The sequence below is a fragment of the Chamaea fasciata genome, unplaced genomic scaffold, assembly GCF_029207755.1.
Source record: "Chamaea fasciata isolate MVZ Bird 193981 ecotype frontalis unplaced genomic scaffold, bChaFas1.0.hap1 SCAF_2, whole genome shotgun sequence".
Taxonomy (NCBI): Eukaryota; Metazoa; Chordata; class Aves; order Passeriformes; family Sylviidae; genus Chamaea; species Chamaea fasciata.
The window spans coordinates 66,170,422-66,242,510 of NW_027094087.1; the positions used below are offsets into that span (position 1 = coordinate 66,170,422).

The 72,089-nt window shown below is 38.6% G+C and overlaps 1 long non-coding RNA gene across 5 annotated transcripts; it reads right to left on the minus strand.

Annotated features, from left to right (window-relative positions):
• Positions 1-38,250: 38,250 nt before the first annotated feature.
• On the minus strand, positions 38,251-52,571 carry LOC136285292 (uncharacterized). 5 transcript variants are annotated; one of them, XR_010719415.1, is made up of 6 exons: positions 52,369-52,571; positions 49,952-51,487; positions 48,373-48,458; positions 46,304-46,505; positions 44,012-44,084; positions 38,251-41,229 (listed from the first exon to the last, which is right to left on the minus strand). It is a non-coding gene; the product is annotated as an uncharacterized lncRNA (long non-coding RNA). The 5 variants fall into 5 exon arrangements; XR_010719417.1 differs by lacking the exon at positions 46,304-46,505 and adding an exon at positions 47,390-47,440; XR_010719416.1 differs by lacking the exon at positions 46,304-46,505 and adding an exon at positions 52,158-52,242.
• Between the last annotated feature and the right edge of the window lie 19,518 nt (positions 52,572-72,089).

Sequence of the window (72,089 nt, forward strand, 5' to 3'; positions counted from 1 at the left end):
TAAATGAGGACAGACGTGCCCCTACCTAAGAGTTCAGAACAAGAATGAAAAGCCCTTAGAAGTTTCCATCTTATTCTCTTGATAAATTTTTAAAGCATATGAGTACGAGACTGTTATGAAAAGCAGGAACGTGACTAGTCTTGTGAGATAGTATTGACACAATATTTACTAAATAAGTGAATAGAGCTGCCTGCCTGTATTTCGGAGTTAAAAAGCAAGGTCTTAAAAGTTTGGATTGAAAGTTTGGATTATGGGGCAAGGAAAACTGGACAAAATTCTGTCATTGGCCATTCAGTTTATGAGACCATTAAAAAAAAATTCCCATAAAAAGCCCCAAATATATTTCTTGCTTTTTCCAAGGAAACAACTTCTGTGCTCTGCAAAGATAAAACTTCTGCTTGCAAGTGGGATGCAGAAGCTGAATGTCAAAGGGTAAATTCCATGAGAGATGACAAGTGCTGATGGGCTTGAATTTGCACAATCAGCTGCATTCAGCCTCCCTAGGGGAGGTAACATGGGGAGTTAAGGGAAGGAGGGAGAGAAAACGAGTTCAGGCTGTCATCTCAGGAGGAAATCTTGGTAAAAATATGTTCAGAATTCAGAGTTTGCTAATGATATTAGCTGAAATGCCTTAAAATATTTATTTGGTGTGTTTGTTAATGAAGAATGGAACAGTCTTTTCAAGTTCTTATTTTGCAAAAAGAGGATCTGGGTGTGGTGGGTTATGACACAGGGAGGGTTATTGTCGACCCATTTTTTTCTTTCTTTGTTTTAGAAAAACAGGCCTTAAGGAATGTCAATAAAAAAATTGATGAAGTAGGAAAAAAGAGCAGGATGTGATTTTTCATAGGGTTAAGCATCTACTTGAAAATGAAGCAGCACACAGCTGGTTGTTTTATCTCCTGTGCTATATGAATTACACAAGAAGAGAATCTGCTAAGAGCTTGTCTCATGTGAATTTGAGGTTTAAGAACTGTTCCTGAATATCTTTTTAACTAAAGGTATCTCTACATGATAAAAATACCTTCAAGAAGAAGTGGTAATGAATTTCAAGTATGGTTATGAAGCAGTGCACATTATAGCACATGGAAAGAAGGAAACTGCAGTTCAGCTCCCTGGGTAGAGCAATTGTAGAGTCTCCTTTAGAAACATATCCTAGTCTCCTCAAATTAGTCTAAAATATCAGATTGACACATACTTGTACGTATATGGCTGTGTATACTTAAGCATGTACAAACACACCTCCGCACACACAAAGGATATCTGCAACAAAAGCAGAAGATAAACATAAATAGTCCTACCAGAACAACTAATTGCTTAGGCTTCTTTTAGCTCTGTTTCTATGCAGTCTGGGAGCACAACACAGGGAGTCACTTTAAATATGAATATAATTTCTCTACCATGCTACTTTTCCCCCAGAAAAGTGCCTTCAGATCAGGCGAAGTAGATGTGCTACAGATCCCAGATATAACATAAAAACTAGTATCCATGTCAGCTGTATGGATACCCAACCAAAGTTCAGAGGCAGGAAAGACCAGTCTTATTAAAGGAGAAAAGACTGTGAATGTGTTACAAAAGAAATGCAGCCACACGCAGTGCTGCAGTGTTCTGCAGAAACCTGGCTTTTACAGGGACAGAGTCTATCTTCCAGCAGAGTTTTAGAGTGTTTTACCTACTTCCAGAGGTTTTTAATGCACAGCTAACAATCTAGTTACCATCAGGCAGGGCCCAGACACCTCTCACACGGCATGTCTAGCTGAGGTCAGTGCTGGGAGCTTTCCCACAACTCATTATGCTGTAATGGAAGCAGGAAGCCTCTGTTTCCCCTGAGATTTCTCAGTGAGGCAACTGGTGTACATTCATTACCTTTTTGTCAATATGCACCTTTGGACTGGTGCAGATGTAGTCTTCCTCTCAGCTTGGTTCAGACAACTGGTGTCCTCTGTGCTTCAAAGGCAGCCTGGAGCTGATTTTTCCCAGACCTATAACCAGAACTGCTTTTAGATGGTATCGGCCTGTCCCCCACTGGGACAGCACTGTCGGATCAGACTCTGACACAAGTGACAACTGAAAAGAAAGCACTGCCAATAGAGAAAGACAGGAATCATAAGCCTTGCACAATATTAATTTCCTGGCTTATTCTGTGAGGGGGAAATGGGCCAAAATGGAAAGATGAGAATTCTTCATTCTCAAAAACACTAGGCACAAGGAATCAAGAGGAGGCTCTCATTTTTATTATTTGGAGGTGGGAAGAAACAAATATTCCATAGTGTGGAAATTACTGCCTGCTACTCAACAATTTAAGGGTATATCAGTGTTATTAGCTTGCCACAAAATTGAGGGAATTGAGTTGTAGTTGTAAAAACATCAGCTTGATATTGTCTTGACAGAGGAATTTCTACCAGGGCTGTTGCCTGATGCCTCTTTGAAACCTATTCTTTTATGATTGAGCAGAAGAATGAAGATAATACGGACAAGAAACACTGAAAAAGGGATCATCTTCAACACAGATTGATTTTAAATTACCATTTTTATTATCCTCTAAATATAGGAGAAAATATGCTTCAGTTGTAAAAGGATCATGGGTAAATATAACTTCTAGGCAATATATTGTATTGATGATATGCATGTGGGGAGGGCGACCTTGGGTTTTGCAGAATATCTTTTTCAGATATCAAGAGAACTGTTTAATAACATAAATCCAGGAATTGCTATAGAGAAATAAAGAAGGAAAACATACTGGTGTTCTTTTAATTGTAATTACAAGAGGAGCAGCTGAAGAAAATTAGAGAAGGAAGCTAATGTAGGGAATATACCCATAAAGGATCTTCCATTGGCCAGTCATGAAGATATCTGACTACCTATGTGGTGCCCTAGAAGCACTAAAAAAACATGAAAGTGTATTTTATGGTAGAAATTTTCACAGAATATATGTGTGAGTGTAGCAGTCTGGCAGCTCTGCAAGGTACATTCTTCCATTTATTCACAGAGCACAGGACTGTTGTGATTAATGTTTATAAGTGTCCAGACGGATGGAAGGGCGAGTAAGAGCAGTGAATCTGTCCAGCTACAAGTCAGGCAGAGCAAGCAGGAACTAAACACTTAATGTGGCATAGTAAGCTGGTAAAATCAACATCAGTATTGAAGAATTAATACTTCTGCAATACAGAATAAGCATGATAAAAAACTATTTTTATGATGGTAACATAATAAAAATGTGTATTTCCTGCATTTCATAAGATATGAATTTTGTTAAACAACCCTATTCTTGCGACTTACAGGTGGAAGTCAAAACCACTTGTATATATGCCCGAAATGGGAATTCAGTAATTGAATTCTCAGTTCAATCATTGAAATCTTATCCAGAAAATCACTAAAGGAATATGGCCTCAGTCTTTCTTGCTGGAATATACCAACTATCATATATCAAAATCTGGAAAATGGCATTTTTATATTAATAGGAAGAAATACTTCTCTCTTAAATCAATGACTAAACTCACATTATTTGCAAGTCCCACTCATAAGTAAATGAAGGATGGATTTTTTGTTAGACTCTTCCTGTACAAAAAGCAACACTGTTATTCTTGCATAGGCTTACATTTAAATTCACCACTGTTTTTTATAATTTTTATTGATAAGAGTGAGAATTTCTATGATAATGCAAATGTCACATAAAGTCAGACAGGCATTCCATACAACAGGGAGTTGTATCCTTTTTTTCTTAATTTCTTTGAGATACTCCTCTGGTTTCCTGGCCTGTATGCTCATGTGTGAAGGCTCCGGTGCAGCTCTTAAGTAAGATGAAGTCACCTGGATCATAAAGCAAGTCCAAAAATCTGCTGGTGGTTCCCTCTGGAGTGGTAAACAAAACATGATATGAGTTGTTTGTAAGAAAGGGTGACACTGCTAATAGTGCTTCAGAGACAGGATGGGTGAGGGTACTGCAGGCACTAAATCATGGTAGGGTTAGAACCCTCTGATCTGCCAAGACAGTAATTAAGAAGAATTCTTAGGAAGTTCTTGTTGACAAAAATAAATGAAACACCCATCTACCTAAGAAAATGTACTGATGTGGCATTTGTTTGAATTGCCAGTACCTCTTCTTTCAACTTTAAAGCAGAGTATGGTTTGATGCTGTGCAGGGGCTACTAAGGGTCAGAAAATATAGTCAATCAGCACAAACTGAGGAAGATCCTTTAATCTAGTGGACAATAGGTCCTATAGGTCTATTTACTGCCAGGAGAAACCTGGAATGGCAACAGGTTTCCATTCTGTCAGGGAGGGAAAATGCACTGCAGAAAATGAAAGAGTTTCATTGACTGTTCCCCTCCCTTTCACCCTGAGGAAAAGGCCCCAGACTAGTCATTTAAATGAAGAGGTTATTGGGAATTCAAATTTTCACATGATACGTGCTATGTTGATCCTTACTGAATGTGAAGATCCTTGAACAGAGACACATTTGTCTGCAATAATGTGAAGAAAGATCTGAAAAATAATCACCTATTTATAAGAGTTTGCTTCTGCACAGAAGGCCGTCACTTCACCATGTACCTCTACTAATAGCAGAAGGCAATTTTTGTGAAAAAATCCCCACAGCCACTCTCTGTCATGCCAGAGCTACTTGTGAAGAGGCATTTTCCAAAATCAGTACAGCTGAGTTTTCTGTACAAAAAATGTCTGCAAGATCCCATTTTTTTTTTTTTTTTGGGTGGGGGTGGTTTAGATGTGGTATGCTAGGTTTCCTCAGACCTTCTTAAGAAATAGAAAGAAAGTCTGAGGAACTTTAAAACTAGGCTCTGAAGCTGGATTTTGAACCAGCAGGGAAGAACATCTGAGTTTAATGATGGTTTGCTTGACATCAGCAGGATTGTTGGAAAGGCAGAGTATACAGGATTAGACCTCAAAATTAATGATGCAATGAAAAGGAAAAATGCATAATTTTAAAGAAGATCATTTTGATGATTGATTTTATAATTATTCATGGCACCTAATGTGAATTATCTGGATATTTTTCTTGATGGCATTTATTAATGCATTAAATTTTAAACTGTGCTCTGGAAGACAGTATAGAAACAGAGGAAACAGAGCAGGAAACAGAGAGGTCAAAATCTTTCAAAAGAGGCTGAAAAATAAAGATGCTTCATGCAATTAAATGGTGCATACAGAATCCAGCTACTGCTATGTCACTGTTTTAAGCCTACTCCCTTATTACAGGGCTGATGCAACAATTTAGTATTGAGTTGTTATATCAGATTCTTTTTTCTTTTTTTTTTTTTTGTGGTATAATCAATCAATCAAGGAAACATTAAACAAACTCAATTCCAAGTGCAAGTTCTAAAAGAAAATTAGTTAGAGTCAGTTATAAATCCCCTTGTGCTGTATTCACGGCTGCCTTTGCTTACACAGTGCTTCAGGGATCCCAGATTTGAGGAAGCATTCCTCCAGTGTGCTAATAGTTCAGGCTTGCTTCCTTCCCACACTCAGTACAAATTCCATTGCTTCTGCAGTTGTAGGACTTAAATTCTGATTTTATCATGGTCGGAGCAGCTACTTATACCCAACACAAAACCTAGATAGTTTTCCCACGTGAAGCTGGGCTTGCTACTCATTACACCATAAGAGATCAAAATTATTCATAGTGTGAATGGACGTGATGATTCTGAAGTAAGAGGGTTTTGCCTGATAAGAATTTAGGGGATGTTGTCAATTTTTTAGTACAGAGACCTTATCCCATCTTTGCTGTAAGGGAGCTACAGCAACTTTAGGACCTAGGGCAGAGTTTCCTTACATCACCAATAGTGGGAAACATGCTCTATCAGTTTAGTGTGGTAACAGAAAAATGCCTTCTGCACTCTTGTGGGTATCCAGCTCCACTTTATCTCCCAACTGCATTTTATCTTCAATCAGTAGAGAATTAGGAAACCCTGAATATTAAGGACAGTACATTTGATGTTAAAGGATTTTCATTTCCATATTGCTCAGTGGAACAATATGAAAACCTCTACATCAGGTGAAAGTGATGATTTGTATGCTATCCCATACAAAAAAGAGGTTAATAAGACAAATCCCACTTAGAATTCTAGAGATTCCCACAGACTAGAGCTTTGTGAAATGTAATGCAGTCTCATTAATCTTTATGATTTTATGGATGTTCCAAATATGCAATGTTTTCAGTAGTAAAATGTGTGATCTTCTTCAACATATCCCTGATGTTAAACACAGCACTGTTTGTTCCATGACAGCAGCACTGGCAGGACCGCTTTTGCAGGAGCAGTCTGATTTGGCTGAGCTTCATGTTCAAAAAAGCTTGTTCCTGCTGCAGCCAGGTGCTTGAAAACTTTCTTTACAGTATCTGACTGAGTTCGAAGAATTGTTCTTGCTCTTCCCTTTGTGAAAGGTATGAGGAGTAAAGCCTTGAAAAGCTCTCAAAGACTTTAAGTCCCCGGCAAAAAATGACAGAAAAACTGGGATTTCTTCTTTACAACAGCAGATAGCTAATCTCTTCTGCTAAATAACAGTAAATAGTGTGTAGTTTGGGTAGACATTTGGACTGTTATTTGGGAAGAGTCTGGGTGATCTACGTAACTGCAGAGTAATAAGCCAACAATCCAAATTCAAGTTAAAGCACATTTTGCCACCTGACCCAGCTGTTTTTCATGCACCAATCTCCCTATAAGGATTGAGTAACAGCCTGCAATTTTTGCACTGGCTCAGTGCTTCAGCTTTGTATGACATCAGTACTCCTGTGTGAGCCGGTACTAAACGCACTTCCCTTTGAAACCTCTGTGGAAATGTGTGAGGGAGGAGGGTACTACTGCTGTTTACAAACCCACGGTTCACCCAGCTGCTCTTTCCTTACTGTCCAATCTGATCCAGCACCCAAGGCAGCCAATGCTACCCAGGGCCAGAGCCTGCTGTTTATTCTAGGGTTTACAGGGAAGCATACAGGGGAGGGCACTGCCTCTCCCTAGCAGTTGTCAAAGGGTTCCTGGTGCAGCTGCACTCACCCAGCTCTGTGGGAGACTGGAGGCTGAGAATGATCTCAGAAAACCACACCATGCACTCTGTGTCATGCCAGCAGAGGTGTAACAAGGCAAAGATGGGAGCAGCCTGTTTTCTCTGGCTATGGATTCGCAAGCTACAGCAAGGACACCTGAGCAGGGACTGAGGCAGCAAGTCTGGCTCAGGTGTCTGCTCTCACTTAAGCATTCTCACCTTTCCTGCTGCAGGAAAAGCTGGGTTCACATTCAGGACAGACTAAATGCCTTCCAGAATACTCTTCCAGTTACCACTGCCTCGGAAGGATTTCCTACAAAGTTCTCAGGCTTTTGAATCTCTGTTTAGTGACAACCTGCCTGTCACTTCAATAGGCCCTGGACTGGCAACATCCAGCCAGTGAAATGGCTGCCCAGTGACCCAAGCGAGATCATCAACACTAAATGTACATGATTTCAGGTCTCCTGTGCTACATTTCTTCAAGTGTGTGTCATTACTCTTCATTCTACCCACACTAAAAAGGAAGAGTAGTTTAAAGGCTCTCACTTCAGCTGTTTATTAGCTCAGTTAACACAAACATTTCATTTTGTGTGCTTGAGCAAAGTATATGGTTTCTCTTCCAGGGAGGCTGACCTGAAACCTCTCTAACAACACTCTTGAGGAATAGCATAGAAATGTTCTTAATAAAATCAATCTAAGATAGCTATTAACAACCACAATCTTTGTGGCAATAGAAACCAAGATACAAACCTCACTATAACACTTTCTAGGCCTCTGTGTATGCAATGCAATACAGTATAGCTGGCTTAGAATTGAAATTTCTTTTGACAGTAGTATTACAGTAGAAAATAAAACACAGGGAGGTATTAACCTTGGCACCATTCACAGCCTCAGCTGACCTAAAAATTAGAGATTAAATTCAGATCTGTGTTTTACAGTGTCACAAGGTAGAGCACCGTTACCTTGTTTGTAGAACAGAAGATTGAGTTCACAGTTGTTCTGCACTTGATGAATGCTCTTGCTGGTAAGAGAGATGCTAAAATCATGGTTCCTCAGAATCTAAACTTGCATTCCAGTTAGTAAGACCATAAGTAAAACTTCAAAACTTTTCAATCCCTCTTTTCTCATTTTAGTTGATGGCAGACAAGTCTAATACTGTGGCCAGAATGGTCTAATAAATGTTTAAAGTGTTGGTCAGGTCCATTAAGGATAAATCCATACAATGTTTCAAGTAGAGAATGACAGTCAATTTTTCAATGCTAAGAAGCCATCAGGATGTTACAACTTTTTTTTTTTTTTTTTTTTTTTTTTTTTTTTAGGTTTTATAAAGCATTCTCTAAAGAAGTGCTTTCTTCCCACAAGAAAATGACAACTTGTCCTTAGCTTATTTCTTTTTATATATTTCATGTGTGCTGGACTGAGGAAAGCAGCAGTCTGGATGCCAAATTTGAAGTCATCTGCAACCCCAGCATGCTGTGATTAAAAATTATAGAGCTGATGTCCTAATCTAGATTTTAATAGTGTGATGAGAGGTCTAATTGTGTTACCAGCTTTGACTTAATTTTCATTATCTTTTTGTCTCTTAACTAAAAAATTTTCTCTCCTTTCTTTTCTTTCACTGAGAGTCCAGTAAGACCTAATGGGCACCAAAGAAGTGGGGAGAGGGGAGAATAAATGGAACATAGGGTTGTAGAAGCAACAATTTTCTCAAATAACCAAGGCTGTTAGGAAGGATGGAATTCATCTTTTAAATTAATTACACACATTAAGAAAAGAGATTAAAAGGACTGGAGAGTGAATGCCTTTTTGTGATCAGCCTAAACTTCATAAATCTTCCAGTTTATACCTAGCATTATTCAATCCCTTCAAAATGAAACAAATTTTCACATTTTAAACAGACTCTCAAGATTTGGAGAAGAGATTATGTTTTTTAAAATGTGGTGGTCATTGCTTCAAAAAATTGATGAAAGGAATGAAAGGAAAGCACAACACTTGTGTGATACATGTCTTAGAGGTTAATGGAGATTGATCTATGGATTGTGACAATCTCTGACTGAAATATGTTGAAGCACACCCAAATTTCATAAAACAAAACCAGTTGAGTTTTAGCTGGTACAAGGTCCCTCCCTTATCCAGAATCAGTGATGAGTCTGAGGCCACACTGACCAAGACGCTTTCCATGTGCTTAGGAGCATTTTAGCTCTGGTCCGATACTTTTGCCTTGATCCAGATCCAAGCCTCAGTGATACAGAGGAGAGCAAAGCTTCCAAATTAAGCAGTGATGGTGATTGGAAATACTTTTTTATCTCAACTGAAAAGTTGTTAAGATTGGAGAAGTTTGAGATTTAACTATTTTCATTGTCTTCAGTTATCTACAGTATCAGAGTGTGTTTTGAATCTGAAAAATAGGGGGTGAACAGGGTACTGTGCAATCTCATGTTCTGGTGTCCTAGTCAGATATCCCTTCATCACAACTGTATTGTTAACTATTTTAAATTTCAGTTCACTCATTTCTATTTTTCAGTTCTTTTCATATAGAAAAACTTATTTGTGCAATTAGAAAGAAAAATGTTTTGTAGATAGAAACCAGAAATCTAATACTCTAAGTGCTACACAGATGTTGAGGAATTCTTATGAAATAAGAAGACTTTCAGCTGGGTCACTGTAAAGATAAGTAAGAAGAACAATGCTCAGTGCTTAATACCTTGGCAAGAGTTAAAGCACTGGCACAACTCCTCATTGCTGCAGTGGGGCTGAGATTTCAGAGCCAGTATCAATCAGGATTCAACCAGTAGCAAAAAAGACTGAGTCACTGAGACAGAGAACAGCATAATAATATATGCCTGATAGGAAACCAGAAATAACAGTTTGACACTGGCCTAATTAATATCAAGTGTATGTTTCTCTCTGTCTTTTCCAGGTTTAAAACAGTATAAGCCAAAAATGGCACATCTGAAAAAAATTATTTGTTCCAAACACAAATTCTATTGGCTCTGGATGATTCAAAGCCAGAACTGCATTCTGTAACTTTGAATGGGAGGTTTACTCTTGGAAGGGCTAGGTCATTTGGTAGGAGATCCAGTTACATGGTCAGAAGAAGCCTTGCCTCCCACTGTCTTGTTCTTAGGCTGCCACCTTTATACAGTTGTCTAGGAGATGAGAAACTACTTGTCAGGGTCTCTAAGGATATTTCAAATGCTTCAACTTCATATATATTGCCTTATATTCTCTGAAAATAACAACTCCCATCTCCCACATAAAACCTGGGCAATTAGCTTACTCTGGCCTAGGATTTGAGGCAGCCATCTCTGAAATCCAGTACCACTCAGGGTGTGTAAGCAGAGGGAGGTGGAAAACCCATCCACATGAGTCTGTGATGATTTGTTTTCATAGAATCATAGAATAATTAAGGCTGGAAAAGACCTTTAAAATCATCAAGTTCAACTGTGATTGCAGCTCCAATAGCCTGTTCAACATTAAACCGTACCCTCAAGTGCCACATCCACATTTTTTTTTTAAGACTTCCAAGGATATGAGTCCACCATTCTCTGAGCAGTCTGTTTCTATGTGTTGTTCTGGCACAGAGCAGAAATGGCCTTTCTCAAGGCCTTTGCTACCCAGGCAAATCTCTCCCAAACAGCAAATCTGATAAACTTGGCACTGCTCAGCTAAATTACTGCTGTAGGTAATGAAAAATTGAAGATGGAAATAATGGTCAAAAAAGATTTGTTTCCATCTCCTTGAAAAAAGAAAGGTGGCCTGATAAAGGCCTTGGTTAGTGCACTATCTTTGGGTGATAAACCTTCAGAACAATGTAAATAGATTTAGGGTGATGATTGAAACAGTGAGAGAACAGAGAGGGATTCCTTTTTTCCTCAGCCAAACTAGAAGTCTAGTAAGAATTTCAAGAAAGCATTCAAAATCAGCAGAAATTAGAGTGCTGAATTAGAATGCAATGGAAAGGACTTTTCATGTCACATGAAAGGAATGAGCAGTATTGGGACTGTGATGTTTTTCACCTAAATAAAATACAACTTAGTCTAATGTACAAGGTTGACTTACAAGATAAAAATGAAACATGAGATGGAAAATACCTGTGTGTTTTCTTGTTCTACAGCAGCTGAAATATTGAGATGGATGAGCAAATCTGTATTACAAGACCAAGACAATGATGCCATGAATAATAGATTTTGTTTTCATTTGGCTCAACTAATTTCTTCTAGTTAAAAACTTATCTGATTTTGTCAAATCCTCCCCAATAAGAAAACCATTAAATATACATTTATAAGCCATGACACTGCATTTCCAACGTTGAAATCCAGTTAACAGCCCCAGAGAGTTGGAATTGTTCTGCCTGGAGAAGAGAAGGCTCTGTGGAAACCTCTTTGGAAATGAGAGACTTTTTACTAAAGCCTGTACTGACTGTACAAGACACAACAGTCTTAAACTGAGAGAGGGTAGATTTAGACTGGACATAAGAATGCTTTTTTCATTGTAAAAGTGGTGAGAGAGAAGTTGAGTGGCCCAGCCCTGGAAGTGTTCAAGACCAGGTTTGATGGAGCATTGAGCAACCTCGTCTAGTGGAAAGGATCCCTGCCCATGGCAACAGGAATGGACTAGGCAATATCTAAAGATCCCTTCAAACCAAAAGCATACGATTCTATTTTTCTATGTTTTGAGCTATCACCAAAGACATAAATGGTGCTCAACAGGCCATACTTTCAAAAAGAAAGTTCGATGTATATAATATAATACATTATAATTATATAATGTATAATATATATACATTATATATATTATACATATACATTATATATAAAATATATAATACATATATATAATACATATACATTATATATAAAAACTAGCATGGATAGGTAAAATCATAAATACCAAATTGAATATGTTCTCAAAGCAGTACAAAACACTTTAGTAAGCATCTGGGGACTGCAGTAATCCCTTTCCTTAGAGCAGCACACAGACTGGCTTAACAGAATGTTGGATGCTGGATGAGCTCCTTCCCATTACTCACACCCTGCCCGATGGATAAAAACTGGCATCATGAATGTTTTAACCTACCTGAGTTAGACACATATTGTCTGATTGGTCGAAGCTTTTCTTGCCACTTGGGATTGCAAAACTGAGGAATGAAATCCCATGGCAGGTTTTCTTGTAAAATTTCCATTGTAAAATTGAAGCTGAAAATAATGGGCGACTGATTTGCCAGTAGTTTTTACTGTTACATTAAACATCTTTACTGTCAATGCCAAAATTTTTGCAATATTCAGGAGACAGAAGACCAACTTTTTCAGTTTGTGATGTGCATTTGTGCCTCAGAAGTAGCTCCATTTGCTGTTTCTACTTGGAGTGCTCTTTGGGAAGTTGTGCAGGGGGCAAGCACCAAGCCACTGAAAACAGAGCTGTGTCTTCTCATACCAAGCTGAGTAATGGAAATAGATTGTCACAGCCGAGGGAAACAGTGGTGGGAGTATCTCTGAATAGAATAGTTGCATTAGTGCGTGAGTTGTTTGGGGCAGGCTTTGCAAAGCAGAGTCTATCAATATCTATCAAAACAAGTATGCTAGCACACACTCCAATAAAGGTGAAAGGCTTTGGGCTTCAAGGGAAACTGGGTGTTGACTTCTGAGTAACAAAGAGAAACGTTTGAGAGAAAGCCCTACCGTAGAGTACAGGATAGAGCAAATGGTCAAAACAAATTGGTTTTCTTCTATGGGAGAGAGGATTTAACTTCAGATGCAGTGTGTTATCCTAGGACCAGCCCTGGCTGTGTGAAACCACAAGCACTTCTAAATTACAAGTTGTCTTATTCATGGCTGCTCCCTGCCCTTGTGTTTTCCTTGTCCACACCCCAGAGCCAGGGAGACAGTAAGTGAAAACAGGACATCTCCACTGTCAGCCTGGCAGGACAGCTGTAAGAAATAAGGGGATTCTTGCCCTTTTATTTGAGCACAAAAACAATGGAGTGTTTAATCTTTTAAATACTTTATTAGGCTGGGTGAGTTTCTGTTAATAAAGCAAGCCTCTCCCTCTCTCTCTCTCTCTCTCCCCCTACCCTAACAGTTCTGCAGGAAATAATGGAAGCAAAGCACCACTGTGCACTCTCTATAGTGCATAGGAAGTATGAGGGACTGTCTACGGTGCTTTGATGTCTCTTTTATACAAACAGTCATGTTAATAAAGAATGCGTCCCCTTTTAACTACCCCGAAGCTGATTTCTCATCTGAGAGGTTATAAATTATTTTTAGAGGTTAATTGTTATGCAAATCTGCTCATCATGGGGTTCCAGCACCCAGAGAAATGAAAAAACATTCCCTTCCTCAGTGACATAAGCTCATGGAGGACACCTTTTCATTTCTAAAACCATTTGGAAAGGATTATGTGCCATATGTTTTCTCAAATGTATCACACACTAGATGCAAGAAGGCTATATGAACATGATGTTAAGGTTTCACAATTACAACATAATTGTATATTAATATGCTTTGGGTTTGTATCCATATATTTCAAGTGTGCATTTCAAAAAATAGTGCCCAATACTGTAATTCTACTCAGAACAGCTAACGCATAGGCAAGTATTCCATGTGACATCCTCAAGTAAGCTTTTCAGAATCAAGTCACAATACATACATTTTAAGTGTATATTTGAAAAGAACAGTTGGGATAGCAAACTCTGTAGGTCAAATAATGAAGATTACTAGATTTCACAATGAGATTTTTATTTATACCTAAGAGAAAAATACATTAACTTCTTGTTAATTTCTAATTTTGTGTACTTTATGATCCACCTTATATTGCTACCTTTACTTAGCAAGTGAGCCAGTGGTAAGTACTCCTCTGGGTATTTGTGTGAATGGATTGTGTACGTAACTACTGGTGTGGATGGAGAAATATTTCCCACAATGCAGGCTAAAGGGAAGGCAAAAACCTGTGCTTAGAGGTTGAATGTCAAAGTGTCACTAAACTGGAGTTCCAGAGACTGATGGTGCTGTTGAATCCACAAGAACTTGATGAGCTCAAGACAACAAGAGTCTCCGTAATTGCCCAGGGCTTGCAACACCCACTGGCATCAGTACTGGGCTGTGTAGCTCATTCACATTTCTATTCACAATAACAAATTTTGTACTGGAACAGACAGCCCCCAGAGGCTGTTGTGTGCCATTCCTGGCAGTGTTCAAGGCCGTTGTGTGGGGGTTTTGAGCAAACTCATCTAGTGAAGGGTGTCCTTGGCTATGCCAAGGGATTGGAAATAGATCACATGGTCTCTTCCAACCCTAACCATTCTATCATTCTATGATTCTAAGAATTTGAACAGCAAAGGATGCTATAATGAATATTTCCTGGAATCTGTAGTGCCCCACCTCAGTCTCCTGTCAGGGGATCCTGCTGCATTACCCTTTGAGAAAAAAATGTTGTCATGAGACAGACACATAAGCCTGATAATTGTCTTGGCAGCTCTTCATGGAGGTTTCCAGTGGTGCAGAATGCTTGCACCATTTAGGAGCCCTGAGAATTCTGAGCAGCCTGGATCCTGAGATCTTGGTACAGTGCCGTGAAACTGAAACTTACAGAATCTCTGTAATGGGGAAAGCTAGGAGTGCATGAGGCCTGTAATTTTTGCTAGGACTTGTATGAGGATAGTCTCTTTTCCATCACATAGTCAACAAGATGGAGAGTAGGACAAGAATAACTGAGATTAAGGAAAACAACATTACAGCAATTATCAACACTGTTCTATGCTGCTTGTTCCTTCTAGCATCGATAATAGACCGATAGTTCCTTTTAAGAGTAGGAATAATGACCCTAGTAGTAGAATTTCTGAATTTTGATCAGTAATTTTCTAAATTGGAAGACAATACTCTGTCAAGTTTGAAGAGAGGCCCAAAAATTGTATTTCTTTAAATATCACAAAGCGTAGTTAGGTTAGGAGCACAAAGCAAAAGACTGTGGACATAGTTGTATAGAAACAGAAGGTCATTCTGAGGCAGATGTGTGGTGCTAGTTTACACAGTCCTGTTTTATTGAAGCACCTTGGAAATATCAAGAATGATTTTTACCAAATAAACCACACCATTGAAAGTGGTTAAAGGTAAGCTTTTTTTTTCCACCAGCATCAGATAATGATAGCTTTTTTTAAACCAAAATTTTCATCAGCAAAAAAGGTGAAATCACCACTCAGAAGTTCTAAGTAACAATGTATATAACTTTTGGCAAAAATACACTTCATTCAAATATCAATTTTTTCCAAAAGTATCTGCAAAATGCTTTAAGTACTCAATTTATTCCTCCACCATCCTTTTCCAAAATCCAGTGTCTCCTAGGGAATAAATATGTTTGTGGTGCCAGTGATGTGGTAAATCTCTGCAATTTAAAGACTTCTCTTAGCACACCAAGAGTTCTACTTCCTGGACACTTCAAAGCCTTCCTCTTTGAATGCCTTACCTGACAGAGCAGGTGTTGGAGCTGGGCAACAAAGCCCTCTTAAAAAAATGGACACTACAATACTTGGCAGGGCCCAAACCAAGTTTAGTAGCTTGCTAAAAAGGGAGGTACCTAAAAAACCCCAAGTAGCAGTTTTTCAAAATGTGATCCACAATTAACACCTTTAAAATTTGTATTTCAAATCTGCAATTTATGTAACAGTCGATTCTGACAGCTATCTCTTTTCAGATTTGAAAATAATGCCTCCTTCAGTATTAAGTATAAAAGCATCAAGATGAAAAATTTTTATTTAAAAGAAATTTACTTATTATTTTATAAGGCATGTAAATTGATATTTAAATAGTGTTTGGGAGCAGTAGGGAGTAGAGAAAACAAATAGTCCCTGGTTTTCCCAATTACTTTGAGAAGGATTAGGTGTCTTCTGAATAATGTTACATTTTGAGCCACTGAAGTAGAGATGGTGTTTTAATATGAGGAGTTCATCCTGAGAAGAGCACAAATTTGAATGAGAAGAACCATTGGATCATCATCCAATCTCCCTGCTCAAGCATGGTTATCCTAGAGCACAGGTTTGCATCCAAACATCAACTAAGAAATTAACTCCAATTAACTAAGAAATTACAAGTCAGGCAGTACTCTGGAGGTATTTACAGATGAAGAGTCCTTAGAAACAGAGTCTTAGTCTATAAAGACAAGTAAGAAAACTACTAGACATTACCATCTGGATCTGGTTTCACGAGTTCCTCAGGAGGAAAAGGTCAATAAAAGCAGTAACAACTGCATAGCAGAAGTGGTCAACAGGAGTTTGAATGTGCTAGTTTCAGTGCATTTGTATAAAATCTCACTAAAATGGATGAATGCTCTAGAGAGATATAAATTTGAGAGGTTGGAGTTGAACAACGTCCTCTGTAAAAATGAATGCAATGTACTTACCCCTAAGAATAGAGTTGTTTGGTATCTTGAACGCAGGTGGAAGTCTGGACTCCCTACAAAGTTGCCAGAATTCCATACAGCCATGGGAAAAACCCCTACACATCCCTACCCCCAGGGACTCCAGGCCCATTCAGAAAGCTGTATCTGCTAAAGGTGCAGCTGCTTAAGGTTATCAGGGCAGGCAATTAATTCCTCTATGTGCATTCTGCTATCAGTTTCAAAACTCCATTCTTCTCCTGTCTGTGAAACACTGACTTTGCACTTAAGTGGATGAGGGACTTTCATTAAACAAGTCAGGAAATTCTCTCAAAATTCTCATATTAGTGGTAACTTGGTGTCTCACAAGCATAAGGATGTTATATTACGCTGTGAAACAGCTTTAGTCAGCAATTGTGTTGAAACTGAACTCTTGCATGACAAAAAGAAAAACGACTGCTTTGTAGTGTTTTCCACATCATCTCTTTAATTTTGGAAATTGCACACAGCCACCTTGATGTCCTTCCCTGTTTAGAAATATCTGAGTTAATCTTCAGTCTTACTGTAAAACTATTTTGTTTCCACCAGAATTTTTGTTGTTTTATAAAAGATAGGAGCAATTTTAAGCTCAGGTGGATTTTGGGGTGAGATAAGAGCATTCCAGTTATTGTCTGGGTCCTTTCCTATCTGGGGATTGCAGAAATATTGGAATTGCAATGGGAGCATTTTGACATCATTGTTATTTTAGATTAAGCCAAGAATGTCTTCAGCAACTGACTGGTCTTTTAACTTTCAATAGATTGAGGTAAATAATTAAAAAACTGAGTTCGGAATTTGAAGATATATCTCCAGTAGGAGATTCAGTGAATCTAGGAACATTAAATATAGATTTCCTGAATTTGTGCCTGTCAAGCATCAATTTGAACACTGCATGGTGCAATCTTAGACCAAATCCAATGTGTATAACTCTAAAAATAAAGAGAGGAAGAAACATTACTAAATACCTAGCAAAAAAGTTCAAAAATATATTAAAAAATATTTGGATGGGTTGCATTCATCAGAAATCAATTTTCCTAGAGGCAAAACATTTTTGTCAGGCGATTTCTTTATTGGAACAATTTTTATGACTTCTTTCTCTAAATTCTATTACTCAATTAGTAAAGTTGACAAAAATATTTCCTTTTGTTGCCAATTTAGGACTTTTCTCTAGCCTTCTGCATGCCAAATAGAATTGCAGATTTTCCTTGTAAAACTACTTTCAATTTTACAAGTTAAGGGGGAAAGGATGACGGAAACACAGCTTGTTTTAATAAAAAATATCGACTCATGGCTTTTCAGAACAAAGCTGAAAGGACATTTTTCCTGATCTTTCTTTCCTTCCTATTATTTTAAAAACATGGTCTCTCATTAAAACCCAAATGGTATCTTTATGCATGTCACTAAAGACATGCTTTTCCTTTGTAGAACATCCCAACTGCGTAATTCATTCCTGTCAGAGTTCTACTGGCAAGAAGAAGGTGAATATTGGTTAAAAGAAGAGGGCCTGGATCCAGCAGAGCACTTAAACAAGTGCTTAACTTGTCAGAACTATTAATTGCATGTTTAAAGTTAAGTACATGCTTAAGCGGTACCTTGGTTTGGTGCCTACCTCCATAGCTTTTGATCAGGAATCATTATTGCTAATTGGTAGTGCCTTGGTTTGACAAAACTCATAATTTTCATCTGGAGCCCAACACCATCATTGCAAACCCTATCCACATGCTGAGCAGAGAAGGCAGAGGAGGAATGACCATCACATTTGTTCTTCATCTCCACCTGTGACAGCAAACAGAGGATTTGGAGTAAGACTTTTCTCTGCATTTAGGCATTTACCTGTGCCTGACTGTCCTGGACTCTGCTCATGGGCAGTGGAGAGAATTAGGCACACTTAGAGACCACCTCAGAGTACTTCAGAAAAGTATCAAATGGATGCTTGCTTCTCTCCAGTGACTGTAGAGTGAGATGAGAGGATTGAAACTGAGCATCTTGGTTGTAGACAGAATATAAGGGCAGCTGAGATGAATCCTTTACCACTCAGTGTCTGAACCACTATTCTGGGGATTTACATAAGCAATATACTAAAGGAGAAAAACTAACAAAAGGTTAATTTCACATTTTATCAAACATTAAAAAAACTGTTAGATGTGGTTCTAGAAACTCATGGAATTTGCATTCATGTTTTCCCTGGCAGTGGTAAATAGTTTTAATTCACACAAAATTCATGTTACCAGTAATGTGCAGACTATCACAGTTATTCTCAGAGTGCATCTATATACTTCTCTGTAAAAAGTAAGAGCCATGGTCCCATCTGGTACACATTAGGAATCCATGGTCAGCTGCCCCATGGCAAGTCCTCAGAACAGTAATCACAATTTTCCCAACCATGCACCTGAGTGTTGTTAGATCAGCACTTTCAGCATGAAAGAGCTGTGTGAGATTAGCAAGAGACTGCTCTGGGTTCCCTGATCCTCTGCCAAGGACTTGGAAAAAAATGAAAAAGGGCAGAAATCAGTGAAGAGATGAAATATTTTTAATTCTTAAGATCGTTTTCCTACCTCACCAACAGGGACACATTTTTTTATGCTTTTTAACATTTTCAGTGGAAAAGAATGCAGTTCCTGTCCCTCCTTTCCCATTTTCTTATTGATTTACCAGTTTAAACGTACTGCATTGTAAACTACTTTGCATATTTAGTGAAACTTGAATTAACATCACAAATAAACTTTGGAAAAAGAGGAACACCTCTTTCGTTCCTTTAAAAATTTGGTTTTTTCTCTGGTGCTGAGGTTCCTTGAGCGTTGGGACATGTAGGCCATAATAGGGGAAATGTAGTGTGGCAATATGCACATAACCAAGGTTTCCATGTTACCTGCCTGGAACCTTGCTGTTTTGCGCTGTTATTTAGAGAATTTTATTCTATTTCTCCTTATCATCATTCTTGCTATAATCACAAAAAAGGCTAGAAAAGAGCTTAAGGGCTCACCCTGAGACCCTGAGAGCCCTGAACCTTGTCTAGCCACATACCCTTCCACCACATGCCCTGGCACTCACCCCTGCCCAGGCTGCACTGCTGTATCCCTGCCTGCCCTGCCCTGGTGACAGTCCTGCTGTGACCTGCCTCCTTCCTTCTACATGTTCTTTTTTCCATTCCTTTTATTCTGCTCCTTTCTCCCATTTCTTTCCAGCCCCTGTTTTGGGGCCTGACTGAGAGAGTCTCTTTTGGAGGCACTCCTGGAGGGCAGAGGAATCCAGGAAAGCTGGGTATTCCTCTAGGAGGAAATATAAAGGCACAGGAGCAGACTGTCTCCGGTGCCTAAAGATGAGCTGGCAGGGAAGAAGGCCTTATAAAGGATGTGTCAAAGAAGGTGGCTGAAGTAGAAAAGCTTCTACTGTGTAATATTATGCAACCTAAATGGGTAATTAATGGGGCTTTTTTCTTCAGTGATGTTTTACCTTACATAAGATATGAATGTCTGAAGTTAAGATTGTGTCAACACTTGCATTTAAGGATATTTTGTCCCAAACAATAATAGAATAACTCAGTGGTTTGTGTTGGAAGGAACCTTAAAGATCACCTAGTTCCACTGCTCTGCCCCATGATGGGCAGGGGCATCTTTCACTAGACCAGATTGCCCAAATCCCCATTCAACCTGGCCTTGAATCCCTTCAAGAAATGGGGCAGGATATACTGGAACAGTCTTTAAAAAGTTTTTTAAAGTTATTATCTCAAACTCTGTTAGAATGAAGTTTCTACTTTGAAAAGTTATGGCCATACTAGCACAGACGGGGAAAATCATCTGGATGAGAAACTTCCCCCAAATGGTGTGGCAATCCTTTAAGCTGTGTCCAGTAGTAAGAACTGCAGTTAAGCACACAAAAAACAAGCCACCTTTATCAGCAAAGCCTTTTGCTTTTCCAGCTGTGTGGTAAGAAAGCAAACTAAGGTGAAATTTTGTCCAAGGTAGTTGGTGTGCTGAAATAGAAATGCACAATGGTATGAGGAGCACGGTGGGTGATATTATTAGAGGTTGTGGGGAGCTATGAAATACTAATCTTGGCAAGAATGTTGATATTAAGAAACCCTTTGTTAATAGTGTGATGTTCAGTACTGCTGAATAGCTAAGCTGCTCAGCCCTACTGTTCATAGTAGTGATAATTCTTTCTGCATGGAAACAGGATCATATGGAAGTCCTGGATTAAATTCTTTAAAACAACACATAGGACAAAAGAATTGACTAAGACCTGTGATACTTTGCAATTTAAATACCATTATTCAAAATATAATCAAAAAGAAGGAAAAAAAAAAAAAGAGAGAGAGAGAGAGAGAGAGAGAGAGAGAGAAGAAGAAACAGAAGTATTGAAGTATTACCAGACTTCTGCTTTATTTTTACACTAAGATTGCTCTGGAGTATGAAAAGAATTGTTTGAAGAGCTTTTCTCAAGAAATACAGAAAAACACTAAGAAAGCTGAAAGAAGTCATCAGATATCATGGTAGATTGACTGAGGAAATGCAGAGTGAAGAGCAAAAAACAATAGTTTTCAGTTGTGTGTTTGGCCAAAATAGGTTTGGAATTGGGACTGAAGAATTAATTTCTAGTTAGATTCTTTTTGTAATGAAAGAAACAAGACTGCGTATATATCCCTTATAGATATATAGTTTCATCAAGGAAATCTTAACTCCATGATAAATCTTTTTCTTTTATGGAAACAAGTTTTACAAGACCTCAAGTTTTGGCCAGCTGCCCAGACCTTAAAATTCTTCTGCCATGAGGCTTGTAGTGTAAAGCCCCCTGCTTGTTTCCGAGTAATCCAATGACTCACAACCCTGCTGGGAGAAGGAGAAGGTCTGAAGATCTGAAGCTGCAAGGGTTAAGATTTGCCCAGCCATGCCTAAAGGGACTCAGGCAGAACATACATGCAATAAATAGGAGCACACAGGCTTTTTCAGTAGTTAGTTGGCTTCAATGCTTCCTCATCAGTTGGACATTCCCTGATAACAGCTCAGGGCTCTCAGCACCTGTGACAAGCATGGAATAACATGGGAACATATCATCATGCAATTCTCCTTTCAGGCATTGTTGTAGCATGATAATGAAGTCCCCTGGTTATGTTGACAACTCCCAGTACATGGAGAGAAGTAAGAAGAGGTGTTAGGTCTTTGTGATCTTGCCCTGGGTGGGATTCCCAAGGTAAAGGCTCCCTGCAGTCTCGCTTTTATTTCCCAGCAGAAGGCATTTGGCAGCAGTCTTTCACTGTCTGCCAGTACTGCCTCAACAGAGCTTTTAATTTAAGGGACCCTTTTGGTTAATATGTGTGAGAGTAAAAAGAACCAGTGCAAGGGTTTATTTTCATATAAATATGGGATCTGTATGTAGTGAAAGAGAGGGGGGAAAGTAGAAGAATAGAAATCAGGTTGAAACCTGATCCCAAGGAGTTGACTCCAGTCCCTACAAAACTTCAGGACAAGTATAACTGTCCTCACTTTACTCATATGAGAACGCACCCACCCTCACTTCACCTTCCCCCCTCTCAGAGAGTTCTATCTTCAGTCAGGAGTCCTTTCTGTAAGTTTCTTTAAACTGTAATTGGTTCATCTTCCAGATGCAGGGGGACCCCTTTTCCAGAGGAACTAATGGGGACAGAGTGTCTATTTGAAGGAACAAATTATTTTTATTATTATTATTATTATTATTATTATTATTATTATTATTATTATTATTGTGTCAAAAACTTGATGGATTTGACTCTGTTTGCGGTAGAAATCCTGTTTTACTGGCAACTATTTTCAAGGGAGCTTTTATCAAGATATGAGTGCTTGTTCACTTGATGGTCAAGTGATTGATATTATTTTCTGCCAGATGTAAAATTTTAAATTTATGAATATCATGATCTGTGTATGTGTGTTTGGAAATTTGGACCTTAGCCTGCACACTCAGTACTCTTCACCTTACAGATCCCCAATGTGCAGGCACCATTTGAACCAATTTCCCCCAATCGCCTTGATTTTTTCTCTCTCTTTCTGTACATATGGCCTTAGTCACATGCAGAAGCCCAACATGCAGCAGTGAGTGCACACCTTTGCTTAGAAAGGACCAGAAAACAGCCAAGACCCAGACTGGTGAGGAACTCCTTAGGGATGCCACGCTGGATGTATTAAAGTTTGTGGGATTTTTCACACTGGTCCTTTGGAAGATCATTTGTACAGTTCTGCCTAAGCCCTTCAAAGTGAGTCAGTAGGCACTAAAATTAAAAAACAGTTCTCAAATAGCACAGAAATAGCATCTAAATATTCTGGGAAGTGTTTTATTAGTATGTAATTAATCACAGGTTGTGCTCCATGGGTGAGCTTTTGCTCTCAAGACAATAAATCCACAAACTAAGTGCAAACTTGACTTCTCCTTGCCAGCTTCAAGAACTGACAAGCACATATATTTTCCTGCTCCCTAATCCCCCCTTGCAGTTTTTATTTTAAGTGACCACCACAAAAACTGCTACAGTAGGTTTAATGAAGAAAAGTACAAAGCTTGTATGACAGAAAGCTGCAAAGTTGATTAAGAAAATATGATCCTAGCAATTGCAGGTCCTATGATCTCCTAAATTTGCTTAGATGAACTGATTGTTGTGGAAATGAAAATATATTTCTTGTCACTGCTACAACTTAGATCCAGATTCTAAGTATCACCCTATTTTCCTTGTTTTGGCATACTAAAGCCAATGTTACTTGAATATTTAAGGTAGATATGCTATATCTTATGCTATCACTAAATTCTTGGAACAGCAGGAATAAACTTTTTAGTTGAATTAGAATTGGAAGTGTTTCATTTGTCTGATAGAGACAACAATGATTTCTCATTTTCAAGCAGAATAAATGACCTATGGTGTGAAAAACAACTGAAGTTAATTTGATGTCGTGTTCTTTCTGCTCAGGTGTGAAACATTTTTATCAGGTACAGATACAGTCCTGCTTTCTGCTCTAAGTGAATAATTTTCTTAGCAAAACATTTTGTTTACATTGGTGGTCTGCAGAATGGCTAACTGAGCCAAAGCTCAAAACTTAGAACTGGTGCTGGTTGGTTTTGGTAACCATTAGTTTCCCTTTAGAGAGGTTATTTTTTTTAATACTCAAAACTACACAGGAAGCCTAAGGAATAGGCGATTCACTGGGCACTGACTCATGTCATCACCCAAGAGAAGAACATGGAAAACTGCTTGGGAATGTGAGCCATTTAGTAGAAACACTTTGCACAGGAAGATGCTGATAAGATACCAAGGACATAGAGACCTGTAAGTGTTGGTAACCTGACCATGCTGAGAAAGGAAGAGAGAATGGGTTAGGGAGGAAGTCTCAGCTGAAGGGGGCTTGGAAATGGGTGCAAAGAAATTACCTCCTGCTGCCTGTGGATTGTTTTAGGAGACAGTGTCTTGAGCTTTTAAGATAGTTGTGCGTGCCAGATCTGGTTACATTACCACATTGCCAACATTATGATTGAATGATATTACACAGCACACCTACTTGGGGCATGCCTGGCAGGGGTAGATGACAGAGCCAGAGCTGGACATTGAACATGTTGTATTTGTTGCATCTTCAAATTGTTCTTTTCTTACTGTAAGGAATATGGTAGTCTTGAGTAGAAAGGCCTTTATCCAAAAAAAAGGCTCAATGAACCCAGGCTTTCAAATGAAAGTATGTGCCCTGCGTACATTTCCCAGTCCCGCTGTTAACTGGCTGCATTATAACAACCTCTCCACCATTATCTATCCAGCACAAATGACATGGTCTTCAATGCCACAAATGATGCCTGAGTTGTAGCAATGTTTTACAGGTTTCTAAAGAGTCTTTCTTTTAATATCTTGTCCAGGAACAAGCATCTCTTGTTCAGGGATTAGTCTGTCCCCTAATCCTGAGGGAGCACCACCTGGTGCAATTCTTGGTTTCTGTGGAGTCAGCTGGACATCAGGAAGAGCTATGGAGTAGGCTCAAGGCTGGCAGATGCCTTCCTATCGACTGCTTTGTAAACTACCTCTCACATCAAACATGTTGCAGCAAAAACAATCATGAAAAGTGTATCTACCATTAGTTCTCTCCCTATTCATCTTGCTGGCACTTAAATATCAAGGTTTATTCTTTAAATATAGGTTCCCATTGCTGACACAATTAGCTGTGTTTGCAACAACCATTAGGAAGGCATTTGGCCAGTAGGAAGTGATGAGAGAATAGTTTTTTCATCAGCTTAAATCTTATTCTTTCTCTCCCATGTTGAGTCTGCACTGCAAATAAAAAACAAAACAAAACAACCCCCTCCCAAAACAAAACAAAACAAAACAAAAAAACCCCAAAAACCCCAAAAAACCAAACCAAACCAAACCAAACAAAAAAAAAAAAAACCCTAAAACAAACAGACAAAAACCCCTCATGTTTTGATTTTTATTTTTCCTTTTTCTCCCTTTAAACTAACCTATTCAGTACTTTCCCCTGGGAAACCAATGTAATTTCTCAACAGTCTTCTTGCATGCTCCCTTTTTTTTTCCTTTTGTGTCAGTCTTAGAGTCTATTTTAAAAATGGAGGATCTTAGAAACGGAACACTTATGACATTTGTGACAAGATGAATTTATATTTCTGTGGCAGAGTTGGCACACCCGTCTCTCCAACATCCTGCTTATCTCAGTCACACAATAGCAAGTGGATTTTTTAACTTATATATTAGGACCTGCTCCTGTTGGTAAATTGTATATGCACCAATGCTCACAATTCAAATAAGCAGGTGACAGAAACAACAGTAAATTCTCAGTCTTTGACAGCTTGTTTCTTCACCATCACCACTGGTTTCCCAAAGGGGGAAACACAAACCATTTTTGCTGCAGCTCTACTCAAGGGTTAAATTAACATGTGCTTCCAGATACAGAATTCTCCCTGAGGGGGAAGTATGCACAAGAATGAAACAACACAAATATCCACTATTGTAAAATTCTCAAAGGCAGATGTGTACAAAAAACTCCCCTTGTTCTCCACTAACATTAGACAACCCTGGAATTTCTCCAAGCACAGAATTTAGATGAATATAACATTTTAAAAGAGGATTTGAAAACAATTAAATAAAAGACATACTTTGGAGAGGTACCATTTGCTTTGCACTTCATGCCCCCTTGCCTGCTTCTGTTAGAATAATAAATACATATCCCAGATGACAGGCTGCTGAAGATATTGTCCAGTAGGGACATTTAGTTTCTTCCCAGAGCCTGTAAAGAATTGTTTCAGTAACTTTGAAGATGTTTTTTGACTGTAACATAAATAAGTTGTTGCAGAGGTCTAAGTTATAATATGTCCTTTGTCAAACACTGATTCTTTTAAACCAGTGGATACCATTATTTTTAATCTGAACCTCAGGTGTAAAGCAATCTTTCAGGAAGTGAATCTACAAAAACACCCCAAAATCTCTCATGTTTAGTTTGGAATTTTTCCTACTCTGGAAATGACCAAAGTAAAGAATCTGATTAAAAAAATGTAATATGTGTTCAACTAGAGGCTTAGTAGTTTAAGTTTTGGGACCTTGGTCATTTTGGCTGCCAGTCTGAACAAAGGTAGAAGTGTAACAAGGGGCAGACTGACCTTTACCCACCTGTACCTGCATTTACAGTCAGAGTCACTTGAGAAGGGGAGGTCAGCCACAGATCCATTCAGTACATTCAAGCCTTACCTTTTCCTTAGACACAGGTGGCTTGCCCCAGCTTTTTGGCACAGCTTTCTCCAGCACTGGCAAGTTCAGGACCATGCAAGCAGATTGGCTCAGTTTGCCTGACTGTGCCATGGAAAAATTGGAATCAGTACAACCAGCTCTTTGTCACTGCTACACAGGGTGTTGATACTAGGAACATGATTTTCCTTCTGTAACTCCTCCTAGGGTCAGGCCTCTTCAGGCAGTCCATGTAGACAGGCTTATGGGGAAGTTCAGAGTTTTTCATGCCTGGATGAGGGATGCCTGAGTAAAAAAAATTAAACATCTCCATAGTCAATATAACCAAGCGTTTTCCTCTTTCTTCACTTCACTGAACCCAAGATTTGTAGTTCATGCTTTTTTTTTTTTTTGGTTTTTTTTTGGGGGTGTGCCCTCATCTTGATCTCGTGCTGAACCCCTAAGTTCTTCTTTAGACAGTAAAGATAATCAATTCTTACACTCAGTACTTGAAACTTAGACAAGTATTCAGGAAACTGAAATTCAAACCCACAGCTTTCAATATGCTGTCTTGCAGACCCAACTTGTCTTTCCCATTTCTGATCCAAGGTAAGTCCCAGACTTCTTGGGGGAATCTCCAGGAGACAGCAGAATCAGGCACCCACTCAAATTGTCTGAAACATTTCAATCAACCTGAAAGATGTAAACTCCTCTGCCTAGGGCCTGGTTGTGTTTTGTTTCACTTACATGGTCACTGCTTGTGACTGGATGGCACGACCCCTTGGTGTGAGAGATGGATGGCCCCTGGAGCAAGTGGCAGAGCAGGTAGAGCAGGGTGCCTGTGGGTCTGCTCATCTCACAGGTTTCACAGGCAGCCTGCAGAAAGTAACCATCTTCCTGAAGGTTAGCTTATCCAGAAAGGCCCAGCTGTGTCTGAATGACAGTGTCATACTAACAGGCACTACATGAACAGGTATGGTGCGCAGCCACCCGTTTTGCTCCAGCCACAGCCTCTAGCCAGATCCAAGGCTGTGCTTCCAGGATTCTCTTCTCAGGCAGCTCACAAATGCTACAGCTAAATAGAGCTAAATAGAGCACAGGTGTGCAAATGGACAGGAAGGTTCTGAATGAAGACCAAGCCAGTAGCCTCAAATTCATCAGTTGGTGAGCATGTGGGTTCAGATGGCACAATTTTCTCCACTGGTAGTACATAAGGAAATGGCACTCCATTCAGTCAGTGGTTTGCATATCCCAGGAGTCCCATAATAATTTCCATGTTGTAGTCTGCATGCAAAAATGTGGTTCTGTAGAGTGGAAGAAGTTAAAAAGTCAATGTATTTTATGGCCCTACAAGGTGCTGATAGATGAATTCTGCCTTTTCCAGACTCAATCAGTGAGGCCTCACATAGGGGAAGCTGGATTTTCTCGTGGAGTTCAGGACTGACGTTATTATCATATTTATCATTAGCAGCATGAGCACACATGGTGCTGCAGCACTTCATCCATATTCATGCTTTATGTGTTGGTGCCCTGCAAGCATGAAGCTCAAAGCCACTGTCCCACTGTCTACAAGTCACACAGATGTACTGGGGCAAGTCACTCTAGTCAGCAGATACCCTTTCGAGATACCAGGTGTTCAGACAAAAGCGAGGATGTGAGCTGGGAGAGAAGTCATGTAAGGTGCAGCATAAAGAGGATTTGCAGAAAATGGTTCAAAACTGTTGGTGTGAGCAGGTATGAATAAATGTTATTACTTCATTCCTAGACATTGGTTATTGTCCTGTCCCTTCAAGGCACTTTACAAAGAAGTCACTGTCATGATCCAAATTTTCTAAAGCACCTGAACTCCCACAGCTTGAGAGTTCTCCCTTTTCTTCCTTCCAAGCCTGCCTTGCTCTGGGCATTTGGGATGGCTGACTATGTTTTCTTTCTCCCTGAGCAAAGCACTGCAACAAGGACAAGGTGATCAGGCAGGGTATCTCCCTGCTGCTGACACACACCCACTATATTCAATGAAAAATAAACGGCAAGGAAATGAACCAACTTAGTGTTATCAGTCATGCAGCACCACTGCTGTTTTCAGAGACTGCACCTTTCTGAACTTGTCTGGGGACTCTTCAGCTGCAAAGCCAATGACCTCATTTGTCACCTCGCAAATGCCTCCCTCCTGTGAGCCTTGTGGACGATGTACATCTTTGTTTAACAGGACACACAGCTTTGAAGAACGAGGAAAAGATTACTGATAGTGATGTGAACTCAGAGCAGGCATAAGTCACCTTTCCAGGAGAGCTCAGCTCTGATTAAAGCACGGTTGAAAAATGTGCCTCTCCCAAGAATTCCCCTTGTAGATTTTCCACATTGCACCAGTGCATGACAGACTAGGAAAGAAATATGACTACCGTTTTGAACATAGAAGCAATTCCTGAAAAAAATGATTTTCTGAGTCTTAGTGGTAAGATCATAAACCTTTGCTGCTTAGTTAAAAGGGGCAACAATTCATTTAATGATATTAAAAAATTTCTACAGCCTATGTGATACAAAGCATCACAACAACTGTTACGGAAAGTCCTGGCTGTCTTGAAATCCCATTGTTGATGAAAGTAGATCAGGGACAGTTAAAATGAGACTAGGTGATGAAGATTTATAATATAATTATTTTTTAAAATATAAACTTTAGATGCAGCATTGCTTATTAAAAAAAAATTAGAAGCCACTCTCTTTATGTTCCTATGCATATAGCACAGTGAAAGTGAGTTCTATTTTTAGAATACGCTGCTTTTCAGATGTCATTAATTTGAGCAGGAGGTCAGCAAAAAATGGATTTGCAAGACAGAGATCAGGCCATGATCTGATCTGTTTTGCACAAGATTAAAAAAAATGTTCAAAAAAGAGAAAAAAAACCCATTTTTTAACTTTGTTGACAAAGGGTCAGAGCAGTTTCTTAAAACATGTCTGGCAATACTCTCTGAAAGCTTCTGTGTCGCTAATAAGAATGTCACACTTGAAGGAGCATTGTACTATTTTGTAACCTACCATATGAAATCTGGTGCCGAGCCACAGGTTAAATGCACACAATGAAATTCTCTTTCCTCCCACTGCCAGTTCTGTCACTTACTACACTGAAGTCCACAAAAATACAATATGACTCAGAATATGTAGGCTGTGGCTAGGCAGAGAAAGTTCATTCAAAATTGATTTTCTTTCAGGCATCCCTGATATTCCCTGTTTCAATTGCTCACCTACTGTACAGTTGAGTGAGCACTTAAGGAAGTTGCAAAGCGATGCAGCCTGTCTGGGACATGAAGGAATGTGGAGCAGGATAATCACAACATCATCAACCCAATTCTCCAAGGTAGCTGGCCAATAATACTGTTCTAATTGAATAACTTATCCGCAGCTATTTCCCCTGGGAGAGCCTATGGCTTCAGCTCTCTGTGTAGGCAGATGGTGCAGCATACACAATGAAACCTGTAATTTTCTCTCACTACTGAGCATGTTAACAGTGAGCTGTTTTCCCAGTACTGCTAGCCCATTAATATTTTATTTTAACTGGTTTTCTCCAAGTTATTATGCACCATGCAGCAGAGAATGGAGAAATCAATGATACATTTCATATTATTTTTACAGCCAGCTCACTAAGCTACCCCCTGCTCATTAAGGCCTCTGCTTTGCTAATCAACAATTGTATATGTCATCATCAGGTATATGCTGAAATGAAAGTGTCATAATTAAAAACAAAGGTGCATGAGTCACCGGAGCCCTGAATTACTAACTAGCAGCAAAGCATAACAAATAGGCTGCAAGTGAATTCCAAACCTGCAGGGCTGTTTTTTAAAACGTGCATTAATGAGCATGTGCCGAGCATATTTCTGACTCTGACAATGCTGTCCTGATCTTGCTCTCTGAACTACATGTCTTAGCGATGTACTGCCATCCCCTTGTCCCCAAATGTTGGAACAGCACATAATCCTCAGCAGCAAAAGTGGTTGAAAGGGAAATGCAGCCTGGGAGGGCAAGGCAGCAGAGACAGCCCATCAACAGTGTAACAACATGACAGATGACAAACCCAGAGGCAAATCCAGGCCTGCCAGCAGATCCGCCTGTAAAGCCTGCCAACGAGCCAGATGCAGCTACTGAAAAGATATCATCCCTAGCTTAGCATCTGGGTCTTGCTGTGGCCAGTCATACTTCATGTGCTCCATGTCCTTACTGCTGACCCCAACTGCTGGGAGAGGCTGAAACAATGAGGGAGAGATCAACTGCATCAAAAACATTGCATTTATATTTTGTTAGTATACACACCGTGACTATAAAAAATGTCAATCTGCGAACAGTGTAATTATCGGTTTGCATTTATTTTACTGTTTCCCCTCTCCCACTGTCTCTGAAAAAAGACAGCTCAGGGATTCATTCTTTGTTTGCCATTTCTACTCAGAAGTACACACTTAGCTACTTCACCATCTCTTAGAAATAGCAGTACACTGGAAATCTATGTGTGATTAAACCTTGGCTTTGAGATCCAGCAGTTCTTGTCCCTGGAAAGGTATAGTTCTTTCTAATTCACAAGTATTTCAGAGCTTGGCTTGTAGTATTAAACATCAAATAAATCTTTGTCAAGTGACTCAGGTGACAATTAAGTGAAAACTAATGATATGCCATCACAGAAAAGGTAATTGCATCCATTGTTGGGTACTTCCCAGGTCAGGATACATGCATAGCATTTCAGAAATGGTATTCATTCATTCACCCTGGCATCCTAGTTCTGACTACAAAAGTGTATTAATAAAACCATCATTTTTCCTTTTGGAGAAGTTAGGGACATTCTTTTTGGATGATCCTACCCCCCTTGGAGTTCAGGACTGCTTTTCTGCATACTAGTAATTGGCTCAGTCAGTCAGGTAAAATTTAAATGTAGATGTTCAAAAGCATCCTCTTGAGGACAGGATGGGAAACGTTCTGTTCTCTCATTTTCTCACCTGTAATGGTTACTAAGAATTACTTTAAGCACACTTTTATAAACGTATTCTTCAGAAAATATGAAGTGTCGGAAATTATTGATCTGTAATGGAAATTTCCTTAGTCTTGTTTAAGTCTAAGTGCATTTATAGAAACTATATTGTCCCTTTTGGTTCAAGGTAAGATTAATCTCACTTACCTCAGGCATCTAAGTCACACAAGGATCCCTTTTAAGTCAATGGAAAAATACAGGCACCTTCAGAAGGCTATTCATCTCATCCTAATGTAGGCATCAGAACAATTCATCTGAAATGAACCCTTCTGTGAAGGCGCCTATGTCTTTCTATTAATTATAAAGGAAGCCCACGGAGACTAGCTTTGAATAGGTTCCTCTTTTTTACTCTTGTGAGATCAGGTGAGATGTATTCCACTCTTCATGTTTCATTGGCTAAAGAGGAATGTGTAGACAGAAAACAGGGAAGTTAAAAGACCCCAGCCTTTCATTTTAGATTCATATATATTCCCATAATTAAGAAAGGATTACCAAATAAACCGAATCACAAAGCCACTTCTCTCTGTTTAATGCCACAAAGCTGGAAATAGCACAATTCCCCATATACAGCCTTTGAGCCATTTGCAGTGGGAATATCTAGTTCTCTTAGTGAATCATGCTAAGACAGAAGATCACTTGACACTGATTTCTTCTTCTTTTCATTCATTTTTTCAAATATATAAGAAGATCCCAGATGTATAAAGACAGCCTACACTGGAGACCAGGTCTATTCTGATGTTAGCAATTCTTGTAGTTATGGGAATATTATATGGCAAGATTATGGAATCTTGAAAAGGACACGATTATGTTATGAGCTTTGTAATCACAGATGTTTGAGAGAGGCATTTATGTGATCAGCTCTGATGAAGACTCAGTCTTGTAACTAAAACTGTTTGATTACCCTATGGATGGTATAAGAATTTTTTCCCAGTAAAATCTTATTTTTTTTCTACATTTGATGGACAAACATGATACAAACCAATTGGTTCAAAATCTTACCTAGCCTGAAAAAGCCCCAAAACATTCTGCTCAAAAATTTCCAAAATTAACTTCCAAAAATCCACATTTCTTTGAAATATTTATTTAAGCTGTACAAAGAAATATCAAATGTTTTGAAGAAATGCATTATTCAGTACTGAAATTGCTTTTCCTCTTGCTTTTAGCTATCAGAGTACTCAGTATGACAAATTACTTTACAAGTTAACATAAAATAAATTCAGAACTGCCAGAAAATTGGAAAATTGGTTATTCACATGGCAGTACTGTGGGGTTAGTACTTCATCTATTGTTCTGCTTTTGCTGTGCAATAAAGACAGTTTTGAAAACTGATGTTGTTTCTCTTTAGGAGAGGTAGAATATGGAAATTCAAGTTTTTCCACAGCATCCTGTTTTTGTCTGGGGTCACCGATGCAAAGGAAATGAGGTCACCAGCACATCTCCATACTCACAGATTTCTCTGAAGAGGAAGGAACATGTTTTCTATTATGGCTGAATTCTTGTGTATTGGAAAAATTTGATCTTTTTGAGTATACATAGGTATTTTAAATATATTGATGTGTCTTTAAGAGCAGAGGCAAGAAACTAAGTCATCCGGTGCTTTAAAATATGGAAGGGGTGTGGAACTGTTTTTTAATGAAAAGCAGTACTGCCAAAAACTACAGCTGCTTCCGTGGGTCAGTCTCATTTTCTTTAATTCAGAACCAGATGCAAATAGTAAGAACTTTTACAGGTGATTTTTTAAAGCTGACATTCAATATCAGTGGCATTAAGTTGCTTGCATGGCTGTTGTCATCGATGCATTAGGTTTACAGAAAAGCGTTTGCATTGAAGCAAAACTTGCAGGCACTTACTGCAGCTTCCAAAGTGGGGGAAAGTGCCTTGACATCCCTTTGTTTCATCTCATCCAAAAGGCAAGAATCACTGTGCAAGAAACAGCTTTTCTAAGTGCACAGGAATGCATGTGGGGGCCAGGGAGATTAATGGGAGGCCTTTTATTGACTTCAGCTGAGACCGAGTACAGCACTAAAGATACCTGGCTCATAGTTCTCTCCTCTAATGAAATCTCCCAAAACATGTTTTTAAAATCCTTCCTTAAAGGCCTTGAGTTGTTCTGCTACTGTTGATCACCAGAAACAAATTCTAGCTGGTATCTCCATCCATTTGTAAATGAGTACTGCCAAAGTCAAAATGGTGAAATCATTATTTCCTGTAGAAATACTGTGGAGTTATCTGCAAATGAATAACTTACAGCTGCATAGTTCAGCAAAATCAAGATCATTTACACCAAATTCTATAGGATTTATTCAGGTGACTAGCAAAAGAGAAGATAACATCCAAAAAATTTCAAAACTTGCATCAGCACTACTGGATCAGCTCCCACGTTGGTGTAGTGTGAAGTATACCAGTAGGGATATCAAATATACCAATAGCGAGAGAGTACCCTAAGTTATGTGGGGTCACCGCAGATCAGGAAAAGTTAATTATAATCAAGGAATGGCCCCATGCCATGATCCTTTTTATAAAATAATAAAAAAATAAAAACAAGAAGGAGGAAAAAAAAAATCTATATTTGACCTGCTTTTATCTACTCTGTCTAATATTTCTTCCCAGATTTATAATGTAAGTATGTAGCAAATATTACACATTCTGTCTACCTGCTCTCATGATTCTTTGGTCACAATATTCAACATAGTGTAATATGACAGAATGCAATCTTCATGAAGGAATGCAATCAGATCAGCTAAGATTTAATATTCTTTTAATTTTTATCTAAAGATTTTGACAGAAGAGAAAGCATAAACTGTTCATGGGAAAACATAAGTATTTGGGATAGAACATTTATGTTTATTTATGTAAAGGAATATATGTACATATATAAACAACTTGGGAATAAATAGAGGGTAGAAAATACTGACAGGAAATGAAGAAAATGAATTATAAACTCTAACCACAGTAAAAATAAATCATATAAATGAATACTGCAATAAACCCCTGTTTTATAAGCAGTTGTGACCTGTTTGAGGAGGAAATACAAAAGTCTGCCAAAAGCATATCATACCCATCTGTCCAGTTTAGAGTATTAGTTGGGTTTTTACTTGGACAATTCTCAGCCCAATCCTGTTAATACTTACATATATTAATAGCCTTGCTCCTAAACAAAATCATCAACTGAGCAGAGTGGAATGACGTGTAAGTAAGATGGCGTGTAGCTGAGATGCTGTATAGGTCCAAATACATGCCTAGGCACATGCAGGATTACGCTGCAAAACTGTAGTATTTAGTTATTACTGTAGTGCTAGCCCAAATATTCACAGGCATGGTTTATGTTCCTATCTTAATCTGGATTTCCAGGACCATAAAAGCATCATTAGGATGAAGATTTCCATGTTTTTATTCAGCACTGCAGTTCAGCAAACTTCTACAAGACTGTTGCTCTTATTTATCTTTCATCCTATGTGCAGAAATTTCATCCTATGTGCCTAAGTTTTCAGAAAAATCTGCACAGAATCAGATTCTGCTTCCCACACCTAATTAAGTAATCCTTCAATAAAATAAGTACTCTTTGAAGAAGACTTGGAACTTCTCCATGGCAAAATGATTTCTCCAAAATCTTAGCTACATATTACTCTCTAATCTTTACTGTCACTATCCTACTATATTTTAAGTACTTCTCTGCACAGTCTGAAGTATGGTAAGCAGGACATTTACACAATGACATGAAATAAACTCAGATCCAACATCTGGCTATTTTGAATTAGAACAGGACTACACGATTTTAAGAAAATACAAGTGATATCCCCAGAGGAAATAATTTTTTCAATCCCATGTAGTCATGTGGTTTATAGTACTCATTTCTGCTTGGCGTTTTTCTAGGGACCAGCTTTAGTGTCTCATGTCCTCTCATCTGATGGTTGCATTCTGAATGTTTTAGTTATCCCATCTGATGTCTGTAGTTCTCCCCAGGTTCCCAGTGTAAAGTTAGGCATTTGACCCTTCCAAGTACCAATATTGTAGGCAGTGTAGTCTGTGGGATTGTAACAGTGAAGTTTTTTTTTGGATCTCTGGTCCATCTCTGTCTCATCTCCACAGATATTTCTGAACCAATATTATTTCACCACCTCAGAGGGAGTTATAAAGACAAATCAGTTGTTCAGGTAAGACTATACTGAAGCTATACAAATACTAAAGCAAAGATAAAACATGTTACTGGGTCATTTAGAGCCTTGCCCAGAGGCTCTTCTGGGGGGAAAAAAGCAGTATTTCCCTGCAGTGGCCAACTTGCCTGTTTAAATCAAAATGCTTTTTCAGGATCAGAAATCACAACCAAAGTCTTCTAATACTAAATTATTGACCGTTAAGTAAGCATTTTATTCATTCTCCAGAATGTCCCTACACGTTAAAAATAACATACAACTGCTTTATAGCATTTCACTAAAACATGCATTTTATTTATCAGACTTTTCATTTTCTTGGCAAGTATTGCATACGTAGAAGTTTGGATGCTCCTCCACCACTGCTGTGTGTTCAGCCTTCTCACCAGTTTTCTGGCACTGTGTAACTTACAAGCATGTTAAAAAGTTTTAATGAAAAGCCTTATCAGACACTACTAGTCCTCCTCTCTGGCTACTTTGCAAGCTTGAGATACATCTCTAGTTCCTAAGCTTTCTCTGTCAAGCTAACCTAAGGGGCGAAGGAATATTCAGGGATTTGCTGGGTTTTTTGCAAACCAGGCAAAACTTCACAGCTTTTTTTTTTTTTGATTTTCCAAATGTAATTGCAAAGCATACTTTGTCTGACTATGTCTAACAAGTGTATTTAGCACAGAAGTAATTCCTTAGGTATGAAAAAATAAGTTGCTTTTCGTTCCTACTTTCTTTTGACTTTAGACACCTATTGAGATACCAATGTGTTATCTTCTCTTCCAAAAGTACAACATTTCCCCCATCCCTCTTTCAGAATGGCAATGTATAAATTGTTTATTTCTTTTTGAATGCCTGTTTTATATCTCAAGAAAATGTTTATTAAATTGAACATATATACCAGGGTTTTAAACAATTTGACTGAAAGGAGGCCATACCATTCTGTTAAGCCCAGTTCCATTTTCCAGATTTCTAGGCTTTTGGGACTACATTGGAAATAGACGTTTCTAATGGACAACAATGTGAAGATGCTTGCCTAGATAGTGACACATCCACATAGCATCACATCACTTTTCACCTCTGGATGAAATTTAGTTTGATAGATTGGCCCAGATCATCTCAGTGCTTAGCTCTGTGTCTCTGCAGGGCTCGTTGATCCATGAACACGGTCAAGGGAATTCATACCAAAGCACATAAACTGTACCACATTTCTACTTTTTCAATCAGCGCAGATGGAAGTCCAGATCTGTCTGCAGAAGCCATATAAATGAGCTCCCCTAGCCTCCAATCTACTAAAGCGTAATAGTAAGAACATTGTAGTAAAAGATCATGCTAAAGAAGAAAATCTGTAAACCTTCTGGTTTTTTCCCTATGCATGGAAAAAATATTAAAATTGCTTTAGTGAATTACCTTTAAAGAAGCAGATGCACTGACGTACAAAAGTATAAAAGTCACTTTTTACTAAAGAATCAGCATGTCTTCCTCCTTTCCTGCCAAGCAACAGGCGCAGACATATCTTCTTCATGGCTTGATAAACCAAATAATAGCAATTGTCTTTTCATCTTTTCTTTGCCATCTATAAGGCTCCATATGTTGCCATTACTTTTCTAATTTACTACAAATACCCAAAGGAAGCAGCCACCATCATTGCCTGAATTTTCACAACAAACTAATGACTTAGCTTATTTTAATGGCAACAGAGTGAGACTTCTACAAAGACACTGCTATGTTGAAGTGGCTGGGTACTCATACTCTGAAAACTAGGAATCTGAGCTGGTTATTTTCCAAGAACTTTACTGTGATACTGAATATTTAATATGTCTTCATGCCTTTCGGTCACTCCTACTATGGCACCTCACAAGGCAACAGTTCTTTGGATTTCAGGGATAAATTTTGGATGCTCTTTTTTTTTGTTCTTCTGTAGATTTCCATCTGACTGTTACTTTACATGTCCGCAGTGCATACATAAGGATAAACAAGTGATATATGGAAGAAAACATGGTTAAGTATTGTCAGATAATAATTACCTTAGAAAACCACTGGGTTTGTTGCTCTTGCTTTTTTTCCAGAAAAATTAAAAATCATACTTGAGAGAGGCTTGCCAAGGATCTATTAATGCTGCCTTGCCAGTACACCACCTCCAGGAGGTTTAAGAGAATTGGACATCTTGATTAATCATCTTGGGGTTTTTTTAATGTAATCCTAATGTTCAGCTTAGTGAAGCAGGATTTTTCCTGACCCCAGGCAAGATGGCTTTTTCCCTGTGTTTCAGATGAAGGGGCTGTTAAAAATGATGGAGAGTAGAGTGACAAGGAGAAGATACCAAAAATGTAATTACGGAAAGGTGAAATGAACTTCTCTTCATCTTCAAATTTTTTTTTTAAACTCTGAGACTGATTTTGGCTTTAAACTCTGAAACTGGTCCGGGAAGAAAAAAAAAAAAAAAAGAGTGGCAGGAGTCCTATCTAACTCACAGAGCTATTCGGAGTGAGGATAGGGTACATTACAGTGTGTGAGGCAGCCAGCAGCTGTGATAACAACAAGAAGAGAATATAGACTTCTAGACAGGCTTTTGAATCCTTAAATGGTAAGTGTGACAGTCCTACACTCCAGTCACGTATAGGACACCACAGGGGGGAACCTTAATAGCACCCGGTCAAAGATGTTCTTTTCTATCTTGAATATTTCCTCTGGTGAAAACGCCTTTTTAGTTTTGTTTCTTTTTCTTCCCCCATCCTTTTTGAACATCTCCCTACTGTTATATTCAAGTATTTGCAGGACATTTACAAGTTTCTGATAGGATATATGAGGAGAGATACAAGGAGCTTTTTGCTCATACGCCAAAGCAATATAAGCCTTTTTTTCAGAGATTTCAGCATTTAAAGACAGAATCATAGAATCAGAGAATAGCTTAGGTTGGAAGGGACCTCAAAGATGATCTAGTTCCAACCTCCATGCCTTGGGCAGGGACACGTTTCACTAGACCAGATTATTCAGGGCATGGGAAAACAGAAGATAAGGCATAAACAAACTGTACAAAGATACACGTATTACATGCATAGACATTCCTTGTCTGTCCATGGGACATGACTGGGGAGAGCCGTGCTGGGTCTGGAAGACATTCCGGTGCATTACATAACTCAAGTAATGAGAAGGATGAACAAGTATGCAGGTATGCCTTCAAACACCAGGGTAAAAGGGAAGATGCTATGGGGTAGGAGGGAGAAAAAACGGTTTACTGGCCTCATCCTGATAATTGAAAGTTTTAATTGCAGGTTTTCCCCCACCGCCACCCGCCACAGAGTAGCTGGTACTACAAGAAAAAAAATTATTTTAAAAGCACACTGAAAGCTCTCTGCTGCCTTTTGCAGAAGATTAATGCAGTTTTAAATTGCAGCCTTATTGTCTGTTGGCAAAGTGACTGGCGTGAAGGGATTTAAAATTGCAAATTCTTTTGTGTAGTCAGACATACTTTTGAAAAATGAAGTCCTCTTCTGCTCAGGGGATTAGTTTAACTTTTTATGACATTCATTTTTGTAATTCTTTACTACTTCTTCATCTTGTGTTTGCTTTATGAGGTTATTATTTTTATACATAGTTTGGTAGAGTCTTAAAGAAGCTGAGAGAGACAGGTGTTTGAAATTCTAGGTGCAATAAAGAGACATAACATTTATTAGAAAAGAAGAAATGTAGCATAAATGGGAGTTGCCTTTTGTTGCTTCAATACCCATCTCAGTTCCCACTGCAGTAGTTGGCAATGATATTTAAAATAGGGCTGCCTTAAGTCCTTAGGTTAGGAAATACTGACAGTAAAAGTACAGCTGAGGTATAATGGAGCAAAGAAAAGACACTGCAGTTCTGGATGCCAGGGTTCCAGCTCTGCCTGTCTTGTTGTGGGTCTGGTTGTCTCTCTTGAATGCACTGACCTTCACTTATATTCACTCAGGTTTAGAAGCCACTTGCTCAACAGAGGCCTAGGGAGCTTTTGTGGTATTCAAATGCCATTACACAAGGTATTCCTTCAATATTCACTTCACAGAATTTCAATTAAACTAACTGCCATTTCAGATCTGACTTACAGATCAACCAGAAAACACATGTTTTAGAAAGCCACCTCATACTGAGACTGATAAATCCTCATGGTTGGGAAATTTACCCATAACCCTTGATAATATGTTCCATCATTTGCCCTGCACCATTAACTAATCTTGTCCCTTCACTAGTTTGAATTGATATGAAGTAAATGTTCCATTGCTGTTTATAGACAGTTATATTAACAGCCCTGGTTGATCAACATTTCCATCGATCAGCCCATATGTTACCAAATCAAAACTTAAGTTTCCCTCAAAAAGTAAATTCATTAAGGCCCTGGAGTCTTTCACTATATGTTTTCTAGTCCTTGTGTTATTCTCTTGTGTCTGTTTTTGACTTCTCACCAGTCTTTTTAAGGAGTCTGCAAATGAACCTATCTGAGTATTCTAATAATGATAAAAGAACCAAAGAGATATTAAGTAGAGCATCCCAACCCCTTTAAAACAAGTGAGTGTCATGGGTATCTGAGGGGCTGAAGCAAATCTTCATGATTTCAGGAGTTTAACTAAGAATTTATGTGGAATGTAAAACAAGCTTTGAAATGTGTGTTTGACCTGTCTTTTTCCTGATTTCCTCACTTTGTTGATTTTCTCATATCAATTTGTGCTTGGGAATGTGTATGTATGAGTCCTTAAATATACTTGTAAAATAAATGCAGATAATTTTCAGATTTTCTAGGAATGTCATGGACTATATTTATATTTAGATACCTTTCCACACTTTTATATTTTCAGGCCACTTGGCAGTCCAGCCCTAAATATTCAAGTTAGTCTTCATCTCCCAACTGACAGCTACATACTGTCCTCGTACCATCTGATAATTGTGGTTTGCTTTCTGTTTTCTTACATATAAGTTATCACAATCACATCTATTAAAAACAGAATGTTTTTCTTCCAGCTAATTTCCCAGTAAGTTAAGACAGCCCAATCTTACCTTTCCATCTCTTTCATTATTAGCTGCTCTATAATCTTCAGATCAGCTACAGGTGTAATTAGTAGGAGGTAATGTTCATTTCACAAGAGTTAAAATGTTGCAGTGATAAAAAGCACTTCAAAGCCTGAGAACAGATCCACTCAGGATCCTGTGTATGCCACTTGCTTAGTGATGACTTCTCACTCACATATTTAAATGATAATTGCCCAGCATTTACTCCATTTAACATCCATTGTGCTGATTTTCCCTTGTTTTCATTTTTAATTATAAGGTTGTATACCATCAAATCAAATGCCTCAGAGAAGCCAATGCAAATATAATTACCTCCAGCAGACAAAATTCTAGCATCACAAAAAAAGTATGCACTGGGTTAGTTTTACAAGAATTCCTTACCATCAGTCTATATCAATCAACATTAATTGCATTACTTTAACTTAAATCTTGATTTCTTTGGCTCAATATAATCCCATTTCTTTTGCCTGTGACTGGAGTCCTAAAAACAAGGCTGAGCTTCATCTTTGCTTCCTTCCTCTCCCCCTCCTCCCTCTCTCTCAAACATACTCTTTTCTTGCTTTTAGAATAGTTTAAAGGAACAGAAAGATGAGAAACTATTATCTAATCTCTTTTGCAGTGATCTGACCTCTACAATAAGGATACTGATAATACAACTTTTTCTCAAGGCATTTTAAGTCTGTAGGCAGAAAACACTCTAGAAATGCAATGAATTATTGCTAAGTATTGTTGTTGCTGTTCCTAATGTCAGCCTTTCAGACTAAGCACTGCACTTTAAGGCTATGTCAGAGAATAACCACAAACTAGAGAACAAAGGCAGGGGAGATTAAGAGCTCAGACATGTAGAACCTGCTTCTCTCAGCAGCTGTGCCTCAGCCCCTGGACCAGTAGTCAGGTTGGACATAAATGGCAAGTTTCCAGGTCTTGAGGGCTTCAATTGACAGTCTGTTCTTTGGAGCACTGTCTTCCTAGGGCAGAAAAAAATTGGAAGGTAAACAATTAGATGGCTGCACTGCACAGGGCTGTGTGCTCTGATTAGGAGATTCTGCCTGACACAGAGGGATGTCAGTGCCTGCAGTGGTATCTGCTCCTGTCACTATCGGCGTGCGGCAGGTGACACTATGGAGGATGAAGCTCAGCTGAGCTGCCTACAGAGTTAAAGGGAGGTGGCAAGGGAAAGAAAAAAAGAGGAAGATAGGGCTGACAACTGTGACTAACCCTTCAGTGCCTAAAGGAGGAGAAGAGGAGTGGGATGGCTGGATGCAGAGTCAGTGTGTCACAGCGCAGCTACTGCAGCTGAATCAGTCCTAAGATAAAAATAGCTACTTATACCCTCTGTCACCACTACCATTGCTTAAAAATCTCTGACAGTCTGACAATGCAACCAGGCCTCCTCTACTTAGCTGAAGGAGCACCCCACAGTCACCAGTTACTTAGCTGCTTAAGGAAACCATCATCCTGTTCCACATCCCCATGGTCACACCACCACCAGCATTGCTCCCTAAGGAGGGGAAAAAAAGCAGATATACTCTGTGGGTAGTCAGACCTAGACAAAGGGAAGCACACCTACTTTAGGAAGCTTTTTTATGAATTCGCTTACAGCACACCTAGCACAAAGCAGTATATATGGGTAGCTACCTGACTGCTGGTAGGAGCTGAAGGTGTTTTGTGTGGGAGTATCTGTGCATTTCAGATACTGTCAACAAACCAGTAAGCTAGGAAAGAGCTTAGAAAAGCCATAAGATATGCTGGGGAATGGCTACGTGCCTTAGGAACTCTCTGCAGTATGTCTGTCATCCCTGTGGCTTGTCTTGGAAAACTCTTTCTCCCTCCTTTTTGTGTCATCTTTGGGACTGACAAGGCAGCCCCTATGGAACAGTTCAGCCAGCTGTGCATTGGACATCTGATACTGTGGGGAAGTAGAAATGCCCAGTAAAGGTGTGTAGGAAAGACCTCACTTCCTATAAATGCAATGGAGTGTTTCATTCCAATTTTTTCTCTTGAAGTCTCAAAGTCTGATCATAAAACTATGAAATAAAATACAATCACTAGGAAGATATCATCTATTAAATTCCTTTTGTCAAGGAAGGGAATAGTGGATGAATACTTCATACGTTAATTTCCACTGAATTGTTTTTCCCAGATTACATGACACAGTAAACAACTATTCCAGGAATGAAGCTATGCCTGGATTTCCACTGAAAGAATCTCAAAAACAACCAAAATTCATAAATTCTTTTCACTGAAAGGTAAATTAAAGACATTTTGTTAAAATCCTATTTGTTTTATTATAGAAAGGAGTTTCTAGCCACCTTTGGACAGAGACAATCAATTGTTTCATGATGGCCAGGATGATTTCTGAAGATTCATAAACAGATGTCTCCAGAGCTGAGAAAGGGCAACAAGTGCATTCTTCAGGCTTGGATGTCTTGTAGAAACTTAATCCTCTGGCCGTGTTTGTTCTATGACTACGCTCTATTTCTGCTTTTCTGAGAGCCTGAAAGTGTGGTTACTTAATGGTTGTGTCAAGCTGGTGTGTTTGGAACTCCTTATAAGCTGAGGTTCAACAGTGCAGGTTTTACCAAGATGAAGAGTCATGTAAGTGCAAAAAACCATAAGAGGTAATCAAGCAGCCCAATGATGAACATTTCTCTAGGGAATGAGGGGAGAAAAAAATTAATTATTTGTGTTTTTCCATCATGGATACTCGGATATCACTCTGGGTCTAGAGGGAAAGTTAGATTGTTTGTAACTACATCTTGTGAAAAATTTAAGCAGAATGTGTGCTCAAGCCTGCAACACTAAGAACAGCAAAATACCTGCACCACCTGTGGACATTCTAATATTTTCATATTCAGTTTTTGATTTTTGCCTATCAGGTGATGTAATTTTCTGTGTTGTATTTAACTCAGAAGATCCCCATATTATTGCAAGTGTTCAAATCTCTTGTTAACAGTACTTGTATCTTGTAAGGTATTTTGACTCTTCAAAATGCTGCACAAACATTAATTAATCTGCTTTTCAATAAGTTAGTTCTGTCCCAAAAAGCTACAAAATGACTATGCATACGGAAGAAGCCATTAAAAATATTTTACTCCTTTATTCCTTCTTTTTACTATTGTATTGTAAAGCACCAAAGATGCTTTGATAATGCACTAAAAGAATAATAAGAGTGCCCATGACACTGTAACAAAATAGTTGCTACTGCTTTTCTATGTTTCTTAATGATCTTATTTAGAGTAAGAGGTAAAAATGGTAAAGAGGAAATAGCACAAAAGAAGCTGGCATTCTTCAGCAAAATATAAATCCTTACTATCTGAACTAAAATTTTAGGAGCTATGTTTGCATAAAGGACAATTTCCTAAACAACATGTGTGAATCATTAGATTTTCTGTTTGTGAACAGAAGGTTGGTGACTGTTAGCTGTACCTTTCTCACCTGTTATAAACAAGGTATTAAAAGGAAACAATTGAGATACCTCAATTTATTTTAATTGGAGAAACAGGGAGGCTTAAAAATGCTCAGCTCTTTTACTTTTTATATAAAATGTAATTTAAAAGCAATGTAGCAAATGATCAAATTAAATAAAAGAAAATCCTGTTAGTATCTATGAAACACTAGTTCTTTCTTTGATTCCAGTGAGTTTTAATTTAGAATCCAAATATTACTAAATGCTGAACCAATACACCATCCTACTTTTCAGTATCTGGTCCCTGGCAAGTATTCATTAAACCCAGAAGACATTCTAACCTTTGTAGGGTACAGCTGGACATTCAAAGCCTTGTGTTGTTGATTTTTCCAGGTTAGTACAAGCAAAATCAGTCTGAAAAACAAAGTTGGAAATATTTGATCATCCTTCTCTGTCTCTCTACCCACACAAAAATTTTACCTTGTGTCGCTTGTTGATGTGAACAGCTGATTAGCATTTAGAGAAGGTGAGATCGTGGTAAGATCCAGCAAAGAGCAAAGAATCTAAAAACACCTTCTTAAATTAAAACTTTATGTATCAGTGACAGACTTATTCCCTCTAATATCATCTCTCCCAAAATGTTTTGATTACTCATACCTGGAGGTTTCTGCCACTTCAGTTTTACAGAATGCCAGATCAATACTTAGATTCCCTGAGCAGAAATTTATGGCTGGACAATTTAGGGAAGCACTAAAAACTCTTTAAAGTTTTTAAGAAACTTAATCACCATCATGCAAAAAATAATTGGTAAAAAAGTGATTTGCTAATGGCCCTGCTGGAGCAGAGATTGGTTACTCACTAAAAAGGCAAAGCCACAGAAAATCTGCCTTTTTAAAAAAGGGATCAAGTTTACCTTAAAGGGTTTTTAAACATGAAGTCTTTCCACTATTTGTTAATTTACAAAAAAATCCTATTAGTTCTACTTTATTGCTTCCATATTCTCTAAGCTTCTATATTTCAATGATCATGCTGATATCCAAGACAGAGTTTAAGTTCCTATTTTAGGCATTGAGAAGTCTAACATTTATGTCTAAAACCTTTCATTGCAGGTTCCATTTATACTAAAAAAAAGAAAAACAGGCAACTCTGGGTAGCAATTCACTTAATCTTAAAATAGGCCAGATAATGGGAATCACCCATTTCTCTGCTAGGAAGCTTAGAGTGACTGGTTTGGACTTTGACTCTGAGTTTTAAAATAAAGTCCAATGGGTCTTACCCCTGGGGGCTCATCTTCAAAGTAGGTCAGCTTGAGAAGTGCTATTAAGCTGAATGGTCCACCAAGACTGAAGTCAATGCACTACTAATAAAGTCCTACTAACAACAAGTGAGGCTTTTGGTACTCATTAAATGGATAAAAAAAAGACCCATAGGTCTTGCCACTGCATTTTTGAAAGGTCTTAGTGCAGTGTTTATGGCTGGGGGCGCAATTAAAATTTCACAAACCTTGCCACAGCAAAATATCTCAATTGGCAAAAATGAAGCACCGTATTTGGATTATTATGTTTGTGGCACCCAGCAAACCATGGGCCTCTCCATCCTAGAGGTAACAGGAAAGTGAGTATGCATTATGTTTATCAACTTTCTGTTACATTGACTGTAAGATCTCTTTTCTTCTGGAAGAAATGTTTCTACCTCAATATTTGTCTCTGTGTGGGAGTTTGTAAGGAAAGAAAAATCTCTTCAGAAACCTGCCCAGAAATTAAAGGAGCAGCATCTGTTAAACACTATAACTTCAGTGAAGCTTTAATGACGTGGGAATTACAGACCAGACTGCAGCCTGAGGTGACAATCCTGAGCTTCCCTAGTTGAACATTAGGCAGAATTAAAATGAACAAAGGCAATTTTAGCTGTCATAACTATGATTTTTGTGAACTATGGTTAACACTGAACAAACTTGAGTCCCATTTTCAAAGCATTCCCCAGTGGCTACAATGGGGGCCTTTTGACAAACCAGAGTGAGATTTGGATGTACTCCTGCATCTTCCAGAGCAGAGAATTTAGTCTGTGTTCCAGTCAGATTGAGGAAGCAGAATCTGTGCCCTACATCCTTCTCCTGCTCTCAGTTGTACTCATCTTTCCACTGTGCACACCACCTCCTTTGCTGTGCAATACTGAACTTTACAGTCATCATACTGATCCTCTCACATCCTAGTCACAACTGCAGGGCCTCTTAAGAAACTCAGAGTCTGAAGACCATGAGTATCCTGTGTCTACTGTCGGAAGGCTACAGTAATGAATGGCACCCTTGCCAACATGTGCTTCCACCACACAAGATAGTAAGGGAAGCAGAATCTGAATGTGGGGATGTTAAGCAAGAACAAGGAGGGATTTGTTGGTGATGGTTTTTTTTGTTTTCAATTATACTTGAGCCATGAATGGACTTGGACTCTTCAAGCAGCTTGATTTTACCCTCTGTCTAGCTGAAATTGAAGGTGAATGGTATGATTTCTGCTCTGTATCCTCTTCCTCTGGACTTGTGTTGCCCTGATTTTCAGCCTTCTAATGACTGTTAACATATTTCTAGTGGAGTTTCTCACAGATGTAACATAAATAAGTAGATTGTTTTCACATACCAATGTATGGTGGACTTCTGAGATGACCATTGGGGTCAGAGAGGTGTCCCTTTTGTCCTCCAATCCTAGACTAAATTCCAAGTCCTATTTAAACCCCAAGCGACAATAAACAGTCTCTTTTTTCCTCACTTCAACCTGTCGGGTGAGTGTGGTTTTTTCGTGTCCGTAACAGCAACAGACTTGCTCCCACTTAATTGGTTTTCTGGCAAACAAAAAAATGAGAAACAAAAGGGAAATAGGAATCCTGAAATGTGAGCCATTGCAACTTGCTAATTAGAACGCATAAGCCTTTGTAAGGAAATCCAGACCCTCCACTGACATATATACTGAAATGCTCAAAAATCAAGGAAATAAGATTCCCACCTTACCACAATATTAGAGAGAGTAGAGAGCAGAACTAATAACTACCAGCTGCTTTTGGTGAAACAATGCCTAAGAATGCCAGTTAAAGACCAGATTTGATTCATAACACTGCCCATAAAATATTTATGTTAACAGAAGCACAGGGGCAGCCCCTTGGACCAAACCAATGGCAGATCCACTCCAGGAAGAGTAGGGAAAGACCTGCTATCTTGCAAGGGCATGAGGTATCAATGCAACACAAGAACAGCTAGTATTAGGTGAAGGCCACCTATGTTTACATTAGTAATTGGTGTATTGACTGAATCACACTTGCAAAAGGCTGTTTGTGAACATAAATAAAGCAACACTCCTCTGTGCTTTGAAGTTTCCACAAGGTTCTTGAGGCTTGTACTAAAGATTTATTGATCCTGATCTCCAGGAAGACCTCAGTGAGCGCTTCCTCTGATCATTTGTGTTCTTCTCCACTTTTCTTTCATGGGTTGAATGACTTATGGGATAACTTGGAATACCAAAGGGCCAAATGACCAGCCTCCTTTGAGTTACTCTGCAGATGTGCAAATAACTTGGGACAAATAGTGCAAAGGTCATTCTATCCTTTACATACATCTGCTTTTCATTGGCTGCCTGTGAACAGGTTGCATCATTGACAAGTAGAAGGAAATGCTTAACATATAAATACTTAGATAAACAAATACATTCCAAGTCAGACACAAAAATGCTTACCTTTCCCCTGCACTCCTTTGTGTTTCACTCTGGTTGCTTGTGCATTTGACACTTCAATGTAAATATAGATGCTTAGTAATTTAAAACTGGTTTATGTCACTCATAGTTTTGACATTTATGTTTCCCAGTCCATACTGTCTATATTATTCTGAAGAAAAACACTAACACAGATCAAAGCATTTGACCACCAGAAATGGAATTACTCCACAGCACAGGCCATAGGATGATGAATTTAAAAGTTAATTAATTTAGTTTGTCCCTTTGTGTGGTAAATATCTGCTCTAACACACCTTCCTTGGGTTAAGAATTTTCCTTGCATCACACAAGAGCATGAGAAGCAATATAATAGTGTTTCCTTTTGCTGGTCATAGAAAACTGAGAGCCAGACATGGTTAAGGAATACGGGATTTTTACCTCAGTATTACAATAAGGATGGGGAATGAAATCCTGCGATTTCAACGTGGAGCGATTCAGCGAACTTCAATCCATAATCCTGCACTTCATGTCATCACATTCACTTGTCTTGTTTTCACTTTGTATCGGGATCATGGTTTGTAATTTTTATAAAATTCATTAACTCTCTGTCCCTTCTGGCTTCTCATTTCCCATCTTTCAGAGATGTAAGCAATTTCAATGGGAATAATTTTTAGTTCAACACAAATTTCCAGTTTCAATATTTCAATAATAAAATTGAAGAAAAAGTTGAGAAAAGAGAAATGATCAATCAAAAACGAAATAGAAGAAACAAGAAAATAGAAAATGGAGTAACTAAGACCAAAAGAACTGAAATGAAATGTAGTACAGTGCAAAAGGCCAAAACTTGCCAAAATTATTCCCATTAAAATCACTAAAATACAGGAAGAAAGGAAAACAAACACAGAAAAAAATGAAGTAAAAAAACCAAACCAATAATCAGATAAGACGAGAAAATAATAAAAGTGAATATGATTACAAGAAGTGCAACAATAGGGACGAAAGCTTACCCAATCAACGGACATTGAAATCTTGAAATCAGAGAACAAACTCCAAAAAAGTCTCCGGAAAGCAGATATGATGAAAACCAGTGCAACTGAAAAAAAACAAGAAAAATTGGAACTTTAGGGATTACAACCACATGGACTGACATGAAATGAGGGGCAGTGGCAAGGGCCAAAAACTTGCCCAAATGACTCCAATTCAAATCCTGATATCAGGGAAGGCATGTTAAAAAAGAGAAAAAAAGAAGAAATTACAGAAAGTGAAAAGTAAGGGAAAAAAAGGATATTTTGCAACCCATTGAAAACCATCAAAGTGACTGGGATGACCATAAGTGCAGGGAAAGGCAACGAAGCTTGCCCAAAGAGTGCTCACTGACATCTTGAAATCAGAGAACACAGTCCAACCAAGGCCCTTGAAAGGAGATATGATCAAAAACTGTGCAATTGAAATAACTGAGAGAATTTGGAACTGGAGAGATTACAACCAAGTGGACTGAGATGAAATGAGCGGCATGGAAATGGACCAAAACTTTCCAAAATTATTCCCAATGAAATTATTTAGTCTGGGATAAAATGGAAACAAAGATACAAAATTGAAACAGGAGAATTTAAATTTGAAATTTAAAAAATTAATCACTGAGGACGTGAAAGTACGAATAGCGAGTGGGATGACAAGAAGTGCAGGAATATGGACTGAATCTTGTCCAATTGATGCTCATTTAAATCATAATATTTCATTCCCTTTTCTTGTTTAATCACTGAGGTAAATTCCCTTTTCCCTTTACCGTTTCTTGCTCTCAATTTTCTAAGACCTAAAGAGGCATCAAGAAGACATAATTTAATTTTGTGTCACTGGGTTGTCTCTGTAATTATTTAAACCCTTTTGTTCCTTCAGAGGCAAGTTAAAGCAGGATACAATGGGCTGCAGAATCAGACAGGTTTTTCAAAATACTCATGTGGGATCTCTGCAGTCCCCATACATAAGAGTTCTGTCCTCCAGATCTTTTAAGACTAGCAGGTTAGTGGGACAAGGCAGGCTGAGAGCCCATCTCAGCTGGGAGGCCCAGTTAGTAACCCGCCCACTTAATTTCTTTACACCAATATTACCCTTTCTTAGACATAAATTGCTGAAAATGCAGTAAAGCACCACAAAGTGATATAACTAATATAATTTTTATATATCACAAAGGCATAAAATAATAAATGTACTCAAAATCTCCCACAGCATGCATCACTGCCTTGCTATACTTGGCAGCTGCATGTCTTGAGAAATATCCACCAAGATTTTAATGCAGAGTGTATCTCCCTCCAAATATTAACTTCTACTCTTCTGACATTTTAGGTTATGCTCTTCTCCATTCTGGTTAAAAATAAAACTAAATGCTTCACTTTTAACAGATTCAATCCTAGGAGAAAAAGGAAGACTTTATACATTAAATGAAAGGAATTTGCATTATGGGATAATGTGATTGTTTAATTCATATCAGACTGCTGTTGTAGGGATGGCCATGACACTCAGAATAGTTTAATAAAACTTCAGAAGGCTTCAAGCATCAGCACCTTGTTATCTAGAAGTCCTTCATACCTTTTCTATATTGCCTCCCACAGGCAGCTCCACACAGCTCCGACTTTTTCTCTCCTCCTTCTCTCTTCCTTCTGCAGTTCCAGCTAGCTCCTTCCCATCCCTAGCATAGACACCTAACCCTGTCTTGTCCCTTGTACATTGTCTTATCCTTTCTGACCCTCACCTGACCACTTTGTATACCTTCTCCCTCCAAGCACGGCCAGCAGACTCCAAGTGAACTCTCTACCAGCTAACTCACTCTTATCACACCCAGCTGTGAGGGCAAGGCTGTTCCCACTCTTTGGTAATTAACACATCTGCAATGTATTGGAGGCAAGATTGCCTTTAGCACTATCTCTGTCTTCCCACAATTCCTCTTTTCTTTTTTAGTCATAAAGTTGAGCATTTCTAGAAAAAACATGTTTAGGTAAATTGATATTATAACATTTCTCTTAGGACTAACAGTTACATAAGTGTTTAAATAGAACATATGTTTTACTAGACTAGCAAATAAACACATTGTATTGAGTAATAGAATTGCTCTGTCTCCAGTTTCTTCTGTATCTGCTGCTTTGATTACTTTTCTTGTTTCTTCTTCAGCTTTGTTGCTTTGCATGATGTTCTCTATCTTCCACAAACTGTCTCATTTCCCTGTTGCAATGGTTCTCACCTTCTTTTACTTGATATATGAGCCCATTTTTCCCTTGAGCCACTTTCTTTTTATCAGTTTGATACCTCACCTCACTTTACTTCAGGTCTTTTTGTAGCTTTATGTCTTGGTTTGGAAAAGACAGGTGTCTGCTAGGGAGAGCAGAGCCTCCCTTGGAATGGAGAATTCAAGCCCCCTCCCCCTGAATTATTATAATTTCAAAAATTAAGGGCGCTCTCAAGCAAAGGCGTGGGGATAGGAATAACAGTTCTTTACTCGTATGTGTAACAAGGTGGAAAGAACAACTACAGCATTAACAGAACCAGGAACCTCGAGAGGCTTTGCTTCACAAAGCCCAGGGCAGTCTGATCTTGGTGCCCCTGGGGGACTCTGAGAGCACCAAGCTGGAACGGTAGAGGATCCCGGGCTGGTGGATGAGACCTATCAGAAGCTCAGCAGTGTTAGCAGGAACAGTAGTGATGTCTTGGCAGGGCAGGGGGGTGCGGGGCCACAGCGTAGCAAAGAAAGACTCAGAGCAGTGCTGAAGAAACGGTGGTGGGTCAGGGCTGGCCTAGCTCCAGCAGGGCAGACAGAGGAGCTCAGAATTCCTGGGCACACGAGCAGATGGTGGTAATTTCCCAGGACCGGACTTGGTGGTGACAGCAAACTCCTCCCGCAGCAAGCGGCAGCCTGGCAGTCTTCTCTCCAACGCTGAGAGCAAGACAGGGCACAGCTACCCCCAGCCCCGTCCTTTACCTGCCCCCAAAACTCACGTTATCTTCCCCCTCCGAAGGAAACTCCTAGAGACAAAAGAAGTGTAGCTCCTCTCCGATGCTAACATCCTCTCCCGACTTTTGGCCACCTCTTTGTTTTGGTCAAGGATCCACAAGTACCCAGCAGTTAGTCTCCTAGCAAGTTATGGGTGGGGAAAAATCTCTAAGTAAAAAAAAAGAAATCTAACCCCAACACTTTATTAACTCCTCATTTTCATTTATGGTTTTCTCCTCATTTCTGCTCATCTTTACTGCAAGTCACTCTTGTATTGGTTATTCAGCTCGTTATATGTCTGCCTGCATGCTTCCAGTTCCAAAACTAATCTGTTGGTCTTTTCTACTCTGATTCAACACTGAACTGATTTTTAATTTTCTCAACTTCAGTAACTTGTCTCCTCAGGGATTTCTCCTGAGTTTGTATTGCATAGACTTCTTTGTATTTACTGAATTTGTTTCTTGGCATCAGAAAATTCCCTTTTTTAAAATCTCTATGTATTCTTCCTTTTTCCTCTGCAAATCATTTTTCCAAACTTTGTACAAGGGCAGAGCTTTTAAAGAGATATTCACATAGCAGTTTTATAGATTGCATTTGTCCATGATCCTTTTTCTGAAGAACGTGTTTCATGGTCTCCAAACTGTTTATTAACTGTACAACTTACAGGCATTCAAAATCCCTTATTTTTCCCTTGTAGCTGGTAACTGTCTCAATCATATTCTGTTTAACGCTAGTTACTTTGTTATTTAGCTGAATAATCTTTTTTTCTCCTGATACTTGAGCCCCATCATTACCTTCCTAGCAGCTTACTTGTTCTCCAGGTGTCAAAATCAAGTCTGGACTGGCAGCTTCATGTGCTGCTCTCCACTGGCCTCTACCTCTGCTGCACCTCACCCTGCAGCAAATCACATCCGGCATCACCATATGTCACTGTTGAGATGGCCATGACACTCAGAATAGTTTAATAAAACTTCAGAAGGCTTCAAGCATCAGCACCTTGTTATCTAGAAGTCCTTCATACCTTTTCTATATTGCCTCCCACAGGCAGCTCCACACAGCTCCGACTTTTTCTCTCCTCCTTCTCTCTTCCTTCTGCAGTTCCAGCTAGCTCCTTCCCATCCCTAGCATAGACACCCAGCCTTGTCCCTTGTACATTGTCTTATCCTTTCTGACCCTCACTTGACCTCCTCGTATACCTTCTCCCTCCAAGCACGGCCAGCAGACTCCAAGTGAACTCTCTACCAGCTAACTCACTCTTATCACACCCAGCTGTGAGGGCAAGGCTGTTCCCACTCTTTGGTAATTAACACATCTGCAATGTATTGGAGGCAAGATTGCCTTTAGCACTATCTCTGTCTTCCCACATCAGATGGCTTTGCTTAAAATATTGTAATAAAAATAGCTTACATAAACACTCTTGTGAGGTATTATTCACTTGTTTGATGTGTAATCAAATGACTAAGAGTAGAATTTTTTTATCACTTATCTTTAATAGTTGTAAATCTAGCTTGGATACAGCGATATCTCTCTGTTCAGACACTGAAGACAGACCAGTGACTCAAACAACATTTCATCTCATCCTAGAGTAGCAGTGTAGGACAGCTGGACTGCCCTCGGTGTGACTGTCTCTCCCCACTGATCATAAACAGTCTGGATGACAGGCTGAGAAGGGGAAAAATGGTAGTGTAAGCCTGGCGATATGTACCCCATTCTTTGATGCAGTAGAAGACTGGACTGGATTGTCTCAGGTTGGGAGCCTTGTGGACAATTAGTTGCCTTACTTATCAGCTATAAGCTTAGCCTTCCTAATAGCCTTAATACTCCTATAGAATATTACCTTTGTTGGTACATACATAAATATTTTTAAAAGAGACAGACAGATGGACGGACAGAGACAGACAGACAAGGAAGACTTACTTTGCCTTGATCAAGTGAACTCAGGCAGCAATGGAGTATCACTGATACCTGAGTCTCCATTCAGAACTTTAGTGTTGACTGTAACAAACTCCTGACAGCACCTCTAATAGGAAAACAATGCTCTGCTGCATTATTTTGTATCAGATGGCCCGACTATATATTCCATAACTGTGAGGTTCCCCATAGAAGGCTGCACTGCTGTGCTCCAGGTTATTAAAAGGCAAACCACAAATTTCCTCCAGTTATTCTGACACATTGAATATAGAAACCAACAGTTTGATATGAAGAATCTCACTCTTTCAGATAAACAATCATTTATATTACATATATTCATTCTATAATAAAGCATCTATCTCTGTTTTACATGCATATTTTTACAGAAAACCTGCCAATGTAATACAAGGTTTTCTATGCAACTGTCACATTTATGTAAACTGTATTACAGACCGTACACTGCCTGCATTTCACTTATTCTTATCTTACACTAAAACCTGTGTAGGTTTACCTTGGAGGCTCTTCAGGACTTCAGCTTTTCCTATTTTTATTGTGTCATTGGTTTTGGTTTTTATAGGGCTCAAAGAGAACTGCTTTTGATCACTGTCGAGATACAGAGTGATACCACAATATAGTTAACATGCCTAATAGGCATATCATCATCCCAGAATATCTATCCAGTCAAACAGGGAAAAGCAGCTTGCTTGCATGATGTAGCTACATAGACACATTCTAATACAGTGGGAGAGACACAAAGGACCAGTATTTGAATAGTGGTATACGCCCCCATTCCTATGTTTTTATGTTTAATGCAGTGTGGAAATCATTTTAGTGTTTGCTACCAGTTTTCTTCAACCTGGAGAAAATTACTTCAAGTGAATGCGGTCCATTTTACTTCCTACATTCTTACAGGAAATTCTTGCAAATAAATACTGTGTTACTGGGCAGTACTAAAAATGCAGTGACAGAAGCCTTTTTAATGAATGTTATGCTTTAGGTAGTGACAAAACCCCAGGGTTTGGAATAACGCAGTTGCAGCTGGATGACAGCTTGGGAAAAAGGTGTTTTTACAGGGTGTCACATAATGCAGTTGGCATAATATTTCCCAATGATAGTGAATGTAAGTAAAGCAGCACCACTTCTTCCAGCTGGATCACAAGTCCCTTGATCTGCAGCTCAAAAATGATATGTGCTCATGTCAAATGAGGCAGAAGTACTTAAAGACAGCCAGAATATACAATGACTGTGTTTGAAAAGATTTAAACAATGTATCTTAGATCATCTCAACCAATACTTGTACGTACAGTAACTTGTTAACATTAAATTGATTCTAAGCTTTTGGGAAAATGTATCTAAGCTTCCTACAGAATGTGTATTTACCTATGGTTTAAAAGGAAAAGTAAAACATCTTGGAGAAATGCAGCTTCTGTCAGCTTTCCAACTGACAGCAAAATGTCTGTCTCCTACAATCAAAATCACTCTGATGATCCAAATTCCCAAAATCTTCTGAAGGGCCCGCAGCAGTCCTATTACACAATAGAATGAAATGTGTAAGAACGAGCCAGGCACCTCCGACCAACACAGCTTGGCTGGTCTCAGAATCTGTAGTCAGCTGATAAATATCATCTTCCCCATTGCCTGCACCAGGGGGAACCTGTCCTTCTCAGCTGGGCTCAAAAGATTTGGCCCCATGCAAATACCCCGGTTGGTGCAGGTCATCCTGCTGGGGCCATATTTCTGCTGAAGTTTAGCAGCAAGGACACCAAGGGTCCGAGCAGATGTGTGCTGATCCAGAGCTCCTTCTCCTCCTGAGAGCTGCAGAAAGAGGAAAAACAGGCTGGGTGCCCACTGCTCCCCAGCCTGAAGGCAGAGGTGGGCCTTTTTTCTTATTACATCAAACATTTGAAACTCAACCTTTTTGTTATCACTTTGGCCAAGACCGACTTCTACTATCATATCTTCCATGAATCCTTCTTTATTTACAGATAGCAGGTCTAGGAGGGCACCTTGCCTAGCTCACTGAATCTCTGTGGAAAGAAATTGTCTTCAAGAAATTTAAGGAATTTCCCAGCTTTAGTCATCTCAACAGTGACAGTACGGTATTCTCAGTTGATGTGTGGGAAATCGAAATCTCCCATAAGGACGAAGGCTACCAATCCAGAGATTTCTGTTAATTGCCTATAGAATAACTCATCAGTGCAATCATCCTGGATGCCTAATTAAGAGCAGACATGACAATGACATCTTCTCTATTTTCCACCACCCAGTTCTTACCAACAGGCTCTCCAACACATCAACATTACCTGTAAGGGCAGTACAGCTGAACTGCTCCCATATATACGGTGCAACTTTTGCACCTTGCCTACTCTGCCCATGCCTACTGAACAGCCTGTTCTGCCCTCCTGAACAGTGAGGTACTCTTACCACTCTGAACCAGTGACACTGAATCTTCTCTACATAAGTTACAGATACACAAGAGATAATGTTCCCCTGTAGCATAATGTAAATTTCGTTTTGGTGAATGAGTGCACACAACTGTTCAAAAACTTATGTTTTAAGTCTGGTGACACACAAAATTTGCAAATACTCGAGTTTTTGATAACAATCTCTTCACGAATTTAAATTTTACTCTGGAATTCCAAAAGCACTACAGTCACAGCTGAGCAGAGACAGCCATAGCCCACTCATAAAGCTCTCCAAGTTAAGCATTGTTCTTTCCCTTTGCACGTGACAGTTGAATCCTGGAAGTATAGTCAGGGAGCACTATCAGTCAGCCTCAACATGTGATAGAGTACTAGGGCTCAAGTGGTAGCCAGAGATGATGAGACACCCCCCAATAACACACTAGATGCCCAGGCTGGGATTCAGCTCCTCTGACTTCAGCTAGTTATATTGCTAAGGTCCCATTACAGTTAGCACAGTGAAAAGTTATCTCTGCTATCTTGAAGTAGGCAGCTTTTTGACACCTTTAGATTTTATGGAGAAGGGCCTCAGTTTTGTTTGCTACACACAGGCACCTTAATGCCATTTAAGAAGCCATAATGAAGCTAGCACCTAAAGCCTAGCAGATATGACACAGGACCTATGGACAGTCTTGTTCTTATGAGGGACCATCTGGAAACCAAAGGGAATACCTATAGAAACTCAATTCATACACAAATGATGCCAAGGAGTAGGCTGCTGCATCAAGCTCTTGATATCTACTCCCTACAAACGCTGTGTGTATACTGCCTGCAAACAGACACACAGAAGCTAGACTAAGCCAAATTCCACACCAGTTTTAGTTCTCTCTTCTGCCAAGGAGGTTTATATCTTGTATAACCATAGCTGAGACCTGGTGAGAGCATTCTAAATCCATTTTCTGAAAAAAAAAACCATGCTATTAAGAGCAAACATTGGAGAAAAACCACTAATTTTTTTCCATTCTTCTATTTCTTGTTCAAACCATGTCAATTTGGTAAGGTTCAGGAAATACAGTGTCAAGCTTTTATTTAAACAAGTTTTTTACATTTTAGAAAAGGACATGTCTTGTGCCTGTAAATTGCTAATAAACACTTGTTATTTAAGGAATTATATTAATATGTGACTTTTCTAAATAATATAAGACACCTGCTGAAGTGGAGAAACATTTTAAAATTAGATATCAAAGAGTGAAGGCACCACTCCACCTCCTATTCCTGCTATCCTTTTAGTACCAGGGTGAGTTTCACAGATAATGACTAGCAAGTCAGCATGCTGAAGCAACAGGCTGTGCCAATACCAAATGCCTGCCTGCAGCCAGTTCCCTGTGCAATATGAGCTTAGCGTTGGATTAATTGAAAAAGCACCAGGCAAATGATAGGTCTCTGTGAGTTTTCAAAAGATCTTCCAGCAAGACAGAATTACAGAATTGATTGGGTTGGAAAAGACCTTTGAGATCATCAAAAGTCCGACCCATGACCTAACACCACCTTTTTAACTACACCATGACACTAAGGGCCACAATCAACCTTAAACACCTGGACTAGCTGGTATGCAGACAGAAACCATGTCCCCTTGTCACCATCAGTCTTTGTTGTCATCTGTCTTTCTTTCCCACAAGGAGTTTCTTCTCAGAGCTTTGTCTGCCCCTCTTTCATCATTAATTTTGGCCCATCACTCTCCAAAACAGCTTTTGGATTGATAATCCACCCTTCGTGTGGCAAACACACAGATGCCAGCTCACCCTGACACTGTCTTGCTTTGCTGCCCTGTTCCTTAGACTTTGATTAAAGAAAATGTTAACATAAGCAATTAAGAATATCCTTAATTCAAGCCTGAATCCAACAGAAATCAGATGCATGAGACATTAAGCTACAGTCCCTGACCTGGATTAAAATTTGGGATCTCATTATGTTCTTTAGTGTATTTTTTTCCTCTCTTCAGCTCCATTTATAGGCTCTATCTGGAGGAAGAATTTAGTAATTTTTTTTCATAAAAACTGCAAATGCAGAACTCATATTTTCCCTGTGTTTCATGAGTGGATGGCTAATTTTTCAGGTCTTGCTGAAAGCAAAATTACTTCTGTGTAAGTTTCCCCCAATGCAACACTCCCTAAGGTAATAGAAAATTAAAATTCTGTAGAAATCAAAAGTACAGGATGAAAAATAATGATGATAAGCAAATTGTATCCCCGATGGGAAATAAATTTTAAAAATATGGAATAGAGACCATTTGGATAATTGACTTAGATTAAGTGATATTACTCACCGCTTCATTGGAAATACATGTTACAGAAGAACAGTAAATATTGCAATGTTGAAGTAAAATTTTCTTGTATCCCTAAGACAGTCTTCCAGCACTTTTATCAGAGGCTGTTGTACTAGATCATTAGGATTATTACCATTTTAAAGTTATGCCAAAACCTTTGAAAAAGAATTTTAATAAGCCAAGTTGGCATCATCATCTCCCCACACTTGCTGAACTTGGACTCAGATTCTAAACCACTAATCTTCTGCAGCAGTGGGAAAGCCACCCTGAGCTACTGTGTACCATTTCTCAGCAAAAATTTGAGCCTTTCTTCCTGAGGAGTTCAGGTAGAACAAAATACTAACATCTTGTCAGCCTGGACTAGAGAATGTTGGTTTGTTTTTTTTTTTTTACTTTAATAGCATATAACTGCAATAAGCTTCTGTGCTTAATTAAGCATAATTTTAAAATGCATTCTACTTCACTAAAATTTGTATGTTGTCTCATGAGGACATTAAGAATGCACAGCACTGGATACCAGCAACTTTTAAATTGTCATTTATATGACTTTATAAAGTTCCCTTTCTTATCAAAATACCTAAAACTCTGTCTGGTCAGCACAAAACTTGTCTCAGCAGCCTCTTGAAATCAGACTTTAAACTGGTGTTTTCAAGAAGAAATGAGAGAGAAAACCCTAGAAATCAGAGAGGATGGAGAGAGTCTTTTAAACAGCTATTTATAAATTTCTATTTCATGGTAATATGTTGAAGCTGCCAAGTAAAGGAAAGTTGACATTGTAGAAGGTGCATGATCACGTGAGGAGTACTTGTTCTTTGGAACAGGAGACTAAAATATATTTGAGTATGCTTCGCTTCTAAAAATACCTAGCTCTATTACCAAATCTTCTGGGGGAAGAAAAACAACTCCAATTAGAGATTTATTTATAACAGCCAGATTTCTGTAAGAAGACCTCAAACTGCAGTGTAAGCTTCACTTGTGATGGTATTTAACTTCTGAAAATCATGTACATTAGAAGGAGACCAGAGGGGCTTTTGGTACTTTAGTCAAGAAGTAAATTTTGCAGTTATTGAATTTGAATGTGAAATATTATAGGATATGGCTCACTGCATTATAATGTATTTAAGGTATAATATACTGGTAAGGGTCTGAAGAAATGTCTACTTAGACATTCCATTTAATTTTCAGACTACACCGCTACCATAACACTTGGAGTTTGAGGGATGGACAAGTTACAGCATATAAACCAGGCTCTCAGAAGTGTAACAACCACATTTCCCTGTTTGTTCCCTTAAACAGTAACTACATTTTCAGAAGCTCCTACACAGGTAGATTTTGAAGTGGAAGACACTCAGCTTTGAGATCTTCCAGTGCATCTTGACACATGCTACTGGATCTCAAGTAGTTTTCAAGATCAGGATACTTTCCTGAAACAGAAGTCTTTCTGCAAGTCTTTAGGAGAATCTGGAATATGTTTTGTTACTACTATGCCTATAAACTCGGGGTTCTGAGACAAATGATAGAAATTAAGCCACTGTAGTGAGAAACTATTCTTGCATGTATAATATGTGGTGTATAATTTTTTCTTTTTTTCAAAATATTATCTTTCAGGGTATCCCACCTAAACTATACAGAATGGTAAGAAGCCCAAGCAGAATCTGGAGGGATTTCACCTGCTTAAGAAAGACCAATTTTATTACTTCAAAACTGCTATCAAACACTGTATCCATCGAGATACAGTATCTTAGTCTTTTATCCAATCTCTCATCTTTCTCCAAGTGTAAACACAGAATCAGCTCATCTATGAAAATGGTTTCCCCTTCTGTCTATGCCTTCCATCCTTCCATCTGGAGAGCAGAGGGGGTACCTATCTTAGGCTTCTTTCTTAGCTTCTATCTTAGTTCTTCTTTTTCTGGCATCACATCTTTATTTCTTACATGACTCTGTTGGGTTTCCCACAGAGCTATCTTTGGAAAAATTCTCTAATTAATATTCTGCACAAAGAGAACTGAAGTGAGATTCCAAGATTGATCCACTATTTCCCACTTGGAAATTAATAAATTGTGAAAACGTAATTTTCTATTGAAATTACTTATCCAGTCTTTACAGAACAGAAGAAAATCCACGCGAGTTTTTGCCAATGAAACAATATTTTCCCCAAATACACAGGATTTTTGTGCCTTGTGGCCCTCTTCTGTTCCATGAGCTTGATTCCTTGACCAAAATGTGTCACCTTTGCCAATATTTCTGAGGGACTCCTTGGGATTTTTTAGTTTTTTGCTCTTGAAGGATTCTTATCAGGGAATAAATGAAAACAAGAATTGTGCTAAGAGAAGGGAATCCTTTTTTCCTGTTCCCAAAAGACTGGGGAAAAGTCTCATTTCTGTCAAAAGCAAACCACTCTCTATTTCAGTCAAGTACTTCTTCCCACTTCCTAGCCTCAGTTTCCCTTGCTTTTGCTCTCTAATATACTAACCCTTCCCAAATCCTTTAGTGAGGTGATGGGAGGTGCTTTAAGTTGGGGTTCTGTGACATTTTCCACCTGCTGTCATGAGGTGCTCACTCTTGGTGTGGAAGCTGCCAGGACCTGGCTGTAACCATCACAGCATATCTCATAACATCTGCGAAATAGGACACTTTGCAGGTTCTGCCTCCCCAGAGCTCCCAGTTTGGCCCAGTGCTGCCTCCCTGTTGTTCTCAGGTGAAAGTCTCCAGTCCTACAGGAAGGACTGGAGAAGAAACTTCCCACACTTAAAAGAAAGTAGCAGATAATACTCTGATTTTAAAAAGGAGGAGGAATGTGGAGTCTCCAGGGATCAAAAAAGGTTAAATTGTCCATCTTGTCCCAGTCAGGGTAGATAGGTAAGGGTCATGGGGGAGAGAAGGCAACTGAATAATATTCTGTCAATATTACTACTGCTTTCTGTTCTAATTCTTGTTTGGAAACATAATAGGATGATCAAAGTGAATGCACTTTAGGCTTATGTTATTTCTGCATTTATAAAAGAGATGTATGTGTGAAAACTGTGTTCTTTGGGACTTAGAAGCTTCTGATGGATGCAAAAAGACACACTGTAAGGTAGCTAGTAGGACAGAACAACATCTGATCACAACCTCAACAGAAGTCCAGACGGCTTTCTCAAGAGCCTTCAGCTAGAAAGCCAACTCTAATCAAAACTGATGTCTCAGCAGAAATAATATATTTACATATGAGCATAGCCATGCTGAAAGGAAATGCAGTTTTAAAAACAGTGAAACAAACACAAGAGAATTTTTTGAAATCCATTGATGCCAACATAGGATATATCAGCAGTCAGAAAATAAAATGCATTAACATTCTCAAATATACAACATATAGCTTATACAAAAAATACTTATGATTTTTAAACTCACTTTACATTCAGGGATCCTGGCAACTAGCAGTGTGATGAAAGATTCCTTGCAGACATGGGCATCTAGGTGCCACACAGAGCAACTTAGAGGCAGCCTAAGGGGCCGAATGAGTTTGCAGCCCCAGGAACAAGATGACAAACATGATCACACTTGGCTTCACCTTGCCCTGCCCTACATCTCCTGTCGTCCTCACTGCTCCTCACTGAGCACCACTCAGATAGCATCTTGGCTAAGATTAAAAATGTCAGTAAAGACCAGCTGAGAGTGGTCACTGTGACACAGGAGTGATTGAGTTCTTTAATACCACAGAGTTACTAGTTTGCTGGGCCTTTGTACTGTAGTGTATTTAATAGTTGGCATTAAAGACCATAATGTGTTCAGATGTTTTTTTGTGTGCCTAATTCAGCTCATATCACCTGGCTGACATCATTAACTATTTCTGCCTTTCAGCAATTGCATACTAACTCTAGGACCTAGCATAGCAAAACTGGCATCCAAACCTTGCTTCTTACTCAGTATTTTGTCTTTCCAGATGACAGGAGATATTACAGTGCCAACATCCATTTTCATTAGTTTTTCCATCCTCACTATAAACTAGAGACTTTGCAAAGTAGAAGATATTACATACACACACATTATTAAAAAGTTAGAGAACATTTACAAAAAGAAAAAAAAATAATCAGTATTTAGCAGAACATGCATTGAGGTAATATGACATTTTTCTGTGTTTAAGAACTGGCTCCAAAATCAGCATCGTAGCAGCTATCACTCTGTCTGCCTTTCGCATAAACAAAGCTTTATAAGTTGATCTACCTAGGATCCTGACTATTTTTTCTGGAGAGTACTAGTTTTGAGCAGTGACAGTGCATTCCCTGAAACAGATCTCCACAATTGACTAAATTGTTTATATTCACGTTTATAATTCAGATAGAAATGTACCTGAATTAAGACATATCCAGCTTGTAGCCAGGTCACTATATAGGTATGACCATCACCCTACAACAACAATTGCAGTAAGATTCAAATAAATGTTTACATGTGTTAAAACAAAGATGCAAAGTATTATTCTAAGCCAGTGAAAGAATTTTTAAGATGCACCAGAGGGCATTGAAACTGATGGCAGAGTGAGGCAAAGTAATCCCAGGATAGTGGATTTGGAAAAGACTTGTCCTCTATATCGCAGTGCTGAGAACTGGACCCTTGAAGTGATGACGATGAGCTTCTCTGTCTGTCCTTTTGGGAAATGTGGTTCAGTGAATGAATTACTGGACTGCACAGATCACCAGACCAAAATAGCATGAAGTGGCAGAAAGGCAACTTTCATTAGTGGCAGCTCAGAATTTATCTTGCAGAGGCCAGACCAATGAAGTTATCTCTTCAGTACAAGCTCTACTGCAAAAGGTGAAACAACTAACTGTCTTTCTTTCATAACCTCTTGCAGCTATTCTTTTTAATTCAATCTCTGAGAGTAAATGCAATGACAGCTGCAGGAAAAGTAGAATCAGTGAGGTGGAAAGGGGACATTTCTTGAAGTTTTCATAATTAAATTATAGCCATTACCAGAGTAAGCAGAAAAACTGTAAATCATTCTAGCATACAGATACAAACACAAAATGTAAGCTTTCTTCCTAATGAATTAATTTCTCCACATTCACATTACTAGTTATAATTACTCCAAAGGAATTATTAATTAGAAATAATTTTCCATTAAGCAGCTGGAAGACGTGAAGTTCCCATCTGAAATAAAAATCTGTAATGACATTACAACTACTGTTATGGTTGTATAGTAATGTAATATGATTAACTATTACCAAATATATATAAGTATGACTAAGCAAGCTAATTAACAATGCTGTCTATCATGTCCTTTATTCTGTAATACTCTACAATTTGTTCCTTCCACAGCAATTTTATTTATAGAAGGAATACATTTTTCTTATACCAATAAGAATTTTTGTTATTAAAACATGTTGACATTTTTAAGTACCTTTACAGTGTTTTAGACATGATTGATAAGTTCAGCCTATGAGGGGTTAGAATTAATGCATGAGAACAGCCTGAAAGTGTCTCAAATAAAACAGAGTACATACAGAAAAAATCACATGGAATAGAAAAACACAGAATTACTAAAGTTAAAAAAGAATTCCAAGATCATATACTCCAACCTTTGGCCAAACACCACCTTATCAACTAAAACATAGCAGTAAGTGCCATGCCCAGTCAGTAATGTGTAATAATGAAAAATCATATTTGGTTTAGAAATAATATTTATCTTTCCAAATTAAATAGTGGAGATTGCTATGGGTACCACTTCTGGGAAGTGACTATAATATTTCTTTCTGAGGTCTTTTTTTCCTTCCATCACTATGCCCCTACATTTTTCTCCCTTGTAGCAGAGGAAGGATCCTTGTCAGACAAGGGCACAGTTGTTTAAAAAGCCCTCATACTCGGGTGTTATGAGTGTCCGTGGTTGCAATAATGTGACTCTGAAGAAATCCTGGATCTGAATGATACAACCTTCAGGAAGAAAAGCTTTGGATCCTCATATGAATTTTATTACTTGGTGCTATATCTATTTAAAACTATGCTATTACAAAATGCTCTAGAATAGCTCAGGAGGATAATCCTTGCTTAACAAAAGCATCACATGATAACTTAATCAAACCTTTTCCATTTGCAGTATAGGCTGTCTGCATCAATCTACATTATTAATGATCCCAAAGAGATCAGAAGAATGTGTTTTATGAGGAAGAAGAAATAGCTAAGGGAAATACCAACTCTGATTCACCAGGAACACAAACCACAAAGGGGAATATGCATCGTAAAGTAATCATGCTAACCCCAGACTCCAGAGAGATACTTCTTGCCCAGTAATTTAATGTCACCTGTCTTAGTATGTACTCTGCTTAACACTTCCAGATAGCATGTATACAGAGTGAATTCACAAGGCCTTGCTCTGAGTTCTTGAGAAAATTGGAGAAGGAGGACAGCCCCTCAGGAGGAGTCTGCTTCATCTACCCTACTTTCAATACCAGAAGCACCTTCTGCTGGTAGGATAGGGCTGTGCTGTAGTGCAATTTGAATCCTTATTTTTCACAAAATATGTGGGACCCGGTGATAGTGGCAGAATCTTCTCCTTTGTCTGTAGCTATGCCATAATTTGTACAGTCCTGGCCATTGGTAAGTGTGACCTGGGAAGCAGGAGAAACCACACTCTTCTTTCAGCAATAAGGTATATAATGAATTCAGATGTTCACCAAGCAGTGTATGAGAAATTCATACGTACCCCCATGATTTACAAAGTCTGTAGCTGTAATTATTCTAAAAAGCTTATACAAACTGTAAATCAGTGCATTCCTCATGCTTTATCAACCATCAAAGTCAAATTTGAAAGTAGAACAAATGCCAAATGAAACCAGGCTTCTCTGGAGCAAAGCATTTTGAAAGTACCTGATAGACAGATGGATGGAGGGATACAAAAGGTTAAGTCCAGTTGGACTCTTCAGAGCATAAGATAGACAGCAAATAGCACAAAATCAAACTCCCTCTTTAATTTTATTGTTTTCTGTACCCTGAAAATACTGCTTTCTGAATGCTGATATTTTCAGTAGCATTTGTAGCTGATAGAGCTACAGTTCTTTACAGTTCTTGAATAGGCAAGTTACATTTTAGATAGAAAAACCAGTACTCAATGCAAAGGAGGTTTACATTTTCTACAGTAAAATTGAAATTGTTTTCTCTTTGTCTACAGAGCCTGAGAGTTGTAACAAAGTTTTCCTTAACTAAATAACAAACGTCTATTAATATGTGACAGAGACTGTAATATTCAAATACATCTTTAACATATGTTAATAACTTTAAAAATATGAAAGAAGTGTATAGCACTTTAATTATTGTTCATTAAAACTCTCAGGGGCAGGAGTTCCCCCAAATACATTTTTAGCTCAAAGGTGTTGTCACCACTGTACAGTCTTGATCAAAACAGCAGTGTTCAAATCTCATTCAGTTGCATGTTCAAGAAATGATTGGCAGTGAAGATATTTATGTGAAAAACAGGGTTCTGTGTATTTTGGGGCCAAAGCATGAACATAATCTCCTGTGGCAGCAAACAGCTTTGTGTCCTATTACACGCTGACAATCCACTTTTAACTTAGCAATCTCCAATCTAGCTGGGGTTTTCCAAGCAGGTAGAAAACTGTGCTTAGCTATTCTAAAGGACATCTGTTTTTTTCAAAACCAAAGGGTTCTGAAAAAACCATGAACATGACATTTTCAACAATGCCAAAGGAAAAGTCTGCTTTGGCTGAAGACCCTAAGAAGTGTCGCTGGAAAGATAGAGTGCAATAGAGAGAAAATGCGGAATTCACACTCATTACCTGTCCAGTGTGCTTTGACCCAGAACTTCTAAAATTGTGTCAGCTGGGTAGTTCTCACTGTAGAAAGTAGGAAATATTTGGAGCCAGGTATTTCATAGTTCTACTGTAAAGCAGATGTACAGAAACTTTTGTGACCTTGTCAACTATTTGAGATTTTACAAGGTTTCTATATTATTTTTATTAGTGTTTAAGTTGGAATTGAGTGAGATTCAAGATAACTGAACAAAGTTAGAAAATGCTAATGCTGTGGGTATGTCAATCATTAAAATTAGAGTTCTGGGACAAGCTGGGAAAGGCATATTTCAAGATTTGCCTGAAATCCAGAATCTGTTACTACTTATTGACACTCAGGTTTGGAGGCTGGTAGTAATAGAAACTTGTGCTGGTGATCCTTCCTTCCTTCCTTCCTTCCTTCCTTCCTTCCTTCCTTCCTTCCTTCCTTCCTTCCTTCCTTCCTTCCTTCCTTCCTTCCTTCCTTCCTTCCTTCCTTCCTTCCTTCCTTCCTTCCTTCCTTCCTTCCTTCCTTCCTTCCTTCCTTCCTTCCTGATATGGTACAATCACAATGTGTGAATGTAGTCACACACCAGGAGGGAGCTTGTGATACTGCAAGGCATTTTCTTGGATATCAAAGAGAACCCAATCCTGAGCAATCAAAAGCATTCTGTAGTGTAATTGCTTCTTAAAATGAACTAGTTTCTTTTAAAAATCAATTAAATTTAACTCCCAATACACATTTAGAAATTTAGTTTCAGAAGCTCTCTTCTCTGATGTTTTAAACATCTGTTTAATTCCAATCTGAATTTATTCAAGGCTACTTTATATCCATTTTGTCTTGTGCCAACACTGTACTTAATCTGAAACAGTTCTTGAATCTCCCTGATGTATTTATAAGAACAACTACATCTCTTCTCAAAATAGACTTACTTTTCTAGAATAAACATAGTTTTCTAAGTATTTTTTAGTAAGAATGCCTTACAGTTCCACAGTCATCCCAGTAATAATAAAATCAGAGAGTGGTTTGGGTTGGAAGAGACCTGAAAGATTATCTAGTTTCAACCCCTCTGCCACAGGTAGGGACACTTTTCATTAGACCAGGTTGATCAAAAACCCATCCAGTCTGGCCTTGAACACTTCCAGTCATGGGGCATCCACAACTTCTCCAGGCAACCTATGCCAGTGTCCCACCACCCTCACAGTGTAGAATTTCTTCTTTATATCTAATCTAAATCTACCCTCTTTCACTTTAAAACTACTACTTTTTGTCCTGTCATTGCAGGTCCGTCTACAAAGTCCTCCAGTTCTCTTGCTGGCCCCTTTAGGTACTGGCAGTGTACTGTAATTCTTTTATTGGTTTAATTTCTTTTGAAGTCTTGCAATCAGAACTATAGACAGTATTCAATATGAGGTCTAATTACCATCTTTTAAATAGCAGAAATATTTCCGTGCCTTTTACTGGGAAGGTCTCACCAGAACCGTATACATGCTTCACAAGTGTATGTCAGGCACCCTATGACAACTCAGACATTATATAATCAATTCTTTCCATGCTTATTTCCTGGTGATGAGCTCCCCCTGGTTTCTCTTCCAATTCCCTCAGCAGAACAGATTCCCTCAGCTATAACCTTGCACTGGGAATGCGCAGAAAATCATCCTATTTCAGATACTCCGGTCTAACTCTTGTACAATAACCTGCACCTCTGTCATGTTAGTGCTGCCTCTTGTAACATCAGCATACTTCAGTGTGCCAAGACTGTTGAATGACAAAACTAAATGAGATGAAACTTACAGAACACCAATAATTTTCTGTCAGTACAGGTTTCTTCTTGAATCACATTTTATCCATCTTTCAGTTGTTTCATCAATCCCCATATCACCTGCTTTGCTGAAGTCACGTAGTAGCTCTGCATTCCATCCATAAAAGTATCTTTTTTTTTCCAAGTCAGTTCAATTTGCCACATCCATCTTCTGTGAACCTCATTTGATATAATTATCATTATTCTGTTTGCTTAGATATTGCATATTCCTTTCCATTTAGTTCAGATCGGTTCACTTTTCTTGAATACACCACTTTTACTTGCTAGTGATGTATACTCTATGTAGTTTCCTAGTTACTTAAAATTTTTACTCTGTCAGGTACTTTCCTTTTTAAAGCCACAAAATAATATAGGCAGTACCTAAATGGTTTGAAACCCTGAACCTATTCCAGAAATAAGGAAGGGTATTCAGTCTTCAAAGACTTTAGCTTCCTGGCCTGCTGCCCACATCAAATATCCTTCAGCAACAGACAATAGCAGACTTTAAAAAAATTACATTCTTTAGCCTTTTTCCAGACAGCACACCTAAGGCTTTTCTCAGAAAATTCCCAAAGCACTTAACTGAACTGCAGCTAAAGAGTCTTCTTAAGGTTACGTCCTAACCTCTCTGGCAGTCTTCCCACCTTGCCTGGTCTGGAACATTTTATCTCAGCTCTTGTAAGTTAGTCACTGAGCCACAGCTGGGCAACTTCTTGCTCTCTGTTAACCCCATTGTGCTTGTTCATGGCAGAATCTATCAAATTGCAATCACATATATTTTAAATATACAGACAGCTGTGGTCCCACCTCAGCAGTGGGTTTGGCTTTTTTTATATTTATGTCAGGTAAATTATAGCTATAAATGAAAAGAAAAGTAAAGTGAAAGAAATAATTCAGAGAAATAATACAAGCTGGTACAATCAGACATAAATATTGAAAAACAAAGAAAAGTTATATAACATGCAGATCTTAAACAGTCCAAAAGAGAGTCCTTTTGGAAGTAGTAGAAATGCCACTATCTGTGTGACTTAAAAAAAAAAAAAAAAAAAAAAAAATATATATATATATATATACAGCGCAGTATAACTCTTTAGGCTGTAAAAATGGTTACCTCAATTTCATAGCCCTAAAAATAACCATTTGATTTAAAGAGATGGAAGGGTTACAAAATTTTTCGTTACTAGTGCAAGCACAGAGTATAAAATAAAACATCAAAAAAAGAGTTCTTTTATGTGAAGATTAAAATTCCAATTATTTCATGTCTCATAAGGATATTTTTTACCTTTTCTCCCCCTCAGTTTCACTTATTTGTAGATTATTGTCTAACAGAAAAAGTTCTTTTCTCTGTGGAGCACCACGAGAGTGCCTCAAGGAATTTAACCAGACAAAGTGAGACAGATGTGTTAAATAGTGGATGCCAAGGAAGTAGCTTGGTTTTTTAAACAATGGATGTGAAGGACTGGGGACTAAGTGGAACAGTCTTGGCTGGACTGAATTAGGGGAGGGGGTCTTTCATCTTACTGTAAAGGAAAGCAAGAAAACCATCTATTCCATACTGATAAACCAATGCCTTAATTGTCAACTTTTCTGAGTAATCTTAAGTGCATATTCCTCACGTTGACCCACAGCTCAAAGCTGTCTTCAACAGTAAACCTTAAGCACAAGGTGCTGCAATCCTACTTCAACCCTTAAAGATAATGAACCAAGCACAAATGCACATCCTAACCAGCTGAATGCAGCAGAAACCAGGCAGCTCCTCAGTCCTGCCAGAGGCTGCCCTACAGTGCCCTCCTCAGCTGCAGCTCTGCAGCAAACGAGCACATGGCACGTTGTGCCTGTGCAGTGTCACATCCACAGTATGCCTGGCAGGACACGCCTGGTGACTTGGCATTTACCATTGGTGAACTTCATGATATTTGTATGAAACAGAAATAATAGTGAAGTAAAAAAAGCAAGTTTTAGTCCCATGAAGCATCTGGGAATGCAGTCTGCGTTCAGTAGCCAAATGATTTTGGTGAGCCACATATAGGTCTCATTCAAGACATCATTTGATACTTTGAAAAGCTCTATTTATTGTCTACAAGAAATAAAAAAAAAAAACCCAGTTCTTGTGCATCTCACTTCAAATTCCATAAAAAGGCTTATTTATAAAAAAATGGATGCTCAATGTTGTTTTGAAAATTATCTTTCAAAAGTGTGTCTGGTCTGCTGCTTAATGATTGATCTTTCTTCAAACCAGCAGGCACTTTACAAAATCCTGGATGTAGTCATATATTCTTAGAGATGGGCTGAGTGCTCCTTTTCCCAGGTTTTACAAAATGAGTTCTGTGCCTCTTCAAATGTATGTGCCACCAGCTTGTTCCTGAAGTCTACTTTTTATTTTTCATGTGCTAAACACAAGGTATATATGCTGAAGTGCATAAAACTGAGGCAGTCTAAAAGGGATAGGCAGGAAGTACATCCTGGTTCTGTCAAGGTTTTGCAGACATAGATGATGTAATTCATTACAAGAAAATTAACACCACCATACCTTTATTATTTCTCAGAGGTTACATCATGAGTTTTGAACCAGTGGAGCTATACTGGATAATAACTACAGTTTAATAAAACAAAACAATCACCATTTCTGAAAACAGATATTTTTATTCTCTGATCATGCCTACACATAGAAAACAGAAGTTATTTATTGCAGTGTAATAGTACCCAAGAACTATTTAGCCACATGATACTAATATTTCTCTATTTTGAGCTTTTTAAGAAAATACCAAGTGGACAGCTTTCAACTGTCTCAGAAAGTCTTTTCTTCCTCCATGAGACAGCAGAGCCATGCTTTAATCTAGAGAAACACAGACTATAGTGCAACAGCGCGGTGCCTCTCTAGGGGCTTTCGCCCGCACTTCCTGGCCAGCTCTGGCACTGACGTCGTCAAAAGGTACAGTTGTGTATTTGGGAATACAGTTCCGATCCTTTGAATCCTTGCCTTAGCAGAAGTGTGAATGATACAACAAATTAAGGGATGGAACTCTGGTGGGGAACTTCAACTGGGTTTTATTGAATCCACACGGCTTCCTTCCACCCAGAAGTCAGCACGCCAAAGTCCACTGAACTCATGGGTTTTCACCTTAGATCTGGGGGTGGGAGAGTGGGGAGGATACAACTTGGAACCAATCCAGAGTGGGAAGGGAGTGTCCCTGAACCTAAATGACAAACCATAGAACAAATCATGAAACAAATTAGGAAGGGGAACCTGGACCCCACCAATCACTCAAAGTCCTCACCAGAACTTTCTAGAGATCAGGGTGAGGCTTCAAAGTGACAGGCAGGACCCACATAACAATGATGGATTAATAACAACTGGGGCAAACCATTATGGGATAATACATGGGTATATGGGAAAAACTATTCTGAAACAGTAAAAGACAACCATATATATATGAAACTGGGAAAACTTCAAAACACACCACTACACTATAGTTCTCAGCATCTAGGAAAGCACACATTTCTGACCATTGCCTTCATCAAGAATCAAGGGGTACTAATTTTTCTCTGTGGCTTTTCTACTCCTCAGACCCATCAGTCACTTAATCAGCACTAGCAGTTTCTTTGCCCTGAAATTCACATTATGTTTAGGTGCTGAAAAGGTTTAAAGAAGGATGGATAAAACAAAAATATCACCTGTGAAGAGAAAATAAAGGAAGAAAAGCCCACATGCCTCAATCTCTGTACTGAATCCCCTGTTACTTCTTGGGGAGTTATCCATCACCATTATTCACATTCTTTTTGATGTCCCAAGGCATACAGGAATGTAAACAGATATATATATATGTGTGTGTATATATTGGGGTCTCAAGGGAAAGAAGCTTTGAAACAGGCAAGGTTTGTTCTGGCAATTATGTAGGACAGATATTGGTGACTGGTTAATAGAATAAACAAGAGGGGTGGAAAAAAGATGAGAAGTGAAGTAATGATATTATCCAACAGGAGAACAGAATAGGCTGGGACATGAGGTTTAAAGTAAATTTTTAAGAGGTGGGGCTCTCTGGAAATAAGAACTCTCACAAGATTTGGTGATGCATAGCTTCTTTGACCTGGCAGGAATTTTCCTCTTCCATTTTATGACATGTAAGGAGGAAACCCACGTGCCTTAGAGGTGTAAGATTGCTGTTATTTTGCAGCTTTCTCTACATGAGTGTGTGAGATATGACAATATTGCAAGTGATCAGCAGCATCAGTGTGAACATCTTGGTGTGTTTCATCTTCTGTGTGAACAAAATAGGGAGCACAGCTTTTTCTTAGATTTCTATCAGTATATAGTAGTTGTTGTGAGAGCCTCAAGTGGATTTTGAGTAGGGAACCAGGCTAATGGTGAAGTTCTAGACATCTCAATTTAATTTCTGACATGCATTTGCTATAACAGCACCTTTTTCACTTTTTTTTCTCCTAGTCTACTTTCCTTTTCTTCCCTTTCCTAGGATCATTTCTCTGCCTCTCCCTCAAACCTCTTCTTTCTTGAAACCTCCCTGAAATCATTACCCTAGATGCTG